This window comes from Sciurus carolinensis, chromosome 11 (assembly GCF_902686445.1).
Source record: "Sciurus carolinensis chromosome 11, mSciCar1.2, whole genome shotgun sequence".
Classification (NCBI taxonomy): domain Eukaryota; kingdom Metazoa; phylum Chordata; class Mammalia; order Rodentia; family Sciuridae; genus Sciurus; species Sciurus carolinensis.
The window spans coordinates 68,633,516-68,705,604 of record NC_062223.1 but is presented as its reverse complement, the minus strand read 5'-3'; the positions used below and the strand labels follow the sequence as shown (position 1 = coordinate 68,705,604).

Genomic DNA, 72,089 nt, shown 5'->3' with positions numbered 1-72,089 from the left:
GAAGGATCCATGAGCTGCTGAGAAGAAAGTATATGCACTCAATCAATGAAATACTCTGAAAATATCCATTAAGTCTATATCATAGATTGTATTATTTAGTTCTATAGTTTCTTTGTTCAGTTTTTGTTTGGAGGATCTATCCAGTGGTGAGAGCAGTGTGTTAAAGTCCCCCACTATTAATGTGTTTTGTTCTATTCGATTCTTAAAATCGAGAAGGGTTTGTTTGATATAAATAGATGCTCCATTGTTTGGGGCATAGATATTTAAAATTGTTATATCTTGCTGTTTTATGCTTCCCTTTAGTCGTATGAAATGTCCTTCTTTATCCCTTCTGACTAACTTAGGTTTGAAGTCCACTTTATCTGATATGAGGATGGAGACCCCTGCTTTTTTATTGGGTCCATGCGCATGGTATGTTTTTCCCCATCCTTTCACCTTTAGTCTGTGGATGTCTTTTTCTATGAGATGAGTCTCTTGAAGGAAGCATATTGTTGGGTCTTTCTTTTTAATCCAATCTGCCAGTCTATGTCTTTTGATTATTGAGTTTAGGCCATTAACAATCGGGTTATTATTGCAATATGATTTGTATTCCTGGTCATTTTGGCTTATTTTTGGTTTTTAACTTGACTTGGTTTCTCCTTTGATTGACTTTTCCTTTTGAGTAGTTCCTCACTTTGCTGATTCGTATTGTTGCTTTTCACTTCCTTCTCATGAAATATTTGTGAAGTTCTGTAGAGCAGGCTTTCTATTTGTAAATTCTTTTAACTTTTGTTTATCATGGAAAGATTTTATTTCATTGTCAAATCTGAAGGTTAGTTTTGCTGGATATAGGATTCTTGGTTGATATCTCTGTTCTTTCAGAGCTTGAAATATATTATTCCAGGCCATTCTTGCTTTTAGAGCCTGGGCTGAGAAATTTGCTAATATCCATATTGGTTTCCCCTTATTTGTAGTCTGATGCTTTTCTCTTGCAGCCTTTAAAATCCTATCTTTATTTTGTTTGTGAGGCATTTTCATTATAATGTGTCTTGATGTGGACCTGTTGTAATTTTGTGCACCTGGTGTTCTGTAAGCCTCTAGTATTTGATTTTCCATTTCATTTTTCAGGTTTGGGAAATTTTCTGATATTATTTCATTGAACATGTTGTTCATGCCTTTGGTTTGTGTCTCTGTGCCTTCCTCAATCCCAACAATTCTTAAATTCAGTCTTTTCATGATATCCCATAATTCTTGGAGGTTCCATTCATGACTTTGTAACATCTTCTCAGTTTGTTCAACTTTTATTTTCAAGATTAAATATTTTATCTTCATTGCCTGAGAGTCTGTCTTCCATGAAGTCTATTCTGTTGGTGATGCTTTATATTGTGTTTTTAATTTGGTTTGTCATTTCTTTCATTTCAAGTATTTCTGTTTGTTTGGTTTTCTTTTTAGAATCTCTATCTCTTTATTGAAGTGTTCTTTTGCTTCCTGCATGGTTCTTTTAACTGTTTACTAGAATAGTCATCCATTGACTGCATTTGCTCTCTTGTGTTTTGCTTCATGAATCATTTTAAGTATGCAGATTCTAAACTCTTTTTCTGTCATTTCTACTGCTGTGCTGTCATTGGGTTCTATCACAATAGCATCTTGGTTTGTTAGGGACATTTTCTTCCCCTGTTTTTGCATGTTGTTTCTATATATTCCCCTCTAGCAGTGAAGATCAGAGGTAATTAAGTTTCCCCCTTGCAGGCTGATTGTGACCCTGCAGCTTTCTACTACCTCTCCTTTGAAGGGGAGACCAATACCAGTCGCACCCAATACAGAGAAAATGCAGCCCTGAACCAGATAGCTCCTATAAAGACTTTAACATTATTGTAATGAACAGGATCAGTTTGAATACTATTTACAGTATTTCTAGTTGTGAACAAACAAAAAGATGGAAAATGGTGTAGGATGTAAGTAAATAGAGGTACCTGTCAAAGAGTTTCTAGTCTCCTGTGGGTGTCTCAGGAAGGGAGCCTTCCAATGATTATGGCCATGCCCTCAGGAATAATTCAAAATGCCTGCACCAGCCTCCAAAGAAGCTGGGGAGCCCCAGGGAGGGTGTACCAAGTCAGCACGGAGGCAGGCACAGTGTCCTTCAGGAGTAGGGAGGGAGGTGGGCAGGCTCAGCTACCGGCCTCCATCCTTGGTGTGGGGGCAGGCTGGGGGGCTCAGCACCAGGACCAACCTGGGGTCAAGGGGCAGGCTCAGCAACAGCGACCAACCTTGGTGCCTGGGGGCGGGCTCAGCCTACAGTAACTTTTAACAATGGACTTTCTTGAGAGCTACACAAAGCTCCTAACATTGCACTTGGGAACTATGGATTGCATCTGTGGAAAAACTGCATAGATGTCCTACTTTCTGTAAATTTTCTGAATATAAAGAATAATGGTCGCCTACTCTTTAGCCTGATAATGAGACATATAAATAAAGATGGCTGGCATAACTATATCTGCATCTCCATCAGAGAGCAGAGCTTCACCTGATCCCAGCTTAATCTTCAATATCTGTGTTTGAGTCTTTATTTTCCAATCCCCTTTGCCTCTTGCTGGAACAGAGAATTTGACCATGCTGGTCATGGCAGAGAATGTCACCTCAAGATTTCCTGACCAACCTTCATCATCTGGTTTCCCACAATTCATTTCAGAACCTCATCTCCACAGCCACAATCAGAAGGCAGCAGTACAAAGCACTTTCTAGCACTATGAGGATCCAAAATTAGAAGCTATTTGCCTTCATGGTCTAAGACAAATGGAATAATATTATCTCAGTGGTCTAGGGAGTTTAAAATCATTTGTTCCTTGAGAATTTGAAAAAAAATAGTTGTTAAACCATCTGGTCTAATGCTCTAGGGCAGAGAGAAATAGGAAGAATAGTTCTTTGACAGATTTCTCAATATTTTCCATGGAAATTTGGATGTTAAAAAGCCTATTGTTCTTTTGGCCATTTTCCCCCCAGAAATTCATCCATTCCATTCTAATTTCCACAATATGTTTGAATAGATTTGAACAAATTATTCTCTTAAGTTGACTTTAATTTTCTCTGGATGATATTCATATCATCACACTCAATTCAAATTTTAGGTGTTTGTACTGTCTTCTTTTTAAATTAATTACAATATTCATCTCTTTTTTCCTCATCTTTCTTCTTCTCTCCCTCCCTTCTTCCCTTCCTTTCTTCTCTTGCTTCTTCCTTCCCCTCATCTTTCCTTACCTGATTTTTCTATCTTCCTTACCATCTCTCTTCAGTGTAACTCTTCTTTTTTTCCCTAAAAGCAGTTACAAACAAATCAATATTCCAAAGAATTTTAACATGTTTACTGCATGTGCATACTCACACACACATAGTGTGGCATTTAAAAATAACTTAAAACTGAAATATTTGCAGTAGGAAAATGGTGAGGTCAGTATACATTAGGCAATTAGCACTTTAATTGTTTCATATACAAAATGATGATTTGTACTATAAATATTTCACTTTGCTCAGTTTTAAGTATCAGTGTGCAATAGTTTTATTTTAAATATTCAGGAATTTTTTATTTGTCAAATAAGAAAGAATTTAATTATACTGCCTTGTACTTTCCTTAGGGCTATCTGCATTTCTTTGTTCCTTAGACTGTAAACTATGGGGTTCAGCAGAGGTGTCAGTACTGTGTATGTCACAGCCATCAGCATGTCTTCACCAAAGGAGTCACTGTTCTTGGGTCTCAGGTAGACAAAGCAAGCAAATCCATAGTGTATAGACACAACCGTGAGGTGGGAGGAACAAGTCGAGAAGGCCTTGTACCTCCCCTTGGCAGAGGGCATCTTCACAACTAAGGACACAATGAACACATAGGAAATCATAATTAAAATAAAGCTGCCCACCAAGACAAAGGCAGAGAGCACAAAGATAGCCATTGCATGATGGGATGTGTAATCACATGCAAGGTGAACCACAGGTGAAATGTCACAAAAGAAGTGCTCAATATTGTTGGAGTCACAAAAAGACAAGTTGAATATAATGATGGTGATGCAGAGAGAAATCAGGAATCCAACCACCCAGGAGGCCATCATGAGCCGGAAGCAAATCTTTCTCGTCATCAGGATGGGATAACGAAGTGGGTTGTGAATGGCGCTGTAACGGTCGTAGGACATGGCAGCCATGATGAAACAGTTGTTGGCTGCCAGACCAAAGAAGAAAAACATCTGTGTGGCACACTCAGGAAGAGAAATCGTCTTGCTCTCTGAGAGCAAGTCCACTAGCATGCGGGGGATGATTACCAGAGTGGTACAGGTTTCTGAAAAGGACAGACCAAAGAGGAAAAAGTACATGGGGGTGTGGAGGTTGTGACTGAGCTTGATGGCCACCATTATGGATGCATTTGCAAGTAGGATGGTCACATGGGAGGAGAAAATCACCACAAAGAGGAGATTCTGCAGGTCTGGAAACTGGAAAATCCCCACAAAAGGAATATGTTCACTGCTGTGTGATTACCCATCTTCTTGTTAGGCATGGCCACTTTCTACCAATAACACAGATGCTCTTGGTTGAGACTGAAATAACTATAAAAACCTCCTTAGACAATAAAGCTGCCTGGATTTTAATTTTGAGTCCTGGACGAATGTAAAGCAACTCATAAAGAATTTTAGCAAAGAGGCTTAAATGTATTTGGCAAAAGTCAGAATCAGGAGTATGAATAATGAGGGGAATGAGTCTAGCATGAGAATATATAGAAGTACCACAGAGGGAGTCCAATTGGATTCTACTCAGAAAAGTGCTCTTTATCTCTCTGTTCTCCATTCTGAATCTGCAAGGAAGAGACAAAATATTAATAAAAGTCTTACCCAGTGAATTTTGATATGCCACACTTTTCAAATCATTTTTAAAATCTAATGGTACTCTGGCACTCAGGAGTCCCTAGTAAAATGATGATAGAATAAGATAATTTGATAACTTAAATAATTTAATATTAATATAACACTTTAAAATTCTGGAGAGATCAGTGAAAATTTTCAAAAGAACTTCCAAATTTCTTTCATCTTTGCTCTCTACATGCAATGGCTCCAAGGATGATATTTCTGACAATGATTAGGTCAGATAAATTAATTTAGCATGTTGCTATTTCTGAGCTCCTGTCTTTGGTAATAACTGAAGCTTGACATGTACAAAATGAATTGTTCTTAATATAATAGTTCTTAAAACATATCAGTAAAGTTTCAGTTCTTAAGAACTTGTTATTGAAGTTTTTTCTCAAGTGCATAAGATAATATAATGGGCTAATAATTGTATCTAATATGATTTTGAAGATGCTGCCTCATTCCAGAATGGAAAATTTGGACATTTTCTAGCTGGTGTACTTGACTGTTTGCTATGTTGTACATATCTGAAAGAATCAGTTTCCTCAGATCAATTTGGCAAGACATATTTCTATTTTTTGTTCTTTAAACATACAATCCATGAAGGAGGTAAGGGCAGAAAAGTGATACAAGGACTCTCCATAAATTTTTGTTTTAACCTTGGTTTCTCTTAAAGATGAGAGGAAGAAGTGATGAGGAAGCAGGTGTGGAAAATGAAAGACTTGAAGACAAAGAGAAGTGCTGGTTGGTAATTATTCTGAAGGATTCACAAAGATGAAAGATAAAGACAAAAGAGAAAGCAATTTTGTTATTAGTTGAAGAATTGCTGTTTTGTATTTGCATTGTAATTGTGGTCAAAGAATACAAGAGGAGTCAAGGCGGATGACCAGCACCTACTCAATACCTACTGTGTGCCAGGGCTAGACAGAGCTGGCTCCTGTGGTCCTCACAAGTCTACGTGAGGATTTGTCACTCTGATTTTACACACCTTGAAAGTGAGTTATGGAGTGGTTACATGACTACTGAAGGTCATGAATCCAATATATATTAATGATTTAGGCATGGGAAATACAACATGGAACCAGAGATGTAGGATCTCTGTGATGTGAGAGTTCATGACTGCTGTTGTTTATGCAGTCAGGGAAGCCCTCTCTGAGGAGGTGACATTCTTAAATGGAGAGTAGAATGATAACCTAGAAACAACATGCAAAGATCAGAGGAAAGAACATCACAAGCACAGGGCTCAGCTACTACGAAGACCCTAAGGTGGGCCACGAACCTACTCAAGCAACTTAAAATCAATATTCATGAGACTTCTCTTTGAGACCACTCCACAAAGTTTCTTTCCTCTGAAGTCTTCTCAGTCCGTTCACTTCTAAAGGAAAATTTCCATTCTTATTGCTTCTGCTACCACTTATTTTGTACCACTCCCCAATTCTAGTCTCTATGAGAAAAGACTAAAATTTTGTCTGGCACATCTCCAGTGCCAGAATATTCTCCAAGTACTGGATGCAAAATTCTCAGAGCGGAAGTAACTATATCCCCCACATATCAGAGGTTTTTCCTGTCCTGTTTATTTACAGACATCAGAGTGCTACTACACAACTCATTTTCACTCTTTCCACATCTTTTACCCCAAAATATCATTTCCACAATTACAGTATTCTGTTTATTGACTCCTTGGTTATTTTTATCCCCTCTGCTATTGCTCTGCATCTATCCCATGGGGTGAATATGATATGTGTCTCCTTCTCCTCGGCCTAGTTTCACCTCTGTCAGCTTTTTGGTGTCCTATCTGTGACTGTGCTGGCTCTTCACACAGATATCTTTTAGATCCCCTTTGCTTACAAGCTGGATAGTACTAATAATGTCTAATATTTTTGCATGCTTCGGTTATACAGTCTCATATATCCTCATAGCTACTGTAAGATATAAGTACTATTAAAATGATCTTGTTTGAAAGGACAAAACTGTGGCCCAGAGAAGTAGTTGATTTGCCAAAATGATGCACTTGGTAGGTTCACCTTTGGAATATACTTACTGCAGGGCATTGAGACTCTGGAGTATGGCTAGTTGATCCTAAGCATCCCCAAGCACAGGTTTACTAGTGTGGGTTCAAGGTCTTACCTGTCCATCCTCATTTCTTGACACTGGCCAGTTGTATTGGAGAAACATCCTACTGTTTCCCCAATACAGCATGTCCTTTCTTGGTTCTTCCACTTTGCATGTTTTTTTCTCTAGGCTGCAATGACCTTTTTGTTCTTCTAAAAACACAACTTTCTTGAAAAGACAATGCAAATATCACTCCCCCTTAGAAGCTTCCCTAAACTTCCTTGGTTTTTTAGTCATTTCTTCTAAATTAACATGCCCTTTTATTTTGATAAGATTTTTTTACAAGCTGGACTCCTATACTAGGCAAGGCAGAGACTTTTGTATCTCTCGACTTTTTAGCTTAACCTGAGTAAGTGAGGATTTTCACTAGGGTTGGTATACTGGCCATAGATAAAATGAAATTCCATATTCTTCAGAATTCTTCAGAAAACCTTCCATGAGTATTACTTCAGCCTCTATTTTCTAATTCCTCTTCACTACATTGTTTGATCTCCTTTGCCTTTATTTGGATATGTACTGAAGATAGTTGGTTGCTCTATAAACAGGTTTTAAGAATCATGGCACCTAGCAATGTGGATGCAAGAATAGATGCTTTCTAAATTTATGACTGTCAAACAACAACAGAAGCAAACAAAAAACTTCTTAAAATTGCAACAGTGGTGGCATAGAGCTTAGGAGAAAACAACTCTCATTTTTGCACTACAGTGACTATCTCTATTTACTCTAGTATCATTTTACACTGGACTTAAAAGTAGTCTTCTACCCAGCGGCATGTCAGAATTACTAGGAGAGTTTTATCAAAATAAGTTACCTCTACATACTTACACCCTCCACAAGATTTTGGCAAGTCTCTCCGCAGTATGGATTGTTTGACAATCTTCCTTTGTGATTTTGGATGAGAACCTATCTGTGATTTTGGTTAGAACCTGTCAATTCTGTGACCGTTTTTTCATGCCATTCAAGTACAGACTTGATAGAAGATAAGGTCAGCATGACATTATTTCCATTCTCCACAACAACCCCTGTGATCACTGGAGAACAAGATACCTATAACTTTGTATCAACTATCCTGTTTGTTTCTCTCAAAAATTAGTCTCTTTTTTACCAGCCTTCTACCTGGAGTTTGACATTCTATCTCTCTTTTCAGATCTTCAAACTTTCCCCATCCAGTTTTCTGGGTTTACTCTCTACCTAAAAAAAGGAATTAGCAACATTCTTAATTCCCAATTCATCTGCATCCATAGTTTCTTTGAAACCCTCTATCAGGCAATGAACACCCACAAGTACTTGATTATACTTGATTACTAGAAGTTATAGAATGATGTTCATTGTAAAGAGTAAAAACAATCTAAAACTCTTACCTTCTAAAGAAGAAAAATCACTCTCCATTCTCTTAAAATCATGAGGCAATTAAACTGTCGGGAGAATTTAGTCTCACACTTCAGTTCTCCACTTCTTACTATGATTTTACATATCTCTTAATGCTGGGATAATATTTAAGGCACTTTTCATCTTGAGTGCCCATAATGAGTCCCTTATGAATTTAAAGTCTCCTAAAACATGCCATCTTCATTTCTTCCAGATGGAGCTAAGAACCATGAAAAATTTTAATGAGAGTCCTGGGGTCATTGGAGATCATTATCTTGAGACTCCTATTTACATACGTGGAGTCTTGCCTCTCTATTATCTGATGTGAGGCCACAGAAGTGATTTTTAGTATTCACACATCATGGGGATTTTTCATTGATCTGTGTTCTTAGTCTTCTGAATCACAGTAGAAAGGATTGGAATTCAACGTGTGAAAAATATGTCTTAGAATATAGATGATTCCCACAATCATATTTTACATCCTGTATAATACAATTTATTTTATAATTCTGAAAATCTGCCAAGTCTCTCTGGTTTCTTTTATGCTATTCATAGGACAAAGGAATGGGGTGTCATGAGAACTTATTGCCTGGGGAAACAAGGGGACGGTAGAAAGAAAATGAGTACAAAGTATGCTCCTTGTGATTGCTTTCTCATGGGGTTAGTTGTGCAGTAGGAGACCTTGATGAGAATGTTCATCCATTCCGGTTACTGCACTGCCCTCAGTAATAAACACTGGTGGCTCCTAATTCCCTTTCTCATTAGCTTGTCCTCAAATCATTCATCATCTGAACTACCTTCTACCTAATGTTCTATCAAATCTTATTTCAATATCCTTTAATAAGCTCAAAGCTTCAAACAACACAATTAATTCTTCCTTTTCTTCATTCTGTTTTCCATTCCTTCAGTCTGAGAAGTCTTTTTTTCTGATTCTACCAACACAAAATTTTACTCATTCTTTAAGGCTCAGAACAAATGACACCTCATCCATGAAATCCTGTGTTTGGGTCATACATAAAAACAGAGGCAGAAAGCATAGCCATTAAGAAGGAAGTCTACTAGGAGGACACTTCTCTCTGGATTACCTCCAGTAGGTTCCAGAACATGCTAACTGATGCAGCGTAGGAGTCTAGATAGCAGTACACAATAAATTAGGAGTCTTTTAAAGCTAGGTAGACAATTTAGAGCCTTTGTCTTACAGGGGCAGTGAACACATCCTCAAACTTCCTTTGGAGATGATGATTAACATTCACAGCCATACTCTTGAGAATTGTCTGAAAAACCTGGGAGTGCCCATAGCCTCCTGCTGAATAAGACAGTGATTTAAAAACAATAATAGCAAAAATGCTCTATGGCTGCAAGTATGGACCACTCTGAGGTGCCATTCATGCTCCTGTTACCTGTGGGCTAGGGCTGAAACTGCACTTCTGCCGGTCCTGCATCCTCATCTAGAGCCTTCCAGTGCCTTGTCCTGCTTATCTCTCTCCCTGAGATCACTCCTGCACTAAAATGCTAGAATGAGAATTGCTGCTAAGTCTCTGCTTTTGGAGAACTTGTGAGAAGACAGAGTGCCAGTGAACACAGGAGTAAGGACTACACATACCTAACTAGGCACACTCAATTTTTTAAAAACAATAAAGTATTTAAGCATCATGTTCTGACCGCTGGCCCAGATTCCTTCTCACTGAAAAACAGTTACAACCCTTAACCATCACTGCCAGTCATCTGGTCATACATCTGAATTTCTGTAGGCCACACTGTGCTGTTCCATGTGATGCTAGAATTTCTGCTTCTTGCTATTTGGTCCTTGTTATTAGATATTTGGTATTTTTCTTACACATTAATTTATAGGACACTCCATGAAGTTTGAGTTTACATCCTTGATTTTCTGTTGTAAGGATACAATGCATCAAAGACATATGGGACTGGATGTTGCTGCAGCTCTGTGTCTCTTTACCTCTAAACGATTGGTCTATCTTTCTCCTTTGTGTTCATCCTCTGCTCTTCCAAAGGCAATGTCAGCCAGCTCCAGGAAGATTAATAACCATATCAGTATCATTTCCTGCTAGAAAAATGGAGCTAAGGACGCTATCCATTCATATTATGAAGAAATATGTGCAGGTTATATATTAAAACAATGTTTTAACTGTGTTCCTGGAAATAGTAATCTAGAGCATGAGTCATTTGATCCATTAACTCATTATTCATTCAGAAATATAATGCGTGTCTAGTAGGCTCTCTTGTAGGCTGCCAGAAATATGAGTGACAAACAACCAGAGATGTCTGTCCTCATGGAATGTAATGTATCTTCTGGCATCTTCAAGCTTAAAAAACAAGGGATTATGGTATAGAATTAGCTTAATATATCTGAAATTAGAAAAGAATCATTCAATAACCTTGCCTAGCAGAATAGTTTCCGATTAACTTCGCACATTTTGACATACATACATGGAGTATAACTCCCCATTCTTGTGTTTGTACATAATGTGGGGTTATACTGGAGGTATATTTGTATACGAACCTAGGAAAGTTTTGTCTGAGTCATTCTACAGCCTTTCCTATTCCCAACCCCACTCCCTTTCCTTCATTCCCATTTGCCTAATTCAATAAATTTCTATTCTGCCTGCCTCCCTTATTGTGTGTTTGCATCCACATATTATAGAGGACATTCAGCCTTTGTTTTGGGGGGATTGGTTTATTTCACTTGGCATGACCATCTCCAGTTCCATCCACTTACCAGTAAATGCCAAAATTTCATTCTTCTTTATGACAAAGTAATATTCCATTGTGTATGTATACCACATTTTCTTTATCCATTCATCAGTTGAAGGGCACCTAGGTTGGTTCTATTGCTTAGCTATTGTGAATTGAGCTGCTATAAACATTGATGTGGCTGCTTCACTGTGGTATACTGATTTTAAGTCCTTTGGGTATAAACCAAGGAGTGGGACAGTTGGGTCAAATGGTGGTTCCATTCCAAGTTTTCTAAGGAATTTCCCTACTGCTTTTCAGAGGGGTTGCACCAATTTTCAATCCCCCTAGCAATGTATGAGCATACCTTTTTCCCCACATTCTTGCCAATATTTATTGTTATTTGTATTCTTGATAATCAGGCAATATATATATTTTTTTGTCTGTGGACTGAAACCTCAATAAAACATAGAGGAAAAATTTCAAGTTGTGGTAAAATGGTTCCAGGATGTATTTGGATGTATATGAAATAATTGAATATACTGGAAATGAAAAATAGGTCAACCTTTGTTCACAGGTTTGTCTATTGTTTACATTCATGAAATCAATAACCACATAAACACATGAGATGAAAGCACAAAAAGATGAAAGTATATATCATCTTCTGAGTTGGGAAATTCAATAAAATAAACATGTAAATTCCCTGATATTAATCTCTAACATACATGCATAGTTAATTCCAAATAAAATTCCAGCTGACTTTTTAAAAGAAATTACAAACTAATTTCAAAATTCATATGGAAGTAAGGATTTCTGCATAAACATGGTAATTTAATTGCAAGCATCCAATTTTACTTTCTCTCAAAATCCCACTAAGTACCAAAAAGAGTATTTTAAAATTTTTATTTTACTTTATTTATTGAAGTACAGGTTCATATGATGCATAAATGTTAGGTATATAGTTTGAGGATTGTAGACAAATGTATATACCCATGTAGCACTTGGCGTAGTCCCATGCAATACGTTCATCAAAATTAAGAAAAAAAAAAAAAAATTAAGAAAAAAGTCATCAAAGAAAGATTGTGGGGGAGTTTCAAGATGGCGGACTAGGGGGCGGCTGCATTTCACGTTGCTCCAGGATGAAAGATTCAAAAGATGAGATAGTGAGAGACTTGGGACCAACTCAAAGCCGCTGGGTGAGTCTCTTCCATTGGGGAGGCGTCCCGGATGGGGTGGTAGCCCCGGAACGCAGGGAACTTTGTGAAGTAGAGTTGCTCGGCGAGACGCCCCTCCCCCCACTGGAGCGGTAAACACGGACAACTGGGATCATCGTAGAGGAGGCGGCTCAGCACAGCACTTGGACTCGGAGCAACCACTGGGGCTCCGGGCGGCTGCCTGAGGAGGAGCTGCGTGGTGAGCTGTTTAGACCCAGAACGACTGCTTCTGAACACCGGGGATTGCCCGGAGGAAGAGGAGAAGCGCAGCGGGTCGCTTGGTCTAGGAGTGACTGCATCAGAGCCACAGGCAGTTGCCAGAGGAGGAGGCGAGTGGTGAGTTGATTGGACTAAAAGCGACCGATCCTGAACACCGAGGGCCTGCCTGGAGGAGGAGTGTGGTGGGTCACTTGGTCTCGGAGTCACCGCTCCTGAACACCCGGGGGGCAACCCCGAGGAGGAGGAGGAGGAACAGGGTGGGTCACTTGGACTTGGAGTGACTGCCTAGGGCTACGGGCGGTTGGTGGGAGGAGGAGACCCGAAGTGGGTTGCTTGGACTCCTAGTGACTGCGTCGGAAACCCGGCCACTGTCCAGAGGAGGAGGTGTGTGGCGGGTCTCTGGGTATCGGAGCTATTGTACGGGGCTCCAGGGGACGGCTCAGAGGAGGAGCCGCATAGCCAGGCGATTAGGTGCAGAGCAGAGTCCCAGGAGCTAGGTGGCTTCTTGCTGGAAGAGCCGCACAGAGACACGCCTAGGGGCCGAGTGAAGTTTCCAGGACTGCGGGCAGATTCTCTGGGAGAGGCAGCCTAAGGAGACTCGCCTGCGAAGGGTGAGGCTCCCAGGCCCAGGAGGTAGGTCCGGGCCCCTGGGAACGTTGCAGAGGAAGACAGCCCAGCCCAGGTGGTAGTTGTAGATTGAGGGGAACCTCTAGGAGGGGAAATGACAGCAAGACGTCCCCACCGAGTGAGTCTTCCCTGCCGGGTGAGGTTTTCCCACAGGGACGGTAAAACCAGAGACACAGGCACAAACAGGACTTGCCTCAGCAAACAGCCTAGTTCCCCGTTGGATGACCCTTGGTCAACAAGTGGAGGCACTTCTGACACTAGCAGGGAATATACGCCACCTGAGGGTCACCACCCCTAGAGAGGCAGCTTCTTCGTGGAGCTCTGCATTATCAACTTCCTCCAAGACTGCAGGCTACTGAAGTATAAGAGGGATATACTAGCAATCTTCAGGGACATTATAAGTCGATAGAGGAAATCTGCAATATCTTAATGACCCACTGATTCCTGAACAATATGAGAAAACAAGGGAAGAAAATGCCCCAAACAAATCTAGAGGTTACATCAATAAAATCCAATGACAGCATGGCAGAAGAAATGACAGAAAGGGAGTTCAGAATGTACATAATTAAAATGATTAGGGAAGCAAACAATGAGATAAAAAAGCAAATGCAGGCATTGAATGATGAGATGAAAGAGCAAATGCAGGCATTGAATGATGAGATGAAAGAGCAAATGCAGGCATTGAATGATAGCACCAATCGACAGTTAAAAGACCAAATATAGGAAGCAAAAGATCATTTCAATAAAGAGTTAGAGATATTGAAAAAAAAACAAACAGAATTCCTTGAAATGAAGGAAACAATAAACCAAATTAAGAATTCCATAGAAAGCATAACCAATAGGATAGAACACCTGGAAAACAGAACTTCAGATATTGAAGACAAAATATTTAATCTCGAAAGCAAAGTTGAACAAACAGAGAAGATGGTAATAAATCATGAACAGAATCTGCAAGAACTATGGGATATCATGAAAAGACCAAATTTGAGAATTATTGGGATTGAGGAAGGCTTAGAGAAACAAACCAAAGGAATGAATAATCTATTCAATGAAATAATATCAGAAAATTTCCCAAATCTGAAGAATGAAATGGAAAATCAAGTCCAAGAGGCTTATAGGACTCCAAATACACAAAATTACAACAGACCCACACCAAGGCACATTATAATGAAAATACCTAACATACAAAATAAAGACAGAATTTTAAAGGCTGTGAGAGAAAAGAACCAAATTACATTCAGGGGGAAACCAATACGGATATCAGCAGATTTTTCAATCCAGACCCTAAAAGCTAGAAGGGCCTGGAACAACATTTTTCAAGCTCTGAAAGAAAATGGATGCCAACCAAGAATCTTATACCCAGCAAAACTTACCTTCAAATTTGATGATGAAATAAAATCATTCCATGAGAAACAAAAGCTAAAAGAATTTACAAAAAGAAAGCCAGCATTACAGAACATCCTCAGCAAAATATTCCATGAAGAAGAGATAAAAAACAAAGAAGCATATCAGCAAAGGGAGGAATTACCCTAAAGGAACTGTCAAATAAAGGAGGAACCAAGATGTGTCAAAAAATAAATAAATAAATAAATAAAATTTTAAATATGAACCAAATGACCGGGAATACAAATCATATCTCAATAATAACCCTGAATGTTAATGGCCTGAATTCATCAATCAAAAGACATAGACTGGCAGATTGGATTCAAAAGAAAGATCCAACAATATGTTGCCTGTAAGAGACTCACCTCATAGAAAGAGATACCCATAGACTAAAGGTGAAAGGATGGGGAAAAACATACTATGCACACGGACTCAGCAAAAAAGCTGGAGTATCCATCCTCATTTCAGATAATGTGGACTTCAAGCCAAAGTTAGTCAGAAGGGATAAAGAAGGACATTTCATACTGCTTAAGAGAAGCATAAATCAGCAAGATATAACAATCATAAACATCTATGCCCCAAACAGTGACTCATCCATGTATGTTAAACAAATCCTTCTCAATTTTAGAAACCAAATAGACCATAACACAATAATACTAGGTGATTTTAACACACCTCTCTCACCACTGGACAGATCTTCCAAACAAAAATTGAACAAAGAAACCATAGATCTCAATAACACAATCAATAATTTAGACTTAACAGACATTTATAGAATATACCATCCAACCAAGAGTGGATACACTTTCTTCTCAGCAGCACATGGATTCTTCTCTAAAATAGACCATATATTATGCCACAAAGTTAATGTCAGCAAATACAAGAAGATAGAGACACTACCTTGTATTCTATCAGATCATAATGGATTGAAGTTGGAAATAAATGAAAGAGTAAAAAACAGAAACTACTCCAACACCTGGAGATTAAACAATATGCTATTATATGATGAATGGATAACAAAAGATATTAGGAAGGAAATTTAAAAATTCTTAGAGGTAAATGAGAACAAAGAAACATCATATCAAAATCTCTGGGACACTATGAAAGCAGTACTTAGAGGAAGATTTATTTCATGGAGCGCATTTAATAAAAGAAGCAAAACTCAAAAAACAAACGACCTATCACTACAGCTCAAAGCCCTAGAAAAAGAAGAACAGACCAACACCAAAAGTAGTAGAAGACAAGAAATAGTTAAACTGAGAGCTGAAATCAACGAAATTGAAACGAAAGAAACAATACAAAAAATTGACAAAATAAATAGTTGGTTCTTCGAAAAAATAAACAAAATTGATAAACCTTTAGCCACACTAACAAAGAGAAGATGAGAGAAAACCCAAATCACTAAAATTCGGAATGAACAAGGAAATATCACAACAGACACGATTGAAATACAAAACATAATTAGAAGCTATTTTGAAAATCTATACTCCAACAAAATAGAAAATTTTGAAGACATCAACAGGTTTCTAGAGACAAAAGAATTGCCTAAACTGAATGAGGAGGACATACACAATTTAAGTAGACCAATTTCAAGTAATGAAATAGAAGAAGTCATCAAAAGCCTACCAACAAAGAAAAGTCCAGGACCAGATGGGTTCTCAGCCGAGTTCTACAAAACCTTTAAAGAAGAGCTCATTCCAATACTTCTCAAAGTATTCCATAAAATAGAAGAGGAGGGAACCCTCCCAAACTCATTCTATGAAGCCAATATCACCCTGATACCTAAACCAGACAGAGACACATCGAGGAAAGAAAATTTCAGACCAATATCCTTAATGAACATTGATGCAAAAATTCTCAACAAAATTTTAGCAAATCGCATACAAAAACATATTAAAAAGATAGTGCACCATGATCAAGTGGGTTTCATCCCAGGGATGCAAGTTTGGTTCAACATCAGGAAATCAATAAATGTCATTCACCATATCAACAGACTTAAAGTCAAGAATCACATGATTATTTCGATAGATGCAGAAAAAGCATTTGATAAAATACAGCACCCCTTCATGCTCAAAACACTAGAAAAAATAGGGATAGTGGGAACATTCCTTAACATTGTAAAGGCCATCTACACTAAGCCCATGGCTAATATCATTCTAAATGGTGAAAAACTGAAAGCATTCCCTCTAAAAACTGGAACAAGGCAGGGATGCCCTCTTTCACCACTTCTATTCAATATTGTCCTTGAAACTCTAGCCAGAGCAATTAGACAGACCAAAGAAATTAAAGGGATATGAATAGGAAAAGAAGAACTCAAACTATCCCTATTTGCTGATGATATGATTGTATACTTAGAGGAACCAGGAAATTCCACCAGAAAACTTTTAGATCTCATAAGTAAATTCAGTAAAGTAGCGGGATATAAGATCAATGCACATAAATCTAAGGCATTTTTATACATAAGTGATGAATCTTCAGAAAGAGAAATCAGGAAAACTACCCCATTCACAATAGCCTCGAAAAAAATAAAATACTTGGGAATCAATCTCATAAAAGAGGTGAAAGACCTCTACAATGAGAACTACAGAACACTAAAGAAAGAAATTAAAGAAAACCTTAGAAGATGGAAAGATCTCCCATGTTCTTGGATAGGAAGAATTAATATTTTCAAAATGGCCATACTACCAAAAGTGCTATACAGATTCAATGCAATTCCAATTAAAATCCCAATGATGTACCTTACAGAAATAGAGCAAGCAATTATGAAATTCATCTGGAAGAATAAAAAAAACAGAATAACTAAAGCAATCCTTGGCAGAAAGAGTGAAGCAGGGGGTATCTCAATACCAGATCTTCAACTCTACTACAAAGCAATAGTAACAAAAACGGCATGGTATTGGTACCAAAATAGAAAGGTGGATCAATGGTACAGAATAGAGGACACAGACACAAACCCAAATAAATACAATTTTCTCATACTAGACAAAGGGGCCAAAAATATGCAATGGAGAAAAGATAGCCTCTTCAACAAATGGTGCTGGGAGAATTGGAAATCCATATGCAACAGAATGAAACTAAACCCATATCTCTCACCATGCACGAAACTAAACTCAAAATGAATTAAGGATCTCGGAATCAGACCAGACACCTTGCATCTTATAGAAGAAAAAGTAGGTCCAGAGCTTCAACATGTTGGCTTAGGACCAGACTTCCTCAACAGGACTCCCATAGCACAAGAAATAAAAGCAAGAATTAATAACTGGGATAGATTCAAACTAAAAAGCTTTCTCTCAGCAAAGGAAACTATCAGCAATGCGAAGAAAGAGCCTACAGAGTGGGAGAAAATCTTTGCCAATCATACTTCAGATAGAGCACTAATCTCCAGAATCTATAAAGAACTCAAAAAACTCTACACCAAGAATGCAAATAATCCAATTGACAAATGGGCTAAGGAAATGAATAGACACTTCACAGAAGAAGATCTACAAGCAATCAACAAACATATGGAAAAATGTTCAACATCTCTAGTAATAAGAGAAATGCAAATCAAAACCACCCTAAGATTCCATCTCACCCTAATTAGAATGGCGATTATCAAGAATACAAGCAACAACAGGTGTTGGCAAGGATGTGGGGAGAAAGGTACACTCTTACATTGCTGGTGGGGCTGCAAATTAGTGCAGCCACTCTGGAAAGCAATATGAAGACTCCTTAGAAAACTTGGAATGGAACCACCATTTGACCCAGCTATCCCACTCCTTGGCCTATACCCATAGGATTTAAAATCAGCATATTACAGAGATACAGCCACATCAATGTTCATAGCTGCTCAGTTCACAATAGCCAGATTGTGGAACCAACCTAGATGTCCTTCAATTGATGAATAAAGAAAATGTGGTATATATATATACAATGGAATATTACTCAGCCATAAAGAATGATAAAATTATGGCATTTGCAGACAAATGGATGAAATTGGAGAATATCATGCTAAGTGAGATAAGCCAATCTCAAAAAACCAAAGGACGAATGATATCGCTAATAAGTGGATGATGACACATAATGGGGGGTGGGAGGTGTTAGTGTTAGGGTTAGAGTTAGGTTTAGGGAGGGGGGCAAGAATGGAGGAAGGAAGGACTGTATAGAGGGAAAAGAGGGGTTGGAGGGGTGGGGGGAAGGGGAAAAAATAACAGAATGAATCAAACAACATTGCCCTGTGTAGATTTATGATTGCACAGATGGTATGCCTTTGCGCCATGTACAAACAGAGAGGCAACATGTATCCCATTTGTTTACAATAAGAAAAAAATAAATAAATAAATAAATAAATAAAAAAGAAAGATTGTGTGTTTTCAAACCACAGGTTTGGGGACTTTAAAAAGCTTTTTTGAATTAAAATAAGCACATTCATTTAAAGTGTATTTTACACCATGTAACCAAAATCACACACAACCAAATAAAAATACATTTCAATCATCTCTCAATTGATTCTTTCTGTCCCTTTGAAATCCATTTTTTCCCTCTGTTGTCCCAAGGCAACTACAGGTTTGCATTTTTGACAATATAGATCAGTTTCTCTTTCTGTGATTTCATAAAATGGGAATCATGTAAAATGCAGACTATTGCACTTGACTTCTCTCCACATTGCTGTTTTGAGATTCACCAATAATGTTTGCATCAACAGTCTGTTTCTTTTTATCGCTGAGTCACATTTCATTATACCGATAATGCCAGCTTTTTTATCCACTCATCAGTTGGTGGACCTCAGCATTGTTTCCAGTTTTGTGCTATTGTGAATAGAGCTGCAGTGAACATTGAAGTCATCTGTGTGGATAGAATTATCCATTTGTCTAAGGCAAATATGTAGCAGTGAGATTGCTGGGAGATATGGTGTTTTTTATTTATGTACTTTCTTATTGGTAGTGCTGGGGATTGAACTCAGGGACACTCTACCACTGAACTACATCCCCAATCATTTTTATTTTTTATTTTGAGACAGGGTCTCACTAAGTTGCTGAGGGCTGGTCTTGAACTCACAATTCTCCTGTCTCAGCCTCAGAATTGCTGGATCTAGATAGACCCCACTACACGTAGCTAGCAGTGTTTAAATGTATAAGAATTTTCAAATCATTTTTCAAATATATTATATTGTATTACAATGCCTCTTGCCATAATGAGATTTTCAATTGCATCAAAACTGTATCAATATTTGGTATTTTTAAGCTTTAAATTTAACCATTTAATTGACATGTAGTAGTATCTATATATGGTTTTAATTTGTAATTTCCTGAAAACTAATGTGATTAAATATTTTCAAATCACTCTTATGTTGTTAAGGTCACAGTGAACTGAGTTAGTAACTTTTACATCTTGTTATATATAAGATATGAATAAAATGTTGGGAAAATATATATGATTATTCATTAAAGAAACCAAAACCATTTTTTTCAAGGTAGAATTTATATTTATGCATGACTTTGCTGTAATAAAGTTGAGTAGCTTATTTGTGTAAAATTTTACTTTAACTGTAATTTTGAGTGGAATGGAACCCAGCCCCTACACTTGCTTATTTTTATACAACTTTCAAACTCAATATCACATTCTCTCGTCTCTTGTCTGTGAGAAATGATTTTTATTCCATCATTGCAATGAAATATTACATTAAAATTTATTCTTGTTTTGACATCTGAAGCCTTTAATATTATTATTTGGAACTTAAATTCAGCAAATAAATTCTGTTCAGATCTGTTCACACCTGGAAAAACCATTAGTTCTTTCCTGGTAGCCATTATGTTCAAATTAAATAGGGAAAATAGCAGGAACTCAGAAATTCTAATTTTTTTCTATCAAATGGTATTATTTTCATACCCTAAGGTATCTCAATCACAAAATAGTTCAAAGAGTAAAAAATGATTACCTGAAGGGAGTGGGGCTTTAGATTTTGCCACATCTATTCCCTACCATTCCGACACTTGACACCGTTCTGTTGAAAGATCATCCCTCTTGGGGGCCATAGGCATGGCATGTCTCCATGTGCAGTTGCTTTTAATACTAATAATCAATATATCCTTAGATTCAGATTATAGAGAATACTGGGGAGATTTCATGGTGCTGGGACACAAAATAATATACAATAAAGTTTAATATTAATACTTAGATGAAATCATAAATAAGCAATTATGATTTGCTCAAATTTGTAAGGAGCCTATGATTTCTTTTAGTATACAAAATTCTCTAAAAGTTATATATGAGAGTGTATTCCTCTGAGCTTTGATGTGGTGTTTGGTCTTCATTGCTTTCTTAGTGTTTATGATTAAATTTAAGGATATTTTTCCTACTTAATAAATAAATAGGTTAATCATAGGTACAATTTGTATTCTTCCTATGTCGAGTTAGAGTTTTAGTCCATCATTGAGTACATGAAATAAAATAAATATTAACTATAAGCTAATTCCTCTATTCTCTGTTAGTAATAACAAAAAACGTTCCATTGTTAATAACTTACATTAGAGTTCTTAGAAAGGGTAACTTCTACAGAAACTTAATGTCGTATTCTTTCAGGGAAATTAAAACTAAACGAAGCATGGTGCCCTCTACCTTGCTGGGAACTGTTTTTCTTTTTAAACTATCATACAGTAAAAACATGTTTATTAAATAAGATCATTAATTATACTCTTGAAGATATTTTTACTTAACATTTCCTTGTATTAACCATGAAATGATGTAATCAATACCAAAGAAAAAACATACAAAAAGACTGTGAACAATAAAGATTCAGACTCAGCCTCAGAACACTTGGTGTCTCTGTATGTTGTTTCTCCACTGCACCGACACCTCCCATCCACCTCGGACCCCTGACTGCTGCTAGGGCTGGACCCCGGCAAGGTTTGTATTGATGGGACACTGGACCAAGCCTTTTTATATGTCATTTAAACTTACAACAGGCAATGATTTGATAGCAATAAAAATGAGTAAAGTTAAATTCTTTTTAAGAAATAACTCATTCTGGCTGTGATGCAAAAGAATGTTATGAACATAGGAAAGTCAACTAAGATAGCTATTGCAAGGCAGAGATGGGAAGAAGTGGATGCATTTTGTAGGATCATAGGAGATGAGATCAACAGACTCACTGGCAAACACATGAGAGGAAATAAGCATCCTGATTACTGTCTCTAGTGCTCAGGATCAGACTGTAGGCCCAGCTAGTGGAAGGAACTTTGGTGGGGTGTTGAGAGTGGGAAGAGAAAATCAGGGGTCAGGGACTAGTTGGGAAGTAGTGGTCATCACGGGGCACTTAATCTTGGTGACAGCAGTAGAGTTAAAAGCACACCTTCTAATACCAATCTGCCCCAAATTTTAAACCTGGACTTAACTTTCACCAATTGAGTTTGTGTTGACAAGTAGATTAAAATAAACCTTGTCTCTTAAACTAGGAGAATGGGAATACTAGGTTCACCAAGTATGGTACTAAGTATTGAGATAAGCTCTGTGCTTAATGCTTGGCAGAGTAAGCCTCAAGTGAAAGTTGGCTGGTATTATTAGTGGTCGACCTCTTCCAACAAGGGGACATCAAGGGCAAGGCAGGATTTTCTAAAATTAGAATTAGCAAGAGAGTTAGAGTGAGTCTTCAGGTTGAAGTCACCATTTCTATCATCTTTCATTGCATCACATAAGCCACTAACCAGTAGTTATCCTTTGTAGCATGTGAACAGGTAAGACTTTCTTAACTGGAAGTCATCAGAATCTCTTTTTAATTCACAGTTCTCTATCTATATGACTTTGAAAGGATTGATTTTATGACTTTGGCTATAAAAATTATGTGCATATCTTAAATAATTTTGTTATTTAAAATTCAACTTTGCATGTCAACTTCCCCATATTCCTTAAGGTACCTAAGGGATTGTCTTAGATCTAACACTATAAAATACTTAAAAAATGAACAGCTGCTAATGAAAACAGGTAATGCCACCATGTTATATTTGCAGCTTAGTATTTTTAAATCTGAATTAACAAAGTGAACTTAGAATCAATTTTTAGCTATGAAATACTTGATTATACTTCCAATAATCATCAAACAAAAGCACGCCAATACCTACTTAAAAAGAAAAAAAGATCACTTGAGAATTTTTGGAATCCTTGAAGATTAGTTGTGATTATGTGAAAGGAACTGCTTAATATTCACTTGAGAATGTAAGAACGATCTTTGTTGTTTTTGAATTCACATCTGACTCTCTAGAATCTTCAGAGATTTATCCCCAAAGGTAAACACTGATATTAAAGGATAGTATAACTACTATATATTAATACTGACTTTGAATTTGCTACAGCAACTTAAATAAATTCTTATTTCAAGAAGTAAATTTTGTCTTTTGTGAGTAAATCTGGTTTACTGATTTTTATTTACATTTGAAATCACTTTATTCTTTGAAGTTGTACTATATTCCTAAACTGTAGTTGAGTAACAAGGCAGATGTAACCAACCAGTCAGTTAGCAAAATAACTGTAGCTGGATTACTGAAGTTTCCACAATCGAATTCCTGTAAATAGAAAGCAATAATTCAGTTTTCTAAGATTTCTCATTTGTCTACCTATAAGACTAGAAATTTGCATGGTCTTTAATAGTAACTAAACTTAGCTCTTTGCTAAAAAATCCAGTAGTTTATAAAGATGAAAGACTATAGCATCTGCTGGTAAATAGATGGAACTGGAGACTATCATGCTGAATGAAATAAGCCAGTCCTAAAGGTCAAAGGTCAAATGTTTTCTCTGATATGTGGAAGTTAATCCAAAATAAGTGGAGTGTGGTATTAAAAAAAGAAAAGAATAGACGTAAGATTAGAGGAGTAGACAAAGGGGAATGAAAGGAAGGGAGGAGGGATAGACTAGGGAAAGTCAGTGGAATGAATCTGATCTAACTTTCCTACGTACATATATTACTATACCACCATCACGTACAGTCACAAGGCACTAACTTTTTAAAAATCTGTGAGTAAATAGTCAAAAGATCAGTAAAGTAGAGGGAAGGGAACAGGGGGTGGGGAGAAGAAAGGGGAAGGGAAAATACTGGGGACTGAATTGGAACAAATTATACTCCATGCTTTTATAATTATGTCATAGTACATCCTATCATCATATGTAACTAAAAAGAAACAATAAAAAAAAAGAACTCATGGGAATAAAAAATAAAAAAAAAAAACAGCAGTTTTAACACACTTTGGGAACTCCCTGAAAGTTTTGCAGGAAGACCAACTTTGTTTATTGATTGAATGCTCTAGGATCAGAGGCACTAGACACTTTGGACAAAGAAAAAGATATAAGTCTTGGGAATTTAGAGTCAACCTGACACCTGGTTGGGTGATCCTGAGTGAACTTTTTAACTGTAGGTTTAAATGTAACTCAGCTCTATACCATGTTGAAAATAATACTATTTCACTCCATAATAGTCCAATGAGGAAAATATTACATTATGATATTATTAGAATTTAGGAAAACATTATTCCATTATGAAATTATTCAATGTATTTGAGTAAACAAACTTTAACAATCTGTCTTAAATATTAATCATATAATGTTTTTTACATAGTGATTAGATTGGCACTTCAATTAACTTGGTAAAGCAATATTTTCACAGAAATAAAAATGTTTAATAGAATTAGAACAGGTAATTTAATTTATAACTTTAATTCCTTGGTATTTCTTCCTTGTTCTATCAGAAAAAAAATGTATTTCTCATTTTTAAAAATGGTCCCATTTAACTGATAGATATTGTAAACTATGTGACTGAGGAAGTGCCTCTTTTATGTATCAGCTGCCAGAAAGCTGAAGGTTAACCTGTTTTCCCCACTACACGTGTACTCAATCTCATTGTCATGGCCATCTAATTTGTTGTAATTAGCATTTCATTTACAGCAATGCTTACTAAAGGAATAGACGAATTGTAACCAACCCTGGGTTCATAACCTGATTCGGCTACTTCCTGTGTAACCTTAGGTAAGTTACTTAACATTTTCAAACTAAGTATCCTCAACTATAAAATGGAAATAATAAAAGTACTTAATATTATTCCATGGAAATTAAAATAGAACTATACATAAAAATTTCAATCCTGTTCTGGGTGATAATTCAGTAAGCATCAAATAAATGTTAGCTATTACTCAAATGTTCATTGGTCTCATACATTTTAATTCTTTTTGTTGGATTAATGGTTCCTTTTTGTTATTTTTGCAAGTCATATTCTTACATCTTTGCATTAAAGCTTCTTAAATGTTTGTACATATTATATAAATATATACATGTGTTTGTACATATTATATGTATATACATTATTTGTACAAAGTTTTTAATGTTCCCATAAAAAACAATTTTTAAACTATAAGATTCATCACACATGAATATATAAACTCTGAAACTCTAGAGTAAAAAAAGCAATAATTAGTCCAACTTTTGCTTGAATGATATATTTTTATAATAACCCACATGTAGGTATTAATTAAAATAAACCATATATTTATAAATTCTTTAATATAATGTCATGTTTTCACCACGGGTTCATTTTTCAGCAGCCACTGTCCCATGGATCCCCTGGTCAATGGGAACCTCACTGCAGTGACAGAGTTCATTCTACTGGGCTTAACAGATGATCCAGTCCTCCGAGTCTTCCTCTTTGTGACCGTCCTCTGCATCTACCTGGTGACCCTCTCTGGCAATCTCAGCACCATCATCCTTATCAGAGCCTCTTCTCAGCTCCATCATCCCATGTACTTTTTTCTGAGCCATTTAGCTTTTGCTGACATAGGCTTTTCATCTTCCATCACACCCAATATGCTTGTAAACTTCCTGGTGGAGAGAAACACCATCTCCTACATCGGATGTGCCATCCAGCTTGGCTCAACCACTTTCTTTGGGACAGTTGAGTGCTTCCTTCTGGCTGTCATGGCGTATGATCGCTTTGTGGCAATCTGCAGTCCACTGCTTTACTCAACCAAGATGTCTGCACACGTTTGTCTCCAGTTACTTGCAGTGGCTTATACAGGTGGTTTCCTTAATGATTCCTCCTTTACCCTTTCTTTCTTTTCTTTGCTCTTCTGTGGACCAAATGGAGTCAACCATTTTTTCTGTGATTTTGCTCCATTACTTGAGCTCTCCTGTTCTGATGTCAGCGTCCCCTCAGTCATTCCCTCATTTTCTGCTGGCTTCATCATTGTGGTCACAGTGTGTGTCATTGCCGTCTCCTACATCTCCATCCTCACCACAGTGCTGAGGATGCGCTCCCCCGAGGGGCGCCACAAGGCCTTCTCCACCTGCACCTCCCACCTCACTGCTGTCACTCTGTTCTATGGGACCATCACCTTCATCTATGTGATGCCCAAGTCCAGCTTCTCCACTGACCAGAACAAAGTGGTGTCTGTGTTCTACACGGTGGTGATCCCCATGTTGAACCCTCTCATCTACAGTCTCAGGAACCAGGAGATTAAGGGGGCTCTGAAGAGAGCACTAGGTAGTAAAATATTTTCTTAGTTATCTGTTCTTTTGATTAGATAGAGTAATAATATCCCATAGATATAATAATAAAAGGAAATTGTGTGTCTTTGGTTGAAATATGCCTGCTGATGTATAATTAACCCATGTGGAGCTTTTTAGTAAATGTAGAATGGTATATTTTCAGATATCAAATAGTAAATCGTAAGTTCATAATGAATTAGATTTAATAAATTTAATTTATAATTAATAACAAATTATTTCCCATAAACATAATCTGCTTAAAATTCTTTTCCATTTGTATTCATAATTTTTCAAAAGTAATTATCAGTGTAAGTTGAGGTGGTTGTGTATAGAAATCTTTAAAGTTGGGTTCATTTTCAACCACAAGTCATCCTGCAGTGTGCATGATAATGACAGTTATGACTGGGTATACATTTTGAAAAGAAAATGACAAAGTAGAACAGAAAATAAAATTGCTGGAGATGTGTTTTTTACTTGTTTGTTTTTGTGCTGTGATTATCTGTTGGATATTAGTTTTGTGGACCCATGATTCTGGTCTGTGTTCCCAACCTATGACTTCAACCTTGGATATAGAAGGATCACCACAGAATAAAATGTTGAGAAGTCCCTGACTAACCTGTGAATTTCTCTGACTGGCCAAAGAGGTGACTTCCTGTGTAGAAATGAACACAATTCCTGCAATCTTCAAGGAAAGAGTGGAACACACTTGAAGTGACTATCCATGGTCAGGCATTGTGCTAGGAAACTTGAGGGATGCATACATTTCACGCTGAGAGTTCTGCTTTATCTATACATGCCGATGACTGCCACATTTATTTATCTTTTCCTGTCTTCTCTTTACTCACAACTTATTCCCCTCCATTAAAGGACTCCTTTATTCACTCAGGTTATTGATACAGGAGTGTGATGGTAATTTATTTCTTTCCCCTGCACTCCTATATTTGATCACAATGTCTTATACATTCTGAGACCAACATCTACCTACTACTCCTCTCCATCTTTGTTGTCAGCCCTTCTACTTCAAACCAAGGTCTTCTCTGTTTTGCTTCTGAGAGATAGCACCACTGTGGTGTGAATTTGATGTGTCAACTTGAATAGACTGTGGTGCCCAGTTGTTTGGTACAATACCACCATAAACACGCATTTGATGGTATGTTTTTAGATGTTTTTGATACTTAAATCAGTAGTCATTGACTAAAGCAGGTCATCCTTTACAGTATGGATGGGCTGTGTTCAATCAGTTAAAGACCTTAAGTAAAAAATACTCGGGTCCTTTGAAGAGGAAGGACTTTTGTGTTCACAATGGCTTTGGGCCCTAGACTGCAACACCAATTCTCACCAGTATTTTTAATCTGTTCACCTGACCTTTGGATTTTGGACTTCCCAGCCTCCACAACCATGTGAACAAAATCCCTGAAATCTCAGTCTCTCTCTCTCTCCCCCCTCTCTCTTTCTCCCTCTCCTCCTTTCTCTCTCTCTCTCTCTCTCTCTCTCCCCGCCTCTCTCTCTCTGAAACAGATGTGTGTGTGTGTGTGTGTGTGTGTGTGTGTGTGTGTGTGCATATATGTGTATATCCTGTTTCTCTGGGAAAACCTAATACAGCCCTAACTAGCTCTCCTCTTCTGTCCCTTTCTCTCTTCTAATTCATTCTCTGTAGGCCAACCATAGCCATAAATCTAAATAATGTTCTTTCTTAAAGTTTCTGAAGACCTTATAAAATAAACCTATATTTCTTAACATGTCCTACAAGTTCCTGAATATGGTCTTTGTTTTCTTTCCATTTCTCATGAATTTTCCTCTTGGCTTCTGAGCAAACAGACTCTATCAACCAATCATTTGTTCTTCTTTCAAATCCTTAAACATACCCCTATTGTTGGCTACCTCTGGACTTTTTCCTTCACCTAGGCAAAGTCTACCTCTGCTATAGCTACCAACCTATAAGTTGTTTGACCAATTCTAGGATGCCTTCTTGAAAAGCTCCGGACATACCATAGACACCATTATCCTCTTGTAGAACCCTAGTTATTTTCTCCAAATTACTTAGTGCACTGGTACTTATGTATTCAGGGTTTGTGTTTGCACAATGTTGGACACTTCATAGAGGGAACCACCCAAAATTCCTCTTCCCCAAGTCTCTAATTTTTACACAGTTCCAATTTTCACAGAACTCCTGTAAAATAGCAAACTTAAATGTATATTTGATATGAATGAATGGAAAAATTAATAAATTAATGGATGGCCGAATGAAACTTTTGTTCTTGCTTGAACCATTAATTCTGCTGTCATTGAGATTTTATTTTACAGAGGATGAGGCACATATAGGATAAGCAAAAGATCAAGGTCACAGCTATCCTCTTAATTCTTTGATTTCTTTTAAGGCATATATCCTGAGAAGGGTAGACTCACAAACTGAAAACATTTTGCCTCTAGGAGACTCTGATTCTGATACATTTCTTTCTGGCAAAGTCTTTCTGTTCAAAATACAGCAATGTCCACATCTGAATGCAACAGGATAATTTTTATCAGACTCTCTGAAGCAAAACAAATAAGAATCTGGATAAGTACTTTTTTTTTTTTTTTTTTTTTTTTTTTTTTGCAGTGCCGAGGATTGAACCCAGGGCCTTGTGCTTACTCTACCAACTGAGCTACATCCCCAGCCCCAGATAAGTACTTTTTGATATCAGAAGGAGTAGATTTCTGGTTCCACTGAAGATGAATTAGCCTCATTCCTCCCCGGACATCCCTCTTTACTAAAAAGAAACTCTAGATATAAAACACAAATGAAAAAAGGAAGACTTTAGTAAGTGGAAAGAAAGCAAAGTTCTTAGGGATCTCAGGACCAGAGGAAGAAAATAGCAGACTGTTTCCTGGGTTTCCTTATTGCTTCCATATACCCTGAAGAAGCAAGCAGAGCCCAACCCAGCACCAGCAAGAGACAGATCAAAAAAGTTTTAACAGAAGCGTGTCCTTAGTCAAAAACCTGGGGAAAAGGTAGCCCTAACAGAAAACCGGTTAGCAATTCTCGCCCTACTTCAGACAAATACTAATGAAAAGGAAGAACACTCCCAGACCCTCAGGTTTCAGAGGGGCCAGCTGAGGGGCTGATCCTCACCCCTCTCTCCTTTCCAGTCCCCTGCCTGGCCAGTGTTGGTGGTTCCACTGGGGAAATGAGCCTCCTCCATCACCAGGCAGCCACAGACTTAATGAGATGATGTGAGGTGAGACTCTGGGTATTCTGTCGCCTCCTGCGTGCAGCCAGTGGGAGCTGAGCTTCCCCACCTGCAACAACAAAGTAGTGCCATCTGCTCTCCTCTTACTCCTTCCCAGAGACAGTGCAGCCCAATGGTGAACAGAGCTTACTCAGAGGGAGGAGGCATGCACGTCAGGACCCCACTTTCTCTGAGAAGGAGTCAACAGGGCAGAGGGGGAGTTGGACTTCCAACTCATCCAACTGGAAGGAGGCAGTGTTGAGTCACACTCTATTTTGGTATTCTGCTGTCCGTAAGGCCCAGCAGAAAACCAAACATGTACTCTTTCCTGGCAATTCTAGTTCAACAACAGGAGGACTGCTTGCTTAAAAAAAATGATCTCGTGATCTCGTAATATGATATTCCAAATGTCAATAATACCATAAAAACCACAGCCATATCAAGATGGACAATTATTCAGCCTTAAAAAGAAGGTTTTCTGTCATGTGCAACAACTTGAATGGAATTTTAGTCTTTTATGCTAAAAGAAAAACATCAGATAAAGATATTGCATGATTTCAATTATATGAAAATATCTTTTAAAAGGCAAATGCATAGGAATTGAATATTCACAAATTGAATAAGAAAAGACAATAGACACCAGCGAAGATGAATCAGATGTGGAAATGATCTGATTGTGTTTTAAAGCAGCTATCAGAAAAACGCTTTGACCAGCAATCACTAATTTTCTTCAAAGAAATGAAAAAAAAAAAACACAAAATTTCAGCAAAGAAATAAAAGTTATAAAAAGGAACCAAAAGGAAATTATAAAACTGTACCATTGTACCTATTGACAATGTTATATTAAATTGAAGAAATAGGTTCTGGTACTCTCTCTGTTGGACAGTAGGGTGATTAGTTAATAATAATGTATTATATGTTCAAAATAGTTTGAAGACAGGATTTTGAATGTTCTCACCACAAAGAAATGAAAAATATTTCAGGTGTTGGACTTGGTAATTATACTGGTTTGATAATTGCAAATAGATTCATGAATAGAAATATCATGTTGTACCACATAAATATGTATAATTATTATGTGTCAATCTCAAGTAAAAATAAATCAAACTCCCCAAACAACAATAACAAGAGAAAAACGATTTAGAAATCTGAAAAATAAAATTATCCAAATTCAACAAGCTTGCTGGATGGACTTTATAGTAGAGTTCAAAATAACAGAATGGAGATGCATAGGGCTTCAACAAAGATAAGCAGAACGTACCTATCTAAACAACAAAGAAAGTAGATTAGAACAGAAAAAAGAGCTACATTAACCTTCAAAACATTAAAAATAGAGCTAATATCCATACATTAGGTTTCCAGAAGGAGAGGAGAGTAAAAGGGCAGCCAAATCAGTATTCAGACAAATGATGGGTGAAAATGTCCTAAAATTGGTGAAAGAGATATGGAGTCACAGAACCAGGAAGCTGGTAAAATGCATAATAATAATTTAAAAAAACAAAGAAATTCATACCAAGGCACATCCAAATTCCAAATTACACTTTTAAAAATCAAAGACAGGAAAATACTGAAAGTAATCAGAGAGAAAGGACTCTGAAAATCAAATCTGAAAGATGTTTTTCATCTGAAACCATGAAACCAAAAGGAAGTGGCATATTTTTCTTTTTCTTTTTTCATTTTTATAAATTGTATGTTTAAGGTATAAAACATGTTGTTTTGATAGTGATATGATTACTACAGTTAAGTAAACTAACTTATCCCTCATCCCACATCTTTCTTTTGGTGGTAGGAGCATTTAAAATCTGCTTCCTTAGAATATTATTAAGATATTGTATTCATAGGATATTATTAAGGATATCTGGCAGTGTCCTGCCAGACACTAGATTTCTAAAGGTTCATTTTACATAACTACAACTTTGTACTTTCGGAACTGTACCTTCCATCCTCTCATCTTCTGCTGACTACCAATATGCTGCTTCTATGCATTTGCCTTTTAAAAGATATTTTCATATAATTGAAATCATGCAATATCTTTATCTGATGCTTTTCTTTTAGCATAAAAGACTAAAATTCCATTCAAGTTGTTGCACATGACAGGAAACCTTTTTAAGGATGAATAATTGTCCATTGGATATGGACAATTTCTTTATCCATTCATCCACTAAAGGGCACTTAGGTTGTTTTTATATCTTGACTACCTTGAAAAATGTTGACGTGAACATGGTGGCTCAGCACTCTGTGTGAGGTGCTGATTTCATTTTCTTGGAGCTGTGTGGTAGGAACTTTCTCAGAATAAAGAAAAAGATAGCATGTACCATCAGTATCAGTGTGAACTTTCTGCAACTCGATTGTAACATTGTTGCAACTCTATAGTATAGGAATAGAATGCCGGATCAGACTGTGTATTGCCTTATATGGGAGACAAACTGCTGGCAAGTGAAAAAGGAACTAGCAAAGGGTATACAAGGCGAAGTCTCCTGTATCTGGGGCTCAGCCTTTGGATGAGAACCAGCGTAGCCAATGCTGGCACTAATACACACTGCTTCCTGCTGATAGCCCTGGATCTCTTGTCTCTGTGTGAGAATCCCACAACATATGTACCCAGAAGAATAACCGCTGGCTCCTAAAGTAGTTCTAATGTTTACTTTTTTTTTTCAAGTTAATGTTTACTTTTTGAGGAACCTCCATACAGTTTTTATCACAGTCTTGTTACTGAAAGCTCCATCCTTGTCCCAATGACAATTTAATAAGGAGGATATGGTTTTGAGAAAAAGAAAAAAGAATGTTTATTTCTTTGCTAGCAAAAGAGAAACACAGGGGACTTCTGTCCCAGAGACTGTGATTCTGTCCATTAGGGAGAACAGAGTTTTTTAAAAAAGAGGATTCAAAGGCTACGTTCCAGGCATGTTCTGACTGGGGTCCCAGGTGCGCCAGATGGTGTGTTGAAATTCACTTGTTAATTTGGGAGACAGTCACTTCCGATATCTTCCAGTAACATTTCCTTCCTGTGGTAGGTGTGTGTTCAAGGACAGATAACAAGGTCTAAGATGGAGAAGAAAAGATGACCTGTTTCCCTAATCCTGTTAAGGAAGGAGAGAGGAGAAGAGAGAGAAAATAACACATCCCTTTAAAAATAAGCCTTGGTTGCAGAGAAGCAAGGGCTATATTCAAAGCAGAAGGTGGACCACTGTTACAGCCTCACCAGGTTAATATTCACGGTGTGAATGCAACAGAATGTGAATGCCCGTTGCCACCATATGCAAGGGTTTCCTGCTCTCTGTACCTTCACCAACACTTGTTATCTTTTGTCTTTTTGCTAATAGCTCTCCTAAAAAGTGCAAACTGATATTTCACTGTGGTTTCCGTTTCACTTTACCTGATGATTAGTAATATTGATTAGCACTTTTTCATACACTTGTTGGTCATTCGTCTTGTCTTCTTTAGAGAAATGTTTATTCAGGTCCTCTTAGGGTTTGGATCTGAGGTGTCCCCCAAAAGCTCAGGTGTGAGACAACTCAAGAAGGTTTAGAGGAGAAATGATTGGGTTATGAGAGTCTTAACCAAATCAGTGAATTAATTCCCCTGATGGGATTAACTGAGTGGTAACTGAGGGCTGGTAGGGTGTGACTGGAGGAGGTGGGTCATTGAAGAATGCATTTGATAAACTGAGCTTAGTCTCTCTGTGCCTTCTGATCATCATGTGAGCTGCTTTCCTCTGTCACACTCTTCTGCCATGATGTTCAGCTTCACCTTGAGCCCGGAGGAATGGAGCCAGCTGCCTATGGACTGACACCTCTGAAACAGTGAGCCCCCAAATAAACTTACCCTCCTCTAAAATTGTTTTTGAGTCTTTTAGTTACAGCAGCAAAAAACTGACAAAACAGGTCCTTTGTCTATTTTTAAATCAAGTTATTTGCTTTCTTGTTACTGAGTTGTGTGAGTTCCTTATATACTTAAATATTAATTGCCACAACCCACGTGGCGTTTATTCAGTTTTCCCTGAACTCAGGCTGATGAAGGGATTGGAAAAAAGACAAACAAACACACAAATATAGAGAAAGTGGGACCCTGTGCGAACCAATGAGGCTTAACTGACACCAGAACAGGCTCCACACATTTGTTATATAGGTTTAGACATCAAAAGGATTCACTGTGAGAAAGTTTCTTCATGATAAACAAAAATGAGGTTGTGAGCAGGAAAAGCCCAATTAAAATCTTATCAGCCTGTGCACATATCTCTTCTACCTCTGGGCAGCTGGTATTTGAATCCAAGACTATTGAACCAATACATTCTGTGAACTACAGAACCCCCTTTGAACAGGGCATCACCAGCAACTGAGCAGTCTCAATTGGTGCATTTCCACTGAGAGTTCTCAGAAGGGCATCGCTTCTGCTTTGGGATCGTTCAAAGAAACTTGTAATTCATTCACTGTGACAGTTAATCCCTTGTCAAATACTGATCAAATATCAGTTAGCAAATATCACCCAAATTCCTTTACTAAAAAAAAAAAAAACAAAAAAAAACCAAACTTTGACTTATCCTTTTTTTTTAATTTTAGTGTCTACCTTTCTTATTTATTTATGCATTCATTTGTTTGCATATCTATTTATTTATTTTTACAGGGCTGGGATCAAACGTAGGGCCTTGTGAATGCTAAGCAAGTGCTTTACACCCACACTCCCAGTCCTTTTATTGTTTCCTTTGTCAGGCATACTTTTTTATTTTTACTTTTGTTATTTGAGCTACTGGTGTCAAAAATATTCACCAAGGCAAATAGCAAGGATTTTCCCTATTTCCTTCTATGTCTTGTGCTTCAGATCTTTAATGCATTTTGAATCACTCTTTGTGTGTAATGTAAAATAAAGGTACAATTTCAAACATTTTGTATTGGAAATCTAGTTTTCCCAATACCATTTATTGAAGAGATTTATCATTTCCCCATTGTGTCTTCTTGGCTTACTTTTTAAAAATTAGTTAATTGCATGTGTCACACAGAGTTCTCTATTTTGTTTCATTGGCTAATACTTTTGCTTTTATGCTGGTACCATACTGTTTTATTACTATAGCTTTGTAGTTTCATTTGCACTCAGGCTGAGTGATGCCTTTAGTTTCCCCATCTTAAGATTTCTTTAGCTATTTTAAATCTTTGATGGTTTTGTAAGAATTTCAGGATTCTTTTTTTGAAAAATAACATTGACTGCATTTGTTGTTGTTTATTTTGCTTTTCCAGTACTGGGGATTGAACACTTGTTTTATGCATGCTAGGCTAACACTCTACCCTTGAGCTACATTCCCAGTCTTATTAATTTTATTTTTGACACAGAGTCTTGCAAGTTGCCCAGGATGGTCTTGAACTTGTGATCCTCCTGTCTCAACCTCAAAAGAGATTTTATTGACTTTGTAGATTGCTTTGTGGACTATGGACATTTTAACAATATTTATTCTTTTAATTCAAGAATAAGAATATATTTATGTATCTTAGTGTCTCCTTTATTTTTTTTCTTTAGTGCTTTATGGTTTCCAGTATACAGATCTTTCATATCCTTGGTTAAATTATTCTTAAGCTTTTTTCTTTTTGGTGCTTTTGTAACTGGGATTGTTTTCTTGATTTCTTTTTTGAATATGTGATTATTGACATAAAGAAATGAGAGTGATTTTTATATTTTGATTTTATAACCTATAACTTTATTGAAGTCCTTTGAAGAGCTTTTGTGGAATCTTTTGTTTTTTGTTCATACAGAATCATATTATCTAAAAAAAACATAAAAATGTTGCTTCTTCCTTTGATTTGGATGACTTTTTATTTCTTTTTGATTTCACTTGTTTTTTCAACTTAGAGACTGGGTCTCACTGACTTGCTTACCACCTTGCTGAGGCTGGTATTGAACTTGAGATCCTCCTGCCTCAGCCTCATGAGCCACTGGGATTACAGGCATGTGCCACCCCACCCTGTTTCTTTTTGATTTCTCTGGCTATAACTTCCAGTGCTGTGTTGAGGAGAATTGGTGAGAATTGAGTGAGCACCTTTGTCTTGCTTCTGATTCTCGAGGAAAACACTTTCAGCATTTTACTGTTGCATATTATTTTAACTGTGGGCTGGTCACATATGGCCTTTATTATATTGAGGTACATAACTTCTATATATACTTTCCTTAACATTTTATCATGAAAAGGTTTTGACTTTTTAAAATGATTTTTCAGCATCTTTTAAGATGATCGTATAATTTTAATCCTTCTTGTGTTAATGTGGTGTATCACATAAATTTGTGTATATTGAACCATCCTTGCATCCCTGAGATAAATCTCACTTGATCATGGTGAATGCTCCTTTTAGTGTACTGCTGAACTTCCTTTGCTAGTATTTTCTTGAGGATTTTGGCATCTATGCTCATTAGGATTATTGGCCTATAATTTTCTTCTTTTGAAGTATCCTTGTATGGCATTGTTCTTGGGGTAATAATGGTTTTGTAGAATAAGTTTGGAAGTATTTCCTCCTCTTTAATTTTTTAGAAGAGTTTGAGGATTGATATCAATTTTTCTCTATTTGTTAAAATTCATCAGTAAAGTCATCTCGTCTTGGGATTTTCTTTAATGGGAGATACTTTTATTTATTCAGTCCTCTTTCTCTTTAATTAATGATCAGTTTCAATTTTCTATTTTTCATGTTTAATATTGAGAGGCTGTGTATTTCTAGGAATTTATCTCTTTCTTTTAGGTTATCCAATTTATTGATGTATAAGTTCATAGTAGTCTCTTATTCTTTGCATTTTTGTGGTATTGGTTTTAATGTATCCTTTCTTTTCTGGTTTTATTTGTGTGTTCTATTTTCTCTTATTCTGATAGAGAATTTGCAGTTTTATTTTTTCCATATAACCTACTTAATGTCATTAATCTTTTGTATTGTTTTTCTATTCCCTCATATTCATTTCTGCTCTGTTCTTTATTTTTTCTTCTTTCTGCAAAATTTGAGCTTAGTTCTTCTTTTTCCAATAACTTGAGGTTTCAGGTTTTTTTTCTTAATGTAGGCATTTATCATTATAAACATCCCTGTTATGACTGTTTTTTTTCTGCATCCTGTAAGTTCTGGTATGTTTGTTCAAGGTACATCTTGATTTCCCTTTTGATTTTCTTTGACTATTGGTTTTTCAGGAGGATGTTGTATAAATTCCGATGTGTTTGAAATATTTACAGTTCTCCCTGTTATTGAGTGCCAGTTTCATAAAAGATGAATGGTATTATTTCACTCTTAAAGTTGTAAAGACTTGTTTTGTTGCCTCACAAATGATCTTTGCTGGAGGATGTTCCATATGCACTGGAGAAGAATGTGTATTTGGCTTCTGTTTATGTAAGTTAGGTCCATTTGATCTGAAGTATACTTCAAGTCCCATGTTCCTTTATTGGTTTTCTGTTTGGATGACCTGTCCTTTGTTAAAGTGGAATATTGGGTCAAACAATTGAAGTTTATCACATTCCCTTAGTGATCGTACTCATAGCCTGTGTAGTTGTCTGGGAATTTGAAGAAGCAGGCCTCTTTGCCAGACTTAATGAACTGGCTTCATTAAGAAAAGGCATTCACCAATGAGGGTGAAGCACACTGCAGTAAACTTTGACACTGGGTGTAGTACTGTGGGAAGCCAAATGCAACAAGTTAAGCATATGTTCAGCTTTATTTTTAATGAATTAATTATTTTAATTAACAAATAATAATTGTATATGTTTGGGAGGTACAGTATGATGCTTTGATCTATGCTACATTATACAAAGATTAAGTAAAAGCAAGAATCAATAAATAGGATGGATTCAAACTGAAAAGTTTCTCAGCAAAGGAAAAAAATCAACAATGTGAAGAGAGAACCTACAGAGTGGGAAAAAATCTTTACCATATGCACCCCAGATAGAGCATTAATCTCCAGAATTTATAAAGAACTCAAAAATCTTAACACCAAAAATACAAATAACCCAACCAATAAATGGGCTAAGGAACTGAGTAGATGCTTCACAGAAGAAGATGTACAATCCATCAACAGATATATGAAAAAAATGTTCAATACCTCCCAGTAATTAAAGAAATGCAAATCGAAACTACCCTAAGATTTCATCTCACTCTAATTAGAATGGTTATTATCAAGAACACAAGCAATAATAAATGTTGGTGTGGATGTGGGGAAAAAGGCACACTCATACATTGCTGGTGGAGTTGCAAATTGGTGCAGCCACTCTGGAAAACAGTATGGAGATTCCTCAGAAAACTTGGAATGGATCCACAATTTGACCCAGTTATCCCACTCCTCAGTTTATACACCAAGGACTTAAAATCAGCATACTACAGTGACACAACCACATCGATGTTCATAGCAGTTCAATTCACAAAGCTAAACTATGGAACCAACCTAGGTGCCCTTCAATAGATGAATGGATAAAGAAACTGTGATATATATACACCATGGATTATTATTCAGCATAAAGAAAAATTAAATTATGGCATTTGCAAATAAATGGATGGAGCTGGAGAATATCATGCTAAGTGAAATAAGCAAATCCCAAAAAAACAAAGGCAGAATGTTTTCTCTGATAAGCGGATGATGATACTTAATAGGGAGGCAGAGATAAGGGAAGAATGGAGGAATATTGGATTATGTAGAGGAAAATGAAGGGAGGGAGTTGGGGGAAGGAAAGATAATGGAATGAGACAAACATCATTACCCTATGCACAAATGGTGTGACTCTACATCATGTACAACCAAAGAAATGAAAAGTTGTACTCCATTTGTGTACAATGAATCAAAATGCATTCTGCTGCTACGTATAACTAAATAGAACAAACAATTTAAAAATAAAAAATAAAATAAAAAAATTAAATCTAGGAGTTAATTCATCACTTCAATTTATCACTTTTTATGATCAGAACTTTAAAAATCTTTTAGCAATTTTGAGATGGACCACATATTATTATTAACTGTGGTCATTATGCAGTGTAATAGGTCACTCAAAGTTATTCTTCCAGTCTAACTGAAGCACTGCACTCCTTGGTCAATGTCTTCCCTCTCCCAATTGTGCTCCATTTCCCTTAGCTTCTTTCTATTCTCTGTTCCTAGGAGACTGACTTTTTCAGATCCCACCTGTGAGATCATATAGTTTGTGTCTTTCTGTGATTGACTTATTTCACTCAACATTATGTCCTCCAGTTCCATTCATGTTGCAAGTGACACTATTTTTTCTCTTTAAGGCTGTGTAATATTCTATTGTATATACTCACACTTTCTTTATTCATTCACTAATGGACATTTGTATTGCATTCAGATCTTGACTATGATTAATAATTCTTTAATGAATGTGGGAGCACAGATATAAAATAATTTATCCTAGAATATTCTCTCTTTTATACCTGAAGTCACTTATTAATTGATGCAATTTCATGAATTTAGGCACCACTTAAATATTGTTCACTCTCTAATTTATATATGTACAATTCTAATTTCTTCTGTGGTCTAAAATATGTCTGCATTCAACAGTAATAAGCACTGAGAATTTAAAAAACGATGATGGTACTGTTTTTTAGGAGCTGAAAAGAAGTTGTTATTTGATAAGTAGTGATGGAAATTTTGATAATATTGTCATCTGTGGTAAAATGGAAATATACTCTTAGATTTGGCTGGGAAAAATTCCAAGAAGAATATAGAAAATGCTACCTGACTCTTGGAGTTGCTTATCATGAAATATAACAAAGAGTGACTCTAAATGAAGAATTTGGGAAAATTTAGGAAAAAAAAAAAACAAGAGAAGGGGAGAAAGAAATCATTCTGGGTTTAGAAATAATGCTGTTTCTCATCCCCACTATCTTCCAATGAAAAAATTCTTGAGGCCAAAAATGGTTTCAGAGTAGGACTCTTAGGATCTTCTAAGATGTCAGAAAAATCTATGGCCTCATTGTCTCTTTCAACTAGACAAAGTTCTAAAAATCTTAATGACATGCTTCAAAAACTTGCCTTTTTGAAAAAAAAAGAATTTTAAAATCTTAAAGGAATTTTCTCACAGAAGCCTCACAAGCCTCTAGAGAAAGTTATCTGGAAGAGTTTATGGGATTGGGTTATGTCTGAATGAAGAGATTGTAATTTGGTACACAGGAACCTACTAAATTGTTTTGAACAGCTTTATGGAAATATAATTCATGCCACCAATTCACATATTTAAACACTTCATTCAATGTTTTTTGGTATATATTTACAATCTTCTCCACAGTCAACTTTAGAAGACTTTAATCACAACAAAGAGGGGAAAAAAGAAAAAGAAAGTTTTGTGTTCTTCATTATCACCTCTTATACCCATATCCTCACAATCTTAAGCAATCACTAATGTAAATTCTGTCTCTATAGATTTTTCTATTATGGAAATTTCATATGAAGGACATCATATAATATGTTGGATTTTAAGATTGTTTTTATCTTATCATAACATTTTCAAAGTCCATCCATGTTTACCATGTATCAGTTCTTCATTTCTTTTAATCACCAAACACTATTCCAATGTATGGATATACTACATTTTTTATCTACTTGTAGGTAGATGAAATCAAAAGGTTTTAGCTTTTGGTTATTATGAATGATGCTGCTATAAACATGAATGATGCTACTATAGACATTCATGTACAATTTTTTGTGTAGATATATATATTGTGAAATTTTAGGTCATAGAGTAACTCTGTTTAGTAGTTTGGGAATTCCATTGTTTTACAAAATAGTTACAAAATTTTAAGGCATTTTACATCACTTCCACAAGTTAAAGACAGTTCCAATTTCTCCTATCCTATCTAGAACTTTTGATTATCTGACTCTGATTATAGCCATCCTACTGGATATAAAATGGTACCTCATTGAGGCTTTATTTGCATTTCACTGATGACTTCCAGAATGTTTTTAAAGATATTGTTATCAGCTTGAACTAAAGGGGCAGGAACACTGCAACTTAAAAAGAGGTCTTTGGTTTCTAATGATCAGGAAATTAGACCAAGAAAATTACTTAGTTATAATATGGGCTATTATTCTAGAAAAGAAAGGATAATTCATAGGATAGAACCAAAAGTCCAGAAGACAGAGCCAAGGGACACCAAGACTTATTAATAGCAAACAGAACTGAATTATGACCAGAAAAAGGGTGACTTGTGTCTAATTAGATTTTTTTGCCATTCAGAAGAAAGTTTTCTTTCTTTTTAATTATTTTTATTATCTCATTATAATTATACATAATAGCGGAGTTCATTGTGACATAGTCACATGAGCACATAACATAATTTGCTCCATTTCATTCCCAAATACTTCCCCTTTCCCTCTCCTCTTCTCTCCCCATGATCCTCTTCCTGTACTAGTCTTCCTTGTATGTATTTATTCATTTTAATTGATGCATAACAATTATATATAAAAGTGGGATTCTTTGTAATATATTGTTACTCCTGTATTATCTCTTAATGACCAGGAGTGTTACTGCCATTTTCCTATCCCTGTATTAACAGTATCTATTAGGTACAAAGGGAGCAGAGGACTTGTCTCTTTCGCTCACACATTTTCAAATCAAGAGGTACACTATCCAAGTACCTGTCCTTGAGGAACACTGCCAATGCTTGACTTTGATTTAGACCTCATGATGGACTCATTGTGATGTTGTCATGGCATGAGATTTTGGGTGACTGCATAAGCTTATGAATGATTTGGGTATGTGGAAAATATATAAATAATTATGACTGTAGGGATTTTGATAGGATGGAGATGACTGAAAATTCTTTGCTATTTCTCTAATTTTAAAGTTACAAACTAATTTCCCTCCCCTTAAATCAGGATAACTTCAGTGGTTTGCTTTACTAGTAAAAAAGGCAGAAAATATATTCTGGGTCTGTTGATACAAGGTTGCAAGGAACACTGCATCTTCCTATTTAGACTATTGGAACACACATAGTTGGAATCTTGAGCCACCATGTGAGAAATACAGCTACTCTGGATGAGACATATGGAAAGATTCTAAGAAATGAAGAAGGAGATGCTTTTGAGCAGTCCCTGCCAAGGTGCTGAGCCACCTTGAACTCTGGACATTTGGATGCTACCTAAGTATCATCAAGTGAGATGTCTTGTGAAGTAAGATTGCCAAGCCAAACCCAATTTGATTTTCTGACTTTCAAAACAAAGAATATAATAAAATAGATTTTGAAGCCACCAAGATTTGGATGATTTTTTTAAATAGACAAAATAATATCTCCTTTTTTTTTTTTTTTTTTTAGCTGACAACACCATTCCTTTTAAATTAACTGAATAATTTTCACCAGAATTTCTGAATTGCCCTTAACTCATTCTCTTATTTTAACCTCCCACACCATTCTACTGCCAAGTCCATTTTGTCCTTTACATCACCTGTTTATTGAGTAGGTCAGTTTCTCTCACACTATATAGCAGTCATCCTAGCCCAATGGACCATCAACTTATGTTTTGATTATCAGCCTTCTCAGGAGTCTCCTACTCCCTTTTCCTTTTAAGAATAAATTTTCTATACAATAACAGTGATAATCTTTAAAAACATGAATCATATTAGATTGTACCTATTTCCAAAGGCAATGGCTTTCTATTTCTTTTAGAATAAAATGCAAACACTTTTCTCTGGCCCACAAGTTTCCCCCATGGTATATCATGGCCTCCTGTTTACTTCCTGAGATTATGAGAATTTTTGTGTTTATTATTTTCTGTCTGGCAGCATTTTTCCAACTCTCCACATCTTCTCAATTTTCTACTCAAATGTCACCCACTCCTTGTGTATTTTCCTGTAATTCTAAGTCAACACCATCCATATCACCAGTTCCTCTTTATCAGTCATAGCAATCCCATTGATTTGTTTCTTCCACAGCACATACCATGTTTTCTATTTGTGATGTTGATTTACTCTCGTGTTTTAACCACTGAAATCTAAATTGTATGAGAATTCTTCATTCATTAACATATTTTCAGTGTTTACTCAGTTTCTAGAATTGCTTAACTCTAGAATTTTGAAGGGAATCAATGAATAAATGATTATTTCATATTTATCTATTACAAAAATACTTGGAGGTCTTGGTCAAATATTCCTCATAGAAACTGAGATCACAAAAGCAGAAAATCATCAGTCTTTGAGGGCTTTTCTCTACGTCTTCCTAAATAATTCATGAATGTGCCAAGATAGAGATATAAATCTTAACAGATCTGGAAATCAGTGTTTGTCACAGTTTGTTGACTTGCATTAATTCTAGATCATCAAAACTCAGCTAATAACTAATGTAAAATTCAGGAGACCCTTGAACACTCTGACCTCCAAGATATGGGCCCAAAGTATCCATGGGGAGACTAATCTGTGCAGGAATGTAGAGTTCAAGTAACTCAAATTCCAAGATCTTATGGAATCGGAATGCACTTTAAATTTTTATCACACCATTGGAGATGTTTATAAAAAGATAAAGGGTAAGCATCAAATTAAAAAGCTTCTGCACACCAAAGTAAATAATTAAGAGTGTGAACGAAAAGCCTACAGAAAGGCAGAAAAAAATCTTTGTCAGGTACTCCTCCAACAGGGGTTAAATATCCAGAAAACATAAAGAACTCAAAAAACAATACTAAAAAAAAAAAAAATCAATAAATCAATGGGCAAAAGAACTAAACAGAAACTTCTCAAAAGAAGAAACACAAATGGCCAACAGGTATATGAAAAAATGTTCAATATCCCTAGCAATCAGGGAAAGCAAATCAAAACTACATTAAGATTTCATCTTACTCCAGTAAGAATGGCAACAAAGAACACAAACAATAATAAATGCTGGCAAGGTTGTGGGTGGAAAAGGTACACTTGTACGTTGTTGCTGGGACTGCAGACAACTCTGGAAAGCAGTATGAAGACTCCTCAAAAAAACTAGGGATGGTGAGCGGCTGCGGCGCGCGGAGCAGCCTGGTTGGGCGGCCTCGCTGGGCGAGGAGGCCCAGCTGGTGCGCGGCCACAGCCAGAAGCCTGAGGCCCAGCCTCGCGCTTAGGCGCTGAGCCGGCCGGGCCCGGGCCGTGAGCAGCCTGCAGCCCGGGCAGCGAGGCTCCTCCGAACTGGCGGGCTGCCGTCCCCTCGATGTGGCTGTGGGCTCCGCAGAGCAGGATGGAGGCTGGGCCCCGCCCGGCGGGAGAGGAGGCCGAAGGGCCGGCTCGCCCGCGGACATGGATGCGGCGCCGTCCTTCTCGGCATCCGATGCAGGATTTGAGGCTGTGGTTGGATATTTAGAGGACATTATCCTGGATGATGAGTTCCAGTTATTACAGAGAAATTTCATGGACAAGTATTACCAGGAGTGTGAAGACAGAAGAGAATGAACTCATCTGTGCGCCCATTTTTAATGAATATATTTCTCTGGTGGAAAAACACGTTGAAGAACAGCTGCTGGGGCCGATGCCTGGATTTAACACGGCGCTTTCACAGCTACACTACAGCGCCATGAAGATGAAGTGGCTGGTGACATATTCCATATGCTGCTCACACTTACAGATTTTCTGGCTTTTAAAGAATGTTTCTGGACTATGGAGCAGAAACGGAAGGCCGGGGACTGGACTTAAGCCGTGACTTAGTGGTGACGTCATTGTGCAATCACTTTCTAGGCCAGCTTCCCAGAATAACCTGCAGCGCCGGGTCCCCTCCAGGCAGTGAACGGATCAGTCTAGACGTCACCGGTCGAACAGACTCAGAGAGACTTCGGCTAATGACACGGAAGAGTCCATCTCGGAAAGAGTCTGGTCTGCAGCCCGTGGTGTGTGTTCAGTATTGATAGGTCAGAAACAACATGACTAGACATTTGGACCCTCTTCTCTTGATACACCATCTTGTATTAGTGTTCTTCGCCTCCCCAGCTAGTCATCTTTCTTGAGTCAGGCCCCTCTGATCAAGCCCATGTCAGCCACTCCATCTGGGGGCCCTTCCCCAGTACATGCTTAACTACCACCATGAACCCTCTTCTTCCCAGCAGGCTTTGCATGATTCCTTTGTACACTTGCTATTCTTTTTTCCATGGTTCAGAGTTTCAGTCCTTCGCCCTCAATGGGGGTTTTGTTTGGAAGTAATTATCTAGAGAGTTACTGGAGCCAGCTGCCGGTCCTAACTAAGATTCTGTATCTCCTCTGATCACAGCTTGTGCTGGCTGTGGGGATCAACCAAGAGAGATGTCCTTTACCCTAAAAGCTACATGTGAAAGTCAACTCCCAGTCCTAACATACGCAATCCTTGTAACACTATGTCTTCTGTAGTTCCACTACATCATGTTTCTAGAAGTCTCTTTCAAGCATTATTTTTGAAAAAATATTTTTTATAGATGAATACTCAGGCAAACTTAATGGGTATGACCTTGGAACTTCCATGATTATCCACCTAAAGATCAAAGTATTATATGCTATGTGCTTTTTAGTCATTAGTGCTGTGAAGGTAAAGATGCTTTTCACATGGGTGCACCAGTATTGCCGGCACTGATGAACGTCTGCTGTGTGCTGGAAACAGGCTGGAGCTACCCTGCTGTCACAGCACGTCAGGTGTGTTTGTGCAAGTTTGCTTAAATCCCTTTCTGTGTAAGCCAGTTGGTTGGGTTTTTTTATTGGGGTAGGTAAGGATCTGCAATTTCTTTCTCTCAGAATCTCTCCTGCCAAGATGGTGTCCACTGGTCTACCTCAGCATGAGTAGGAGGCAGTGGACAGCTTTACTGGTCATCTGTCAGCTTTGGTTTAGTACAATGTTTGGTTTAGTACTGACCAGAAAACATGTATGTCACATCCCTGGAAAGAAGAAAACAGTTCAATTCCCAATGTGTACTTTTGATTTTATTTTTTATAGTAAAAATAAGAATCTGTGCTGACTTTTCACTTATCTGTTCTGGTTTTAAAGGATGAGCTATAAGCTATGTGTTTTTCTGTGCTAATGTATCATTTATTACTTTTTGTACCATGAGTAAAAATTGAGGTGTTTTGTAAGAAAAAAAAAAAAAAAAACTAGGGATGGAACCACCCTATGACCCAGCTATTCCACTCCTTGGTATTTTTCTGAAAGAACTAAAATTAGTATACTATAGTGATACAGACACCTTAATGTTTATAGAAACACAATTCCCAATAGATAAATCATGAAATCCACCCAGGTGTCTGTCAATACTTCAATGAATTAAGAAATTATGGTCATATATACATTATGGATTTTTACTCAGTCATAAAGAGGAACAAAATCATGGCATTTGCTGGTAAATGGATGGAATTGGAGAACATCATGCAGGGTGAAATAAGCCAGAGGCAGAAAGTCAAGGGTTGAATGTTTTCTCTCATAGGCAGAAGCTAGACTAAAATAAGGAGAAAAAAGGAGGAGGCGGGTAATCCATGGACATAGAGGAGGGATCACTGGAGTGGAGGAAGGGGATTAAGAGGAAGGGTTGGGGGGTGTGAAATTTGGCAGTGTAATGAAACTGATCAAACTATACTACATACATGTGTAAATATACTACCATGAATTTTACCTTTATGTATATCCATAATGCACTAATTTAAAAAACTATAAATAAATAGAAAGACTGGTGGAATAGAGGAAAAGGAACAGTGGCAGGGAGGGGGAGAGGAAAAGGAGAATAACTGGAGACTAAATTGGAGCAAATTTATGCTACATTTGTATAGTTACATCAAAATGAATCCTAATATCATATATAACTATAATTCACTGATAAACATTTTTTTTCAAAAAAAGAATAGATTGAAGATGGCTTATCTTTGTCAATTTTCTACTTTGATTGGGACTGAATCATCTGCTCCTATGATGACAAAGACCAGGTGTGAGTAATAACAGATTTTACTGATTCTATAATGCAGTCTATTTCTTCACTATTCTACCTGGGAACTTCAGTGAGGAGTCCGGTGTTAGTAACAGCATCTATTCACCAAACCTAGACTATGGGAGGCATCCTGGAACATTCCTTGTCTCTAAATGCTCCCCATCCATTAATCAAACTGCCGATTCTCTCTCCTACTTTTTTTCAAACCCATTGCCTTCTTATTTTCTATTCTTCTATCACCCTGGCTCAAATCTTTATCCTCTGTCTTTTGGAGTATTATAATTGCCTCCTAACCAGTCACTATTAAAGGTAAAGTTTCACTTTGTTAAAGTGATCTAAATACATCTAACCATTTTACTCCTTGCATAAAGGCTTTCAATAGTTCTTTTCTGGGTAAAGTACACCTTCACATGGAACTTGTGGCTTTTCATGAACTGTTTCCAATTGACACTGTCCGTCACCACTTCTCCCCACCTCAGTCTTAGTGCTTCATAAATGTGATTCTCCACATATGCTGCTTTTTCATTCTTATGTACCATTTCTATGCTACCTTATATCTGAAACATCCTTCCATCACCATTACCTTGCTTTATCCAGTCATGTTGCAAGACTGTTTTAGTGTTTTATTTTCCAGAAAGTTATTTCACAATCGTGGTTGGAAAAAGTGGCCCTCCTTTGGCCTACTGTACTTTCTTGTACTTACTATATTGTGATTTTGGGTGCCATATTACTTCTAGACAAGGGTACACATAGGTTTCTTGTGATATAGTAAGTGTTTAGAGGTCAGAGACTGGTTTATTTGTTTTTGTATCAATACAATGCCAGGCATTTAATATGTGCTCAGTAAACCATCACATTGACCTGAACTCTTTCCAACAACACTAGAAAAACATTCTCTTGGATTTTGCATCCCTCTGATATGCAAGATGCTTGACTGTGGGGAAAAGAGGCCTTGCCAAGTTCACAGGGATTTTCTATGTGACTAAAGTTCTGCTGTTCCTACAAGGTAAGTGGAATATATCCTTTAAGTACCCAAAGTGGAAACTAACATCTATGTTTTACCTTTTTGCACAGCTACATTGTATTGAGAACCAGAGTGTGTCATTTTCATATATTATTTAATGTTTTCTTATTTTAAATTCAAGTATAAAATAAGATAAATTCAAAACACAATGTTCCTAAAACACCATTATTTAATCATTTCAGGACTTTTAATTTATCCTTACTACCTTTCAGATATTGTTTGGCATTTTCTACCTAAATAATGCAATAGTATTATAAATGTTTTCTGTTACACTTAATAGTGTATTATTAATATTTTTCACTTTGTAAAATTTTGTTTTCTTATATCTCCCAACTCTTCCAACCCATTACACCAAGGTAAAGGAAAATTTAAAATTCTAAGTCTTGTTTACAGATGTCATCAATAGTTGTCTCAGTATTTGGTTTGAGTTGGAAGTCCTGAGCTCAGCAAATGTCTCTTTACCTTTTCCATTATTATGGCAATAATGTGAAGAAGAGTAGATCATTCTTCCCCAAATTCCTTTACTGTCATTTGTATCTGTAGACAATATTTCTAGGTTTTTTTTTCACAGATTTCTATGTAGATTCAGACCTATGCAATGATGATTATTGTTAACATATTTATTGAAATGCTTATAATTAAAAGACATCATATTAAATTTCTACAAATAAAAGATTACATTATGGGAATAAGTTATTTGTTTTTAACATGTATTTTTTTAACACAATGGCTTTATTTTATTTGTTTATTTTTATGTGGTGCCAAGGATTGAATTCAGTGCCTCACACGTGCTAGGCAAGTGCTCTTGCCCCTGAGCTACAACCCCAGCCCCTTTAACAGGGATAGACTGCCAGTGAAATCATGGGTTGTTCAAGACATGATTCCCTAAAGATTGTTATCAGTCCAGTTTTCTGTTCTCACTCTTGTTCCTAAGTCTCTACCACATGGGCCTTTTTAGGGGTAGACTTTGTTTAAATGGTTGACATAAGGTACTAGATTAGGCTTGATCACTCAACCCAAATGCTCTAGCTTAGTAGCAGCACTGAAGTCTTCGTAGCCATGCAGTATGGCACAGACTACACAGGGCCTGGAAACAGAGCACTGGAACACACATCTCCCTGCACAAACTAATGCACACTCTAAGTCTGTTTTCTCTTTGCAAATTGAGGAGGGTTCGTAATTACCTGCATCACAGTACTTCTGTGAAAATTAAATGGAAAAGCAAGAAGTTTTTTAACCAGAATTTCTAGATTCACATACTGGATCCACACGTTAGCTGTATCATGACTTATTCACTCTTTGTTCCAAATTAGAAGTAATAGGAACACTTCTCAGGGCTGTTAAAGGAAGAGATGAGTAAATGGATGCAATATGCTTGGAATGAGACCTGGTCCATAACAAGTATAAGTTCTTGTTTGCTACATAAATTAAATAAAGGAAAAGGGCTTGGCGTCTGAAGGAGCTCAATAATAGTGATAGCTAGTACTATCATTATAACTGATCTCAAGGTGCTTCCCAATTGGTTTAAAAGTGCTTAAAATTGAGAATTAGAACAAAGAAGTATGATTTTAATTTAAACAGTTAATTAGCATGTGCTAGATACTAAGTGGGTAAATGAACACTAGACAGTTCACTAGCTGTCTTAAATTCAAAGAATGGATCCTAAGGATATATTCTGGCAGTTGCCTTCCTCAGGGCCTCCTTCACGTCTCTGTTCCTCAGGCTGTAGATGAGGGGGTTCAGCATGGGGATCACCACCGTGTAGAACACAGACACCACTCGATTCTGGCTGGTGGAGAAGCTGGACTTGGGCATCACATAGATGAAGGTGATGGTTCCATAGTAGAGAGTGACGGCAGTGAGGTGGGAGGTGCAGGTGGAGAAGGCCTTGTGGCGCCCCTCGGGGGAGCGCATCCTCAGCACTGTGGTGAGGATGTAGACGTAGGAGACGGCGATGACACACACTGTGACCACAATGATGGAGCCGGAGGAGATGGAAGGGATGATTTCAATTAAGGAGACATCTGAGCAGGCAAGTTTCAACAAAGGGGAGAAGTCACAGAAAAAGTGATCTATTCGATTTGGTCCACAGAAAGACAGACTCAGTAGACAACTAGTAAATGTCCAAGCATTCACACAGCCACCCAGGTAGGAAGTCCCCACTAGGAGGATGCAGACTCTGGGGGACATGTGGGTGGAGTACAGCAGAGGAGAGCAGATGGCCACGTAGCGATCATAGGCCATGGCAGCCAGCAGGAAGCACTCAGCGGTCCCACACGTCACCACAGAACAAAGCTGGGCTTCACAGCCAGCCACAGGGAGGGCCGTTCCATGTCCTAGGAATCCTATAAGCATTATAGGTGTGACTGATGTGGAATACCCAATGTCCACCAAAGCCAGGTGGCTGAGGAAGAGGTACATGGGGGTGTGAAGCTGAGAACAACTTCTTATTAGAGCGATGATGCTGGTGTTGCCCACTAAAGTGACAACATATATTCCTAGGAATATCACAAAGAAGATGGCGCAAAGTGTAGGATCTCCTGTCAACCCCATGATGATGAACTCTGTCACAGTGGTGTGGTTTCCAGCCTCCATCTCTGTGTGACTTGTTCCTGTTAAGGAAATGAGGATGTTTCTTAGTGTTTTCATTCCACACATTCTTGTTTCTTTGATTATTCCACAGACCCATTCATAGTGGCCTCTCCCTCTGTCCAACTTGTAAATATCAGTGCTCCAAAGGATTGGGTTTTGTTATTGTTGTTGTTGTTGTTGTTGTTATTGTTTTCTCTTTGCAAAAAAGGACCTGTGAGCTTCAGTTTGTACAATCTGAGGTAAATTCTTTTCTTCATGTAATGTTTATATAAAAATGTCTTTCAAACCTCTACTCCCTGGCAGATCTCTCTCCCAAGGTCCAGATCCATAGTTTTAATGAGCTGTGGAGAATGGGACTTCCAATATCATTGAGAATTATGAGACTCCTAGTAGCTCATTAAACTATGTATTTTATATCTAGGGAAGGACATCACCATTCACCAAACTCTGATGTCTGCAACTTGGGAGTTTTCCTAAGTCTCTTCCTCTTGTTGTATTCCATCCTATTAATTTGGTTTACAATTTATTTCCCATTTTTATCTCTTCATTTCCTTGTTTTATTCCCAGTGTCCACACAGATGGGTCAATTTTACTCTTTTCTTATTTTCCTCCTTCCTTACACTATTTTATTCTTGCAACCCACAATTATGTGCTGTAGTGATCTGTTGCCAGTAAAAAGCAGATGATGCCAAAGTGACTCATTTAATTCTTCTAATGCTTTCACATTAGCTCAGCATATGAGCTCCTTTCTGGTATATTTACTTTAATTTCAGTGTAATTATTTTATTACATCATAATTCTTCACAAGCATAATTTTTGAGATCTGCATGATAATACACTGAGTGAGTAGACCTTAATTTGATTGAGCAACTTTCCTTTTGGATATTTGGCTGTTCAAACTCCTTTACTGCCAGAACAAGGAATCCTACAAATTGATCAAACATCAGAAGGACAACATGACAAAATATGATAAGTTTAAATTGTAATCCTGTTCCTAGTTATTTTTCTTACATTTTTTTTTCTTTTTGGTGGTTTTTTTTCTTTTCTTTTTTTTATTTTATATATATATATTTTTAATTTATTTTCATTGTAAACAAATGGGATACATCTTGTTTCTCAGTTTGTACATGAAGTAGAGGCATATACCATTTGTGTAATCATACATTTACCTAGGGTAATAGTTTTTGATTCATTCTGATATGTTTTTCCTCCCTCCTCACCCCTCACACTCCTCTTTTCCCTCTATACAGTCCCTCCTTCCTCCATTCTTGTCCCTAGTTATTTTTCTAAAGGCAATATTTCAAAAGAAGAATGCTCTGTGCTCCAAGGTAGTTTATCCCTATGATTTGTAAGAATGAAAATACTAGTCCAAATTGCCCCCTATTGCTCATTGATTTGTTGAGTTCTTGGCTGCACTTTGTTAAAGCCTTCTCCACATTCTGCCATTTTTGTAGGACAAAGGCCAAATTCCTGTGTTTTGAAGAAGTCCTAAGAAAGCAGAATTAATGAGAAATAATAATTATGATTAATTAGGAAAGACACCAAAATTTATAGCAGCCATACTGAAAATTCAGTGAAAGTTAGAAAAGTAAGTTACATTTATCAATATGAAAAAAAACCAAAGAAAGCAAGTAATTCTGAGGGATTTCATCAAATATTAAAAATGAAAATTATTTTACTTAGAAATTATCTTAATTTCTGAAAATTTCATTTATGCACATCTTTTTTATTTCCACTAACTTCAGCTAAATAACAATCCCTTTAGGTAAGGACTACAGATATATTAAATTAAATATTTTCACATATGTTTAATTTAATTTTTTAAAAAATTGTATTGGTACATTATAATTATACATAATAGTTGGTTTTGTTGTTACATATCCATACATGTACATACATTGCTTGGTCAATTTATTCCCCAGGACCTCCCCTTTCACTCTACTTTTATTGTCTTGCATATTATTCAACAATTAAATAAAGTCTCTTCTATACATCTTTAACTTTAATAATACCTCACATTTTAGTTTATTTAATTAGGGGATATATACAATTGTATATAGATATATATTCATAATAATATTGTGTATTCCATTTTTTAATCTATGTTTTTACTTATTATTGTCAATGAAATATTTCCCATGTTCATCAGTAATCCTCTTAAGTGGAATACTATATTGAATGTATATTAAACTTGTTAGCATCATGCTTATAGGTTTTCATAATCCATCTTTAATTACCTTTCTCAGTGTATCTTCCTAGCGCAGGGAACATAACTCAGTGGTAGAGAGCTTGCCCAGCACATGTGAAGCCTGGCTTTGATCCCCAGCACTAAACACATACACACACAACACACACACACACACACAAGTATCTCCCTCCTACATTTATTCTTTGCAACCTTGGTTTTCAAGTTTCATGTTAACATGATGCTGTGATTTTCTACTCAAATTTACTACTTATAATATTCATAGAAACACAATTTTCTGCCAATAACATTATTGCAGTCTTAACTTTTAAACATTTACAAGATACATTAAATATCAGCTTTAAATGTCTTCAAAATGTCTTCTCCTTAAAAGTTTTAAAATTTCTGGCTTAAGAATAAGTATACATTTACTTTCCCCAATTGTAGAACTGAGTTCTTTGGTGAATGATGAAGTATAATGAACTAATAGTTGAGAACCTGCAATTTATGTGTTCTTTCTCTTCTTTGATTGATCTTTATTAAGTGAGTTTAAATTACTCATGCTAGGTAGTTTACTACTTTTGGTGTTAGCACTGTAGTTAAGTCTTTTTTTAATCTTTGTGGTTGTCTCCCCATGAGTTTAATGATATAAACCACCTACTTTCTCTATCACAATGTTGAAGTATTTGAACACAGCTATCATGCCCCCCCTTTTCTAAAATTAAGCACCCACAGTTCCTTTGGCTTTTCTACTTATGTCATGCTTCTTGGTCCCTTCAAATCCTCTTTGTCCGACTCTGAACACACTCTGGTCTGAGTAATGAGGCTCAGCACCCAGCAGCATTCCTGCCCTTTGCCTTCTGACTCAAGCACAGCGCAGAGAGCAATTTGACTCACATTTGACATCCTATGAGTCAGTCTGTGCTGCCCACAGAGTCACGGGAGACTGGAGTCAGAGGACAGATCCTGGGCCTCCCACTAGCCAGCTGTATTGACTTGAGCATGGTACTTAATATCTTTGACACTTGGTTTGTACTTGTAAAAAGGGAATGATTATCCCTATAGTGCAGCTTTGCTGTGAGATTAAAAGAAATACTACCCACAGGTATTTGATCATGCATCAGGGTTAAGTAACGTCTTTTAATGAAATAAAAATGAAGTAGTGGTAGATTTCCAATTTTGCAACTTGTTTGATGAGGACTATAATTTTTTTCCCTACACATCAAGAGGTTTTCACCACAAGTACAAAAATAAGACAGGAAGTACAGTAAATGATGCCTATTTAATTCTGGACTATGCCATCCGTATGCATAATATGTCCAGTGATTTTTGCCCTCACTTCCTAAGTCTAGAGCCTTCCACTATTATTCACACTAGTCCACTTGGGTCAGGACTCTGGCCAAATATCTTTTTCTTCAAAACATTGGTCACTTGTGATGAGGAATAGAGGGCACAGCTCTGTGACCTTTAACTACCCCAAATGTCAGGCTTTTTCTTCTGATTTACTTTTCATATTCCCTGATGCTCAAGCTCAGCAACAGTTTTGGCTTCCACAGACCATGCAAACTGACCTGCAGTCTCTAGCAAGTGGTCTAGTATTACCCAGAAGGACTTTTGCACAATGCCTGTGTTGTGTGGTTTCTACAGAGGTCAAGAACTGAAGTTGATGAAGATAGTTTTTTTTTGTTTTCAATTTCTTATTGAACAAATGAAAATTTATTTTAACAAAATCCATGAATCTTCCACTTACCTTTTAGAAGCAGAATTATTGATCCTGAATTCCAAAGAGGACTTTATAAAGTAAATGTTTTCCATTTATTTTAATGGGTAATTCGGGACTGAACACTCAACCAAATGAGCCATTGAATGCACCCGCCAATCAAGGAAAATAGTTATATAGATGCAGTGAGGATGAAGTGGGTGTTTGTGTGCAATGGTAGAAAAAAGAAGGCTCCAACAGAACATGACAGATCCTCCAGGGCTTACTGCTCTTGCCCCTTTGAGAGGAAGATTCTTGGGTTTATTGTACAGAAATGAATTATGGAACCAGGTGACTCATTAATGCCTGACTGGCCCTCCCCAAAGGGACATCTTCTTCTATGGTGTCCTTTGGAATTTTTTATCTCTAGTTTAATGAAAATGTAGGAGAGAGTTCTTGGTTTCCCAAAGCATATTTAGAACAAATAACTTATCTGCTTAATTGGGGTTAGGATGATGATATCATAATACTTTTCAATTAAGATAATCTTTGAATCAAATTATAAAGGAACATTGGAGCTGAAGGACAGAATATTAAGGGAAGAAATTATTATTTTGACATAGTGACCATTTTAATGCAGAACATTTCAGATTATTCTGAAATTCTTGTACACATTGGGATTTTCCTTATTTTAGTGTCTTGGAACTCTGTCTCCTCACCCCTCAATAGAGCAATTTAAGATACTTTTGTGAGTAAGCAGAATATGTGACTAAGCACATATTCTATTAAGGGAGCAGGTAATAAATAAAATACATTAAATACTGGATTAAATTCACCTTTATACCCCACCTTCCTTTATATGTCTAAAGGGTTAACTCATGGTCCCATCATTCCTACAGCTCTTTTGACAAATTCCAATAAGTAGAGCATCTCAAAGTTATTTATTTTGATATGTAGAATTATTATTGTCTATCCTCAAATTTTGCAACTGTACATTCATTCACGCCATGCCTCTTCTAGAGTGTCTGACTCCACAAGTCAGTATGTCCTTGAACCTAAAGATATCAAAATATATTTCCTTCCCTTGTAGTCTGGCCCACTGAACCAGACCCCATTGTGGATCTTGGAATGACCCTATAAATCAGTTAGACTCTTTCTATTGCCTTCTACAAACAGGTGCAAAAGCATGTCACTCATCTGTGTTCCTAGAGACAAGCTTAAAAAACTTAGTCTCAACTGTGGACCCTGAAACAGCACTGTGATTCAATTCCAGCATCTCTCAACCACACACTGTGACTATACTACCTCTCCAAGGACTTACCCAGGGATTCAGTAGGAGCCCTCCCAGGGACCTAGAGAAGTCATGCTTGTCTATTCACATGATTACAGCCTGCCATCTGCAGACCTTGAAGTGGACCTGCATCCCAGCACCACACCAAGTTACTGGAGATAATCCATTCACCCAGAAACAAGAAAGGATCCACACCGGCTAGAGCTTCTGGTAGTAGACCTGCCAACATGGACTCCACTGTGGCCCCAGCAATTATTACTGGAACAACTGCATATCTACACAGGAAAAAAATACAATCTTTATATCACACCATATTAGAAAATTAACTCAAAATGTATCATAGATGCAAAATATAAAACAATAAAATCCTATAGATAAATGAAAGTAAATATTTGCATTGGGGTATTGGCAAAAACGTGTAGGTATAACAAAAGAACCACAAACCATAAGAGTTACAAAATATAAAACACTTTGGTTACAGTTGATGTATGATAAGTTTGGAAAATTATGTATTGCAAATAATTATGCTTTGTTCTACTTTCTAAAACTATTTTCCTTTTTCCAATTGGTATTCATATTCATATAAATTTTAGATTTCACTTACCAATCTCTACAAAAAATCCTACCACAATTTTTATAATTTCAGTGAACACAGAGTTCAATTTTTTGAGAAGTTGCTTCTTAATAATATTGTTTTATCCTGCCCCATGAACATGGTATACCTCTATTTCTTTAGATCCTTATTTCCTCTCATCAAAGCTCAATAATTCTTAGTGCAAAAGTCTTGCATAACTTTTGTCATCAACTTATCCCTAAGCATTTTGGGATTTTTTCTTTTTACCTATCGTAAGTTAGGTTTTATCTTTTTGTTTTCAATCTCTTGCTCCACATATTTAAAATACCATTAATGTTTTATGCATTAATTATAACATCTCCAACGACCTTACTAAATTAATTCTAGTAGTATGCTTTAGAGATCTTTTGTAATTTTCTTTGTAAACAGGTATGCTGTTTGCTAATAGAGATACTTTTACTTCTTTCTTGTCTGATCTTGCTTAATTTTACTATTTGCCTTATCGCATGCCTGGGACCTCCAGTAATATATTGACTATAAGTGATAATTGTGGGTCTTCATGTTTCCCATACTTAGTGGGGGAAGTCATTCCATATCTTAAGAGTGAACATCTTATTTCACCTACTATAATGTCCCCCAGTTTTATCCCTCATCTATATTGCTGCAGTAATAGAATCGTCTTTTTCAAGGCTGAATAGTGGTGTGTGTGTGTGAAGTTCTTTGAACTTCTAGTTGGTGCTCTTAACCAGGTCTCCTAGGGAGACTCCTCAATGATTGAATTTGTCACTCACCTGTAATTTGAACAGTTTATTCTTGTTTGCAGCTCCCTTACATTTAGATAACCACCAAATTTCCTCCAGCTCATTTGTTCCCAAGCTCTGTCTTCTGATCCTTCAGTTCATCACTGTTTCATCTTTCTGCACCTTGATGTCTGTGTTTAATAATTCCCTCAGTGAAAATAGAAGCAAACTCAAATATCTTACTGTACGTAATCCAACCATCTGTGGATAGATCTCCTTCTTTACTAGCGCATGCTTAAATAATTCTGTGGAAAGTCTGAGATTTGGGCAGATATAATGCTCAGGTTTTAGACTTCCATCTGTCTACATATCTACATCTTTGTAAAAGGTTCTCTGTAAATTTCCGAACAAGTTAGTAAAGCCAGTCTCTGTCCTTCATTGACTGTAGTGTACAAGGTTGTTTGTAAAAATTGTGCATATCAATGGGGTGTCTTATTATGTTTTGATACATGTACACATTGTGTAATGCTTAAATAAGGTTAAATAAATCTATTTTCTTAAACATTTATCATTTTTATGATGAAACTTTAAAATCTTTTCTTTAGCTTTTGAAATGACAGTGCATTATTGTATCTAGTCACCCTACTGTGCACTAGCACAAGAGACCATCTTGCTCCTAACTGTAACTTAGTACTCTTTGATCAACCTTTCCCCAGCCTTCTCACCTCCCCCATAACTCCCAACCTCTGGTAACCACTGTTCTACTCTAAACTTCTGTTGCCAGGTGCAGTGGTGCACCTGTAATCCCAGCAGCTTGGAAGACTGAGGCAGGAGGATCTTGAGTTCCAAGTCAGCCTCAGTAACTTAGCGAGGCCCTAAGCAACTCAGTGAGACCCTATCTCTAAATAAAATATAAAAAAGAGTTGGAGATGTGGCTCAGTGCCCCTGGTTTCAATCCCTGATACCAAAATAAGTAAATTTCAATGTGATAGCTTTTCTAGATTTCACATGAGTCTGCTGTCAGGTGAATTGGAACACCCTTATGTCCTGTTTCTTACTTCTTGCTGCTATGATAACCCTCTGTCTTCAACATTTGAGAGATTGCTTCCGTCCCTGAACAGACTTGGTTGAATTGAATTTAACTGATGAACTTTGACCTTCCTATACCTGGATTTTTGTGTCCTTCTCTAGACTTGGGGAGTTCTCCATTTTTATTTCTTTGAATAAGGTTTTGACCCCTTTGTCATTCTTCCTCTGGAAACCTGGAACCCAAATATTTGCTCTTTGAATACTATCACAGAGTTCCTATAAGCTTTCTTCATTATCTTTCATTCCTCATTCTTTTTCCACCTCCAACCTTGTTTTAAAATAAGCTGCCTTTGATCTCACTGCTTCTTCCTTCTGTTTGATCAATTCTGCTCTTGATGCCTTCTGTCACATTTTTAAATTTGCTTACTATGGTTTTCAGCTAAAGGATTTGTTTGATTCTAATTTCTAATTACTTCAATCTCTGTTGAGCTTCGAATGTTAAATCTGCTTTTCCTTCCTAGAATAAACTCAACCTTATATTGATATTCTTTTATGTTCATATATTACTGATTAAGTTTGTTAATATTCCAGAAGATTTTTTCATCTAGTTTCAGAATAAAAAGTTGGACTATAATCGCCCTTGCTTTTATCATTGTTGTTTTTTAGTATCAACACATCTGACGTGTTATTACTGAGTTGAAGGGTACATTCTTTTGTCTCAATGTATAATATTGGATTTATTAATTCCTTGAATGTCTTTACTATTTAGTAACCCTTATTGTGAGACATTTCTATTTGTACTTACTCTTTGTGGGAAGATTTTTATACATTAATTGAATCTCTTTAATTGTTGATGATTCCTAGAGTGTTCTTACTGTGTTTGAGTTAGTTTGGGTAAGTTTTATTGTTTTTAGAACTTTTCATTTTATCTAAATTATAAAAAAAATTTACATAGAATTATTTATATTCAATCTTACTACTAATATCTGTAAAATCTATAGTCCTATTTCTTTTTACCTTTCTAATTTTTGTCATTTGTATTTTCATTTTTACTTTTATATAAAATATCAACAAAAATCACTGTAAGAAAATAAATATCTGACTATGGTGTTCTGCTCCACTGTGTAAATCTCCTATTTGATTAATTTCTCCCATTAATTTTACAATTCTTTTCCTTCTACAGCATGCATTTTGAATTCTTCCCTACTCTTTATTATTCTACAGTGTATTGAAATGAAGACAAATCATTAATTTTTAGCATTTTCCTAGTACATGAATTTAAGTTTATAAATTTTCTTATAAAACTGTATACCTCTATCACAAGTTTATATCTATGCATATATATAATTTTTCTGATCATTCACTTGCATCCTAATATCTATTTTGAATTTCTTCTTTGACATGTGGAATATTTAATGACATACTAATTTATTTGCCAATAAAAGGAGGTTTTCTAGTTATCTTTTGGTTGAATTCTGACTTTATTGCATTATAGAAATGAAAACTGAAAACTTTAAGGACAAGTTGGGACTTATGCTCATTTCCAATTCTAGGTCAATATTTAAATATATATTTTGCTTATTCTTTGCTATGGGTTGCTGTGATCCAAATATATTCTACATATATTTTTGGCAAATTATTTTTATTGGTTCTTTTTAGTTATACATGATTATAGAATTCATTTTGATATATTGATAAAAGCATGGAATGTAATTTGTTCTAATTCAATTCATTCTCCAGTACTTCCTCTTCCCTCATTCCCTTCCCTCTACTCTACTGATCTTTCTGCTACTTATTTTGAGTTTTTTTTTTTTAATTAGGGTCTTGTAGATGTACATTGTAGTGAGTTTCACTGTGGCATATTCATATATATCATACTAAAGTTAGGTCAGATTCATTCCCTTTTCCCTTCCCTTTATTTCCCTTTGTCTGTGCTACTGCTCTTTCTTCTAGTCTTTTTTAGTCATGCCCCCCATTTTGGATTAACTTCTGCATATTAGAGAAAACATTCAACCTTTGCCTTCCGGGTCTGGCTTCTTTCCTTTATCATGATAGTATCCAGTTCCATCCATTTCCCAGCAAATGTCATAATTTCATTCTTTTTTATGGCTGAGAAATACTCCATTGTGTGTGTGTGTGTGTGTGTGTGTGTGTGTGTGTATATATAGATAGATAGATAGATAGATAGATAGATAGATAACATTTTCTTTATCCATTCATATGTTGAAGGGCACCTAGCTTGGCTCTCTAGCTTGGGTATTATGAATTGAGCTCTTATTAATATTGCCTATTGTAGTTCAGATTTTTTACCCTGTGCTACTTAAAAATTGGTGTAAAAATCCTTTCTGAAAAATATATCAAGTTGGACATGGTGGCCCATGCCTGTAATCCCAATGGCTTGGGAGGTTGAGGCAAGAAGATTGGAAATTCAAAGCCAGCCTCAGCCATTCAGCAAGGCCCTAAGCAACTCAGTGAGAACCTGTCTCAACAAAAAATAATAAAATAAAATAATTACCTTTTACGTTTGATTTACCTGAGAGGTGAGTTTTAGTTTTCACTTAGCTATTATTTTTTTCCTGTCAAGAAGGTTAACATGTGCCAATAACATTGATATAGTCAAAGAAAAAATACTGTAAAATGCATCAACAATCAAAAACTTACAGTTTTGTTATGCCATTATTTTCTAAATGTCCTCATTATTAATAGGTATATTGTTTTGGCAAAGGATTTGAGAACGTTCCACAAAAAACTACAGAACTGTGAAGACTATAGTAGTGCCTCTGTTATAAAATCTGAAGATGTTTTATAATTTCTCTGAGAATCATGAACTTTGCACACAGAAAAGGTAGCCCATTTCTCAAATAGCAGTATTCAGGGTCTTATGTTCCACCTGTGATCCATAATGGATTCCTAAACAGTACGTTTTTTCAGAATTATAAATCAAAACTGCATAGCATTTAGGATGCGTGATGATGTGCATTGTACCCTTTAGAGAAAAGGGATTAACAAAATATTTTGTCTTCTCTAAAATCAAATTTGACTTTGACTAAATTTCCCATAAATCCTAGGAAACTGAAATATCAACTGGTCATGGGCTGCATTGCTTATAACAAAAATGATTTATTAATTGTGAATTACATCTGGACTGAGAGGATGACACATGAAATGCACTCTGTTTTTTACCATATGCTTTCCAGTGTCTGATTATTTTAACTATAAGCAACCCTTGCAGGGAATCCTGAACTACATCTCATCTTGTAAGATAAATTGTTTCCAGTTGGGGTCATGGGGTCTCTAAGCTAGGATGCTCTTCTGCTTGTGCTATCACTTGGAAGTCTAGGTAAAAACTCAGCATTATGATCATCAGAAAAGCACACCTGCTATAAGTCTGTAGGCATGGTGAAGTTTTCAGTTATGAAGTTCTGTATGATTGCTCTGCGTTGCTTTTTAGTTTGGTTTGCATTCTGTGATTGCATACATTTCAAGTGATCTTTTACTATTTTACTTGAAGTAATATTACAGTCTATGTCAGTTAATTCCCACATTTTAAATCTTGTTGATTTTGTTTATATTGTTCATTATTTCTATTGATTCCCACTTCACAAGGATTTCCAGCAGACTTTGTTTTCTATGAACCAATTTGTGTTCTTAATTTTAAACTTGATTTAGTTTTATTAAAGGTGACTCACAATGAATCCCTGAATTATTACTTCATCTGAAAATCAAAGACTTATGTTTACTGAAAAGCTCTATACTGGATATGTGTTGAAAGATGGGTATCAAACTCAGGCACTTGGTTTCTGTTCATTATGTCTATGGGACATTTACTATATCAAGCCTGACAAAATGGAAGATATAACTAAGAAAATATTTTCTTACTAAGCTCTCTCTTCAGAGCCCCCTTAATCTCCTGGTTCCTGAGTCTATAAATGAGAGGATTCAGCATGGGGATCACCACCGTGTAGAACACAGACACCACTTTGTTCTGGTCAGTGGAGAAGCTGGACTTGGGCATCACATAGATGAAGATGATGGTTCCATAGTAGAGAGTGACCGCAGTGAGGTGGGAGGTGCAGGTGGAGAAGGCCTTGTGGCGCCCCTCGGGGGAGCGCATCCTCAGCACTGTGGTGAGGATGGAGACATAGGAGACGGCGATGACACACACTGTGACCACAATGATGGAGCCAGCAGAAAATGAGGAAACAAATGCAAGGACATCGACATCAGAACAGGAGAGCTCAACTAAAGGAGCAAAATCACAGAAAAAATGGTTGACTCCATTTGGTCCACAGAAGAGTAAAGAAAAAAAAGAAATGGCAAAGGAAGAAGCATTGAACAAACCACCTGTATAAGTCACTACAAGTAATTGGAGATAAACGTGAGAGGACATCTTGGTTGAGTAAAGCAGTGGACTGCAGATTGCCACAAAGCGATCATACGCCATGACAGCCAGAAGGAAGCACTCAACTGTCCCAAAGAACACGGCTGAGCCAAGCTGGATGGCACATCCAACATAGGAGATGGTGTTTCTCTCCACCAGGAAGTTTACAAGCATATTGGGTGTGATGGAAGATGAATAGCCTATGTCAGCAAAAGCTAAATGACTCAGAAAAAAGTACATGGGATGATGGAGCTGAGAAGAGGCTCTGATAAGATGATGGTGCCGAGATTGCCAGAGAGGGTCACCAGGTAGATGCAGAGGACGGTCACAAAGAGGAAGACTCGGAGGACTGGATCATCTGTTAAGCCCAGTAGAATGAACTCTGTCACTGCAGTGAGGTTCCCATTGACCAGGGGATCCATGGGACAGTGGCTGCTGAAAAATGAACCCATGGTAAAGACATGGCATGAGAGCACTTGTAAATATGATGGTCTCATTTTCATTAATGTATATGGGAAATCACTATAAATAAAGATGTTCAAACACCAGTACTTGTTTATGTGCAATGATGACCCTACCAGTAATTTTAAGTTACTTCTAGTAGAAACACCAGAAAAATTCCTTCACGTAATGTCTTTCCTTCTTCATATATTATATGTTTTCCAAAAATACACTGAATGAGGTTTTAAGTCAAAAACTTGAAATACAAGGCAGATGAGAATAACAAAAATGAACACTGACTGTATTAGGAAAAAAGAATATTCATAGTTTTTTTTTCTTTTTATTCACAGATTTTTGTAAGGAAGACTTTAATACTGGCTAAACTTTATTAGCTTATTAGCTTTCTGACAGCTAAGAATTGTGTATATATATGTATATATGGAGATAGATATTCGAATCATATCACATATATATGCACATATAATTGCTTATTATATTTTAAGTTTGTTGTAAATTTGCCAGATAATTTGTATATATTTAAAGTTAAAAATATTGTTGCATTAAGTATTTTAGAATAGGCATATAATCACTATGAAAAAACATGATAGATTCATTCCTACTGTAATAATGATTTCTTTTTTTTTTTTTTTTAGCTGCTTAATATGTCTACTGGTTTTATAACTTGACATAACAGAATTCTTAGGTTTTTTTTAAACAAATACAATTCCCCAACAACCTGAGTGATATCTATCCCTTTAGTTTCTCAGAAAAACAGAAATTTTCCTGAATTAATCTATTCACTTGGTACATAACCAACCCTTAATTACTCCTCATTTAAAACTTTAATAATTTAGCACTATCTACAGTTTTTTTAAATGGGATCAAATGATCTTATTTTATAATCCCTTTTTCTAAGCAACATCTTTTTAACTTTAATCTAGTTTTTTTTTTATTATTATTGTAAACAAATGGGATACATGTTGTTTCTCTATTTGTACATGGAGTCAAGGCATACCATTTGTGTAATCATATGTTTACATAGGGCAATGATGTTGATTCATTATTTTTTTCCCTTCCCCCCACCCCTCCCACCCATCTTTTCCCTCTATACAGTCCTTCTTTCCTTCATTCTTACCACACTCCTTATCCCTAACCCTAAACCTAACCCTAAACCTAATGCTAACCCTTCCCACCCCCCATTATATGTCCTCATCCGCTTATCAGCGAGATCATTCGTCCTTTAATTTTTTGAGATTGGCTTATCTCACTTAGCATGATATTCTCCAATTTCAGTCCATTTGCCTGCAAATGCCATAATTTTATCTTCTTCATTGCAGAGTAATATTCCATTGTATATATATGCCACAGTTTCTTTATCCATTCATCAACTGAAGGGCATCTAGGTTGGTTCCACAATCTGGCTATGGTGAATTGAGCAGCAATGAACATTGATGTGCCTGTATCTCTGTAGTATGCTGATTTTAAGTCCTTTGGGTATAGGCCAAGGAGTGGGATAACTGGGTCAAATGGCGTTTCCATTCCAAGCTTTCTGAGGAATCTCCACACTGCTTTCCAGAGTGGCTGCACTAATTTGCAGTCCCCACCAGCAATGTATGAGTGTTCCTTTTTCCCCACATCCTCGCCAACACCTATTGTTGCTTGTGTTCTTGTTAATCGCCATTCTAATTGGGGTGAGATGGAATCTTAGGGTGGTTTTGATTTGCATTTCCCTTATTACTAGAGATGTTGAACATTTTTTCATATATCTGTTGATTGCTTGTACATCTTCTTCTGTGAAGTGTCTGTTCATTTCCTTAGCCCATTTGTTGATTGGATTATTTGTATTCTTGGTGTAGAGTTTTTTGAGTTCTTTATAGATTCTGGAAATTAGCGCTCTATCTGAAGTATGAGTGGCCAAGATTTTCTCCCACTCTGCAGGCTCTCTCTTCACATTGCTGATAGTTTCCTTTGCTGAGAGAAAGCTTTTTAGTTTGAATCTATTCCAGTTGTTGATTCTTGCTTTTATTTCTTGTGCAATGGGAGTCCTGTTAAGGAAGTCTGATCCTAAGCCAACAAGTTGAAGGTTTGGACCTACTTTTTCTTCTATAAGATGCAGGGTCTCTGGTCTCATTCCGAGGTCCTTGATCCATTTTGAGTTGGGTTTTGTGCAGGGTGAGAGATAGGGGTTTAATTTCATTCTATTGCATATGGTTTTCCAGTTTTCCCAGCACCATTTGTTGAAGAGGCTATCTTTTCTCCATTGCATATTTTTGGACCCTTTGTCTAGTATGAGAAAATTGTATTTATTTGAGTTTGTGTCCATGTCCTCTATTCTGTACCATTGATCTACCTGTCTATTTTGGTACCAATACCATGCGGTTTTTGTTACTATTGCTTTGTAGTAGAGTTGAAGATCTGGTATTGCAATACCCCCTGCTTCGTTCTTGCTACTTAGGATTGCTTTAGCTATTCTAGGTTTTTTATTCTTCCAGATGAATTTCATAATTGCTTGCTCTATTTCTGCGAGGTACATCATTGGGATTTTAATTGGAATTGCATTGAATCTGTATAGCACTTCAGGTAGTATGGCCATTTTGACAATATTAATTCTGCCTATCCATGAACATGGGAGATCTTTCCATCTTCTAAGGTTTTCTTTAATTTCTTTCTTTAGTGTTCTGTAGTTCTCATTGTAGAGGTCTTTCACCTCTTTTGTGAGATTGATTCCCAAGTATTTTATTTTTTTCGAGGCTATTGTGAATGGGGTAGTTTTCCTAATTTCTCTTTCTGAGGATTCATCACTTATGTATAAAAATGCATTGGATTTATGAGCATTGATCTTGTATCCTGCTACTTTACTGAATTCACTTATGAGTTCTAAAAGTTTTCTGGTGGAATTTCCAGGTTCCTCTAAATATATAATCATGTCATCAGCGAACAGGGATAGTTTGAGTTCTTCTTTTCCAATTCGTATCCCTTTAATTTCTTTGATTTGTCTAATTGCTCTGGCTAGAGTCTCAAGGACGATGTTGAATAGAAGTGGTGAAAGAGGGCATCTCTGCCTTGTTCCAGTTTTTAGGGGGAACGCTTTCAGTTTTTCACCATTTAGAATGATATTGGCCATGGGCTTAGCGTAGATTGCCTTTATAATGTTAAGGAATGTTCCCACTACCCCAATTTTTTCTAGTGTTTTGAGCATGAAGGGGTGCTGTATTTTATCGAATGCTTTTTCTGCATCTATTGAAATAATCATGTGATTCTTAACTTTAAGTCTGTTGATATGGTGAATCCATGTATGTTAAACAAATCCTTCTCAATTTTAGAAACCAAATAGACCACAACACAATAATACTAGGTGATTTTAACACGCCTCTCTCACCACTGGACAGATCTTCCAAACAAAAATTGAATAAAGAAACCATAGATCTCAATAACACAATCAATAATTTAGACTTAACAGACATTTATAGAATATACCATCCAACCAAGAGCGAATACACTTTCTTCTCAGCAGCAAATATTTTATGCCACAAAGCTACTATTAGCAAATACAAGAAGATAGAGATAGTACCTTGTACTTTATCAGATCATAATGGATTGAAATTAGAAATAAATGACAGAATAAATAACAGAAACTTCTCCAATACCTGGAGATTAAATAATACACTATTATATGATGAATGGATAAGAGAAGATATCAGGAGGGAAATAAAAAAATTCTTAGAAGTAAATGAGAACAAAGACACATCATATCAAAATCTCTGGGACACTATGAAAACAGTACTTAGAGGAAGATTTATTTCATGGGGTGCAATCAAAAAAATAAGTAGAAATCAACAAATAAACGACTTAACACTACAGCTCAAAGTCCTAGAAAAAGAAGAGCAGACCAATACCAAAAGTAGTAGAAGACAGGAAATAGTTAAAATCAGAGCCGAAATCAACGAAATTGAAACAAAAGAAACAATTGGAAAAATTAACAAAATAAACAGTTGGTTCTTTGAAAAAATAAACAAAATTGATAAACCGTTAGCCACACTAACAAAGAGAAAGAGGGAGAAAACTCAAATTACTAAAATTCGGAATGAACAAGGAAACATCACAACAGACACGACTGAAATACAAAACATAATTAGAAGCTATTTCGAAAATCTATACTCCAAAAAAACAGAAAACCTCGAAGACATCAACGAATTTCTAGAAACATATGAATTACCTAAACTGAACGGGGAGGACATACACAACTTAAATAAACCAATTTCAAGCAATGAAATAGAAGAGGTCATCAAAAGCCTACCAACAAAGAAAAGTCCGGGACCAGATGGGTTCTCAGCCGAGTTCTACAAAACCTTTAAAGAAGAGCTCATTCCAATACTCCTCAAACTATTCCATAAAATAGAAGAGGAGGGAACCCTCCCAAACTCGTTCAATGAAGCCAATATTACCCTGATACCTAAACCAGACAGAGACACATCAAGGAAAGAAAATTTCAGACCAATATCCTTAATGAACATTGACGCAAAAATTCTCAACAAAATTTTAGCAAATCGCATACAAAAATATATTAAAAAGATAGTGCACCATGATCATGTGGGTTTCATCCCAGGGATGTAATAATGATTTCTAATTGGCATTTTGTCATATGAAATAATATTATTGTCAACATAATATACAACTGAATAAAACAGAATAAAAAATTAAGAACAATAACCAAATTTCTGATCAAGGTAACCTCATCTCCACCTTTTCTGAGTGCATACACCAAGTTTTTTCTAAAATTATCTTCTAACACTCAGATGCACAAATACCAGAAGATATTCTGCAAAGATTTTTTCTCCTTACATTTTAAAAAATTTCTTCTGTTATAGATAGACACAATAGCTTTATTTTATTTTATTCATTTTATGTGGTGCTGAGGATAGAACCCAGTGCCTCACGTGCAAGGCAAACACTCTACCATTAAGCTATGACCCCAGCCCCTTCTCCTTACATTTTTAGATCTTCAACTTAAATACTAAGGAATTCCCAAAGCATCTCAACATTAGCATTTTGATAGAGGGCCAAGTTTGTACAGTGCTGAAAGACCATAAGTTTCTGTCTTATGGGCAGAGAACAAGGCTTTCTGGTAACTTGGGCTGTGCCTGTTTCTTCCTTCCCCTGAAATCTATGGCAAAAACAGAAAATAAGAAAATATTGCCCACTAGATCATTGCTTAATTTCACCTGCCCTCTTTCCACACCAACCTCTGTGAGCACAGATAACTTTAGAGAATAAAGTTTTCTCCAAAGGTAAATGAAATTCAACACATCAGATTCACTAACAAAAGTCAAAGTCTTACCTCTTGAAATGAGAACTCATTCATCTTTCAGAAATAGACCAAAAATATAGTGGTCATGTAGCTGTCTTTTACTTTTGTTCTCCTCTGGGGAAAAATCTCTGAAGACAGTAGAGATTCAAATGAATGGATAAAGAAAGGGATCACAGAGTATCATTATTTTCTGTAATAGATACTGAGAAGTTCAATTTGAACATAAAAGTAACTACTCCTTCAAGATTTTGTCAATTCCCAAGTGGTCAATTTTTTCTCTTCTTTCTATCTACCTCCCTAGTTCCACAACCTTTGTTTAATAATTACTAAAGAGCATATGTCCTATATACATTGTCTTATACATAAATGTCAGTTCCAAGTGAACTCTGATATTTCTGATTAAGAAATACTCAATACTAAGCTTCAGATATAAAATGCTATCCTTAGTTTTGATCATTAAATAGGTGTTTATTGATAAATATTGTGTACTGATATTTGTTAACACATTGCATTATATACCATAGGGAATAAGGTGGAACTTAAATTTGAATTTTAAGTAATAAATATTTTAAGTTATGAACATTCATTGCACAGCAAAAGTAAGGAAATAACTGTCTTGAGAGTTGTATAAAGAAGTGCACATTTTTTTTTTACAGACTGCATTTTGATTCATTGTACACAAATGGAGTCTGACTTTTCATTTCTATGGTTGTACACCACGTAGATGATACCATTCACACCCCATTTTCCTCTACACCATCCAAAGTTCCTACATTCTTCTCCTCCCCCCCCACACTCCTCATTATGTAACATCATCCTTTTATCAGAGAAAACATTCAGTCTTTGGTTTTCTGGGCTTGGCTTATTTTACTTAACATGATATTCTCCAACTCCATCCACTTACCAGCAAATGCCATAATTTTATTCTTCTTTATGGCTGAGTAATATTCCATTATATATATATATATATATATATAATAATAATTATATATATATTCACAGTTTCTTTATCCATTCATCAGTTGAAGGGCATCTTGTTTGGTTCCACAATCTAGCTATTGTAATTTACAAGCAATAATAAGTACTGGCATGGATGTGGAGGAAAAGGCACACTCATACATTGCTGGAGGAGTTGCAAATTGGTGCAGCCACTCTGGAAAACAGTATGGAGATTCCTTGAAAAACTTGAAATGAACCCACTATTTGACCCAGCTATCCCACTCCTTGGTCTATACCCAAAGGACTTAAAATCAGCATACTGCAGTGATGCAGCCTCATCAATGTTCATAGCTGCTCAATTCACAATAGCTAGAAGTACACAATTTTAAAAAGATGTTTGAATAACTTCCAGATGAGAAATAATCTCAAAGCATTATTTCTTGAGTAGTGCCTTGTGATGTAGATATTTCAAGGTGAAATGCGGGAATCTTCAACCTGAAAACGTAGTCTCACCCTTATTCTCTTACTACTTCCATTTTGAAAATCTCCTATCTCAACCCATGAAAACTCTCATTTGAAGAGTGGGGTTTACCACCACGAAGATAGTAACCAATATTCACCTAGAGCTTACTTTATGCCAATCACTATTCTAAACATTTTACACATATTTAATCCTCACAACAGTTTTATGAAGTAGGAACTTTTATTATCCTTATTTTTTTCTGGTAATACTGGGGACTGAGCCCACATGCAATACCACTGACCTGTATCCCTAACTCTTTTTTATATTTTTATTTTTAGGTTATGTCTTATTAAGTTCCTGAGAATGACCTCAGACTTTCAATCCTTCTGCCTCAGACTCATAAGTAACTTGAATTAGAGGCATGCACCATTGTGAAGAGTTTATTATCCTCATTTTTCAAATGAGAATGGAGACTGAGGAGTTCAAACCACCTGTTGTCCTACAAGATTCCACCTTATCCTGTTGGATTCCTTCGTCTAGTACCATCCAGCAAAGTGTACACTTCCATGTTCCACTTTTTCTCTGAAACCTAAGACCTTCTGGGAGACCATCAGTCAGCTATCCAGTCCCTATGCAAGACTTTTCAGATGTGGAAGCAGCTAAGGTCCCTGAGCACAACCCCAAGTAATGTAGGCTGGAATGCAGTGCATACACATTATTCCCTTAACTTTCAAATGGATAAGTTATGGAAGTCCATGTCTGGGTATCTACCTTATCACAGTTGAATCAAGTTACAGTTGTTTCACTTATGTTGTTGATTAAGCAACTAGGAAGATGGACAACCAGGGGACAATGAATCTCTCACTTGCAAGAATGGATAAAGAGAATCTAAAATGGTGAATACTTTGTTTGATATAAAAATCGATTGTATTCCTTTTAATTCCTTTAAGATACATAAAACTCTTCAAATAAAAATGTGCAATAATATATAATACCAATATTCTATAATATCAATATCTTTGTTTAGATACATGTAAGAGATACAATAATAACAACATAAATGTAGCATGAGAAAATTAAAATATAAGGTTTCAGTATCTTTATATCTGACTTGAATTACTACAATATTAACCCTAGGTAAAGTGTGAAACTTTAGGAACATATATTGTAATCTCAAGAGTAATCATTTAAATAGCAGGAAAAAATATATGCCAAAAATGCCAGTGGTGAATGTTGAGTAGAATTCAAAAATTTCAACTAATCTAAAAGCAAGTAGGAAATGGAAAAAGAAAAATAAAAAGTCTGGCAAGGACCATTTATGTATTGTTTTCCACCAACCAATATCGTTCTTAATGATAGAGTAGAAAATGATTTCCATCTGTTTGGGAACAGGGTAATGGAACCCACCCTAACCATACTTTCAGTCAACGTTATACAGTAGATCATAGGTATTTGAAAAAAGGTAATACAAAATAATATAGAAAGAAAAGAAACATAAAAATTAAACAAGAAACAAAACTCTCCATTTGTTAAGGTAGAGTTATTAATGCAGAAATTTCTAAGAAATCTACAAAACATATATTAGAACTAATTTAGTAAGTTAGCAGGATAAAAGCATAATATATACATGAGGAATTTTATTTTTACATGCTACTATTAAAAAAGAAAAATATTTATAATATGACAAGAGCATAAATATTTAGGAGTAGATGGACCAACATTAATAATTTTAAGAAGAAATTTTAAAAAAGACATAATCAAATAAAATGAGATATACCATATACATAACAATGGACAGCTCAGTATCATTAAGATGCCAATTCTCAAAAAAATCAAAGTGGGAATTCAGTGCAATGTGGGTCATGTTTCACAAGAACTTTTTCTATAAATTAGGAAGGCTATTCTGTGTAGATATACAAGTTCATCAGAATAGTGAGAGCTGTGTAAGGAACCCAAAACAAGTTTGGGGGAGTTGCATTGCATAACTTCAGATATTAAAGTAGACAAAATGCCAAATAAAGTTGATGGTTAAAATGACTAAGGACCTAAAAGTAGATGTAAGAAATGAACCAAGAAATAGAATACAGGAAGTGGAAGATCATTTTAATAAATAGATAAATATTGTTATCAAGAACCAAACAGATATCCTTGAAATAAAATAATCGATTCATCAAATTAAAATTTAATGAAAAGTATCACTAGTAGGTTAGATGATACAAAAGATGAATTCTCCAGGTCTCAAAGACAAGGTGTATAATCTTAAAAACTTAGCAATAAAGTAAAGATGATAATAGACCATAGCCAAAATATTCAGGAAACATGGGACAATATGAAGAAAACAGCTCTAAGAATCATTGGCATCAAGGAGTGAAATGAGATACAAACTAAGGACATGTGTAACATTTTCAGTGAAATAATAATAGAAAAATTTTCAAACCTGGAAAATGACCCACCTGCACCCCTGCTGGGACTGACACTGGACACCTCGCCTGCCTGTGCCCCCGTGCAGACTCAGCACACCCCCACTGTGGCTCCCCAGCTTCTCTGGAGGCTGGTGCAGACATTTAGAATTATTCCTGAGGGCGTGACCACCATCACTGGAGGGGCAGCTCCCTTCCTGAGACACCTGCAGGAGACTGGAGGCCCTTTGACAGATACCGCACTCGCATTGAGATGCTGAGGACTGGGAGGTTTGAGTGGTGGAAGACTGAACCATGGATATGTTTTGTTTTGTTTTTTAGTTTTTAATTTTTTATTTCTTTTTTTTCTCAATCTATTTTCCTTTTATTTACCTATTCCTTTGGAGTCTCTTTCTCCCTTTTCTCATGGTAAAGACCAACCTATTTTGACCCTGCTCTCACTATTCCCTTGATCAGGTACTTCTATTTACTCACTTACATCCTACACCCCTCCCCATTCTCTTTGTCCACCACTAGAAATACTGCAGGTAATAATCGAACTCATCCTGTTTATTACAATAATGTTAAAGTCTTCATTGGGGCTATCTGGTTTAGGGCTACATATTGTTTGTTTTGGATGCTGCTAATATTGATCTCCCCCTCAAAGGAGAGATACTGGAAACCTGCAGGGTCACAATAAGTCTGCAGTGGGGAAACTTCACTACCTCAGATCTTCACTGCTAGAGGGGTAATATACAGAAACTATATGAAAAAACAGGGGAAGAAAGTGTCCCTAACAAACCAAGATGCTATTTTGATAGAATCCAATGACAGCATGGCAGTAGAAATGACAGAAAAAGAGTTTAGAATCTGCATAATTAAAATGACATGCAGCAGCCCACATCCACACACATGGCTCAGAGGATAAGAGCAGCTGTCTGGCGTCCACTAGGGCTCTTTTGGGAGGTAATCAGGTGTAGGGAAATAGAACAGTTTGGAAC

At 36.4% G+C, this 72,089-nt stretch overlaps 3 protein-coding genes and 2 pseudogenes across 3 annotated transcripts; 2 read left to right on the top strand and 3 right to left on the bottom strand.

Moving 5' to 3' along the window:
- Positions 1-3,563: 3,563 nt before the first annotated feature.
- LOC124959505 (olfactory receptor 10T2-like) lies at positions 3,564-4,501 on the bottom strand. Its single transcript, XM_047517932.1, is given in 2 exon segments — positions 3,564-4,453; positions 4,456-4,501. Coding segments are annotated over 2 exon segments (936 nt in total).
- Positions 4,502-25,044: 20,543 nt separating this feature from the next.
- LOC124958875 (olfactory receptor 478-like) lies at positions 25,045-25,990 on the top strand. The gene has a single exon (XM_047517415.1). It carries the CDS (start codon positions 25,046-25,048, stop codon positions 25,988-25,990), a length of 945 nt encoding a protein of 314 aa, XP_047373371.1. The 5' UTR covers position 25,045.
- A 17,400-nt stretch (positions 25,991-43,390) lies between these two features.
- On the top strand, positions 43,391-43,874 carry LOC124959504 (ADP-ribosylation factor-like protein 2-binding protein; annotated as a pseudogene).
- Positions 43,875-48,709: 4,835 nt separating this feature from the next.
- LOC124958894 (olfactory receptor 491) lies at positions 48,710-49,642 on the bottom strand. Its single transcript, XM_047517450.1, has one exon. The coding sequence runs from the start codon at positions 49,640-49,642 to the stop codon at positions 48,710-48,712; it is 933 nt and encodes a 310-aa protein (XP_047373406.1).
- An 11,374-nt stretch (positions 49,643-61,016) lies between these two features.
- LOC124958903 (olfactory receptor 502-like) lies at positions 61,017-61,960 on the bottom strand (annotated as a pseudogene).
- Positions 61,961-72,089: the final 10,129 nt, after the last annotated feature.

Coding starts and splice junctions, on each gene's coding strand:
- LOC124958875 (XM_047517415.1), top strand. CDS start 25,046: ATGGATCCCCTGGTCAATGGGAACCTCACTGCAGTGACAGAGTTCATT.
- LOC124958894 (XM_047517450.1), bottom strand. CDS start 49,642: ATGGAGGCTGGAAACCACACCACTGTGACAGAGTTCATCATCATGGGG.